Genomic DNA, 72,089 nt, shown 5'->3' with positions numbered 1-72,089 from the left:
AGGCTGAGAGTTCATAGTTCCTGCTCTAGTCTGACATCTACAAAGACTGGAACATCATAATACAGAAGAAGTCAAAATCTGATCTTACCCAATGGTATCTATAATTTGATTACAAGAATCTTTGATTTGGTTAGAATTCAGAAATGGCAATCTGTTTGGCTAGGGAAAAGGCTCCATGAGTGGCTGCTGTTTACTACTAAGTTCATGCTCAAAAACAGCAGACAAACAAGAGCTCTTGCCTATTGTCAAAATTTACTTTGTGACATTCTTGTACCTGACATCACAGGAGCTCCTGCAATCCAGGTGCAGTTATAAACTGCAAAGTTTCTTCTCTTCTGTATCACACGTTCTCAAGATTTCTGAATTCAGGATTTGCTGTTCAGAAATTCTATCACAGAAGAATGGTGCTGTTGATTTGGTGACTAATGCTATTTTATTTTTGAGGGAAGTGGAGGTATTCATATAGGAAGCTCTGCAGTGCTTACAAAGGCAGTTATAAGTAGTAAAAAAAAGATAAGTCTGTAGTACATAGCATAGTGTGATCTATCATTCCTAAAAGATCTACATTTCAGTACACTTCTCATGCAATCTTTTATGTAGGTCACTCTGAATGTAATGCCTCCTGTTTATTCCCACGGAACAACAGCTACAAAGAGTACAACAACACTATTCGATAGAGAAAATTCTCACCTAAAAATGCTAGTTTTTCAAAAGTAGTCACCACCATTAGCTGCACATTTTCAGCAGTGATGAACAAGACCCTGCATGACATTGTAAGTCAACATAATAAAATAGGAGGCATTGCTTTTCAAGCAGTCCTCAAATAAATGTGTATAAGCACTGCTGCTGATGCTTATAGATTGGTGGCTTGCAACCTTGGATAAAAAAGCAACAGGAGGACTTGAAGGGATGCACTGGAGAAACAATTTAGCTGTGCAGAAAAACTCAAATTGTTTTTAATCACACAAAGAGAGGAACAATGGGAACAAATATATGATAAATGGCTCTAAACTAAGTGTCCCTGGAACCAGATGCTCTCTGCAAATACTTAATGTTCACATTGTTGACCGGGTGTTGGAAAACTGGACATGTTAACACAGCAAGCTGCCCAAATGATTCAAAGACTAGAGAAAAAATCTAGAGAAGTTTAAGAAGTATTGCACAGTACTTGTGCAGGAAAAAAAATACTGTGCTTCTTGGGGTTCTCACAAAAACCATAGCAAACACACACACACATATGTATCTACATACCACAGGCAAATTTGGATTATAAAGTGAGCATTTACTTTTTTTTCAAGAGTGAAGATAAATGATGGAAATAAATGGACCAGAAAGAAATATTAGGCATATCTTTTTGGAAAATATGATTTAAATAAAATCATGTTATTGGGATCAAAGCAGGAATCTTTTAATAGAATTTAATGGACCATGATATACAGAAAATCATGTCAGATGATCTGATGATGTGTGTGAAGGAAACTGTCTATCAGTCCCTTAGCTGGTCTTTTGGGGGATTATCAGAGTAAAATATGTCTTGGAATGACAAGGTACGTTTGTCACCATATCCATAATCAGCAATGAGTATTTGATGGTTCTTTCCAAATTTTTACATTATCTGAGTGAAAACAAAACTTCTCTTCCTTCCACTAATCAATAAAAAACACATATGGGAAACAAAAGGAACATAAATAATTTCAGCATTCCTGAATTAATTTCATGTTCTTGAATTAATTATAGGAGATTAACTCAACTGTATGTTCGTAGGTTTAATATTTTGGTATACATGGAATTATTTACTTCATAAAATAAGCTAAAGTAATTAAAGCTTTTTAGTCATAGGAAAATACTGTGTTTTAGCAACTAAAAACATATTTATGAAAATAAACGGCTTCTTTTCAGAGCTCTGTTTTGGGAAGTATATTGCATCTTTTTGAGAAGCGGCTGCTGTCATAGTGTCCCTTTCCCCTTCTTCCCATTTTCTCTTATATTTAAGATATTTACTTATTACCATGTTGTTTGTTAACTTGTTTCATAAGTTCTGCTGAACTTAACCCAAAGTATTTGAGAAACTAAATAAATTGTTTCCCTAGTGTAAATGTACATATCTGTAAATAACAGAATAGTTTCAACAACAAAAGCAAAAACATAACTTTCTAGACAATAATAATCTACCTCTAGAGTTTTAATTACAAATGCTGAGACCTTAGGATGCAAATTAATAACCTTATGTGTGATCTTATTTCTCTGATTCAGATAGATTCAAAAACTTTCAGTCCATTAACTTTGTCTAAGTTTAATATTGGTTCAAAAATTACTGGTCCAAATCACTCTAGGTTTCTGCCAAAACAAATATCATTGGTCTCTGACAGCTGTCATACTGTTGGCTTAAAAGTATGAAGCTGAAACACAGTCTATCAATCCATATCCTGTGTCCTGAATAGATGGGCTGAAACACAACTGATTGCATGCCCAGGTTTGAATTTTTTCATTGAATCTTTGTCTTGATGATCTGGCAGTACACAGATTTGATATGACTGACTCGAAAGTTAGATGCTTCACAGATACTTCCGATTTCTCTTTTTTCTTTCCTTTTCCTTTTCTTTTTTCTTTTCCTTTCTTTTTTTTTTCTTTTTATTTTTTTTTTTTATTTTTTTTTATTTTAGGAAACCTATCACTTCAGGTCCTAAAAGATAAGCTGCAACTTAATTTATGAAGTTGGATGAACTATATAGGAAATTTCACATTGACTTCATGGGTTCAATTTCTCCTACACAAACAAACGTGGTGACTAGCGATAGCTCTGTGATTCTGCCTGAACTCTTAGAAACATCTGGCCTTTTATAGTTTCCTGATAGAAGTCAGGCATTTTTGCTTTGGTACGCAGTAACATAGTGTGTTATTGTAATGACTTAATTACCCACAAAGTGAGGTGATGGTTTTACACAATGGCCGTAAAACATTTGGAGTTTGGGTCAAAAAAAATTATGCCTGGGGACAAGATCAAACAAGAACTTGTTTTCCCTTTCTTTGTTTTCTTGAAAATGATTATGGTAAATAATATCAGAAAATCTTACCATAGAAGAAATCTTAATCTGCAACTTCAGTTATGATGCTAAGTTCATAAAGAGAATACAGGACGACATGTGAATGCCACCAAAGGAAACAGTGGGATATAGCACAAATTTTTTGTGATTTGTACATAAAATTACAAGGAAAATGTGTAATGACACCATTACTGTTGGCATACTGTTAGCACAGTATGAGAATTAAAGTTCAGGTAATGTAAGCGTAGTACAGTACAACAGAAAATTGCACTTGACTTTGAGGCTTGATAAAGTATAGGCATTAATGAAAGTAAAGTAAAAAAAGTTGTTAGATGCTTTTAACCTTCATTTCAGTTTCTAGCAATTGCTAAGATTATTGGTTAGAGGCAGCAAAAGAACACATCATACATCTTCTGTCTTTTAAATTCTAACAATAGAATAGCTCTTCAAGTTTGGGTATGATCTTCCTTTCATAGTAATATAAACATTGCTTGCATTCTTAGCTGTACTGAAATCTATGATAGTTATTTTATTAACTTTATCTGGGCCAGTTTTTATATTTTGTATTTATTTTATACATATAAGGAAATGTGAATGCCAACACACTGACTGCCACTATACTTTTTTAGTGCTTCTACCAATATTCATCTTTTTGTCTTTCTCTTGCAACAGTATCAGCTTGCATTGTGATGCTGCGCCTGGCTCAGCACATCTGATGGAATGTATATGGACACTGTGAAGGAGTAGTATAGGGAAGGGTGACGTATGTCATGTTGCTGCCTATTTTGTAAAGCAGTAATTTGAGAGGTTGGAAGTAAGGAAATACTTTCGTAGAAGAATTTCCTCCAGTCGAGCTTTTTCTTTGTTGATGATCAGAAATTGAAAAGTATTTAGAAATTGCATGGATATTTGTCCCTTGCTACGGAAAATGATAGTCGTTCAGTGAAAGAATCAGTTACAAACACATTTTAGATGAAATATGGGGCTTTGATGGTAGTACTGACCTTGTAATTTAAGTTGCTGTAGTTAAGGGCTTCTGTGTCTATTTCAGGCATAGTCCCATTGAAAACAATGAACGAAGTCATGTTGCTACTTACTGGCATAAGTGCTTTTTAGAAGTGGAATGGATATTGGGAAAAACAAACAAAACTAATCTGCTATGAGTAGTCTAATGGAAATTCATCATTGAAAATTACTGCAGTTTATCATTTCACTTAAAAAGGAACTCCAAAGCCAGGCACATGCGATATTGCCCATATCAGGGCATCCGCACTGCATGTGTTACTAGAATACAGCTTTAGGGTAGAGCATGATAGTCATAGCATGATAGTGGAGGGAAAACAGTTGGCTCATTACAAATCTGAAGGAGGAGACAGTTGTGCTCCAGAGCTGTGCTCTTGCTTTGTATAAGAGAGGTGTGTGTACACAAGATACGCAGTACAGCAGAGTGAGAAAAAAACCTTATTTTTGCAGTTAAATAATAGGAAATAAAGAATACTGAATTAATTTGTAAGGACATCTTCATAAATAGGAAGAAAGAAAAGAACAAGCTGTGCTGATTGGTCTAAAATGAATGCCTCCTATTTATTTCTACAGAAAATACAAAACACAAAAAGCAGCCTCTTCCATTGCTCGGCCATCCTTTCTATGACAAATTCTTCCTGATATCCAATGAAAAACTCTGCTAGTGCTACTTGAGCTCATTTCCTCACTTCTTTCATTTGTCATCTGTGAAAAGAGACCAACCTTCCTCTTCACCATGACCTCATTTCAAGCAGTTATCAGCCTCCTCCAGACAAAACAGCCCCTTCAGCAGCTTCTCATTCACTTGTTTTTGAGTCCTTTCACCAGTTTTGTTGACGTTCTCTCCACATAGTCAAGCAACACAGTATCCTTCTTGTAGTGAGGTGCTCCCAACTGAACACAGCACTCAAGATACACTCTCACCAGGGGTGAGTAGAGAGGGATGATCACCTCCTTTCTTCTGCTAACTGCACTACTTCTGATACAACCAGGATAGAGCTGGCCTTCTTGGCAATCTAGTCACTGGGCTGGCTCATGTTTAGCCAGCTGCCAACCAGCAGAGTACCCAGATTTTTTCTGCTGCACAACATTTCAGTCACTCTTTCCCAGATGTATATACACATCTGCACACTCCTACTTCAGAGTTTATATAAAGTAGTACTAGGAGAGGACTGCGGTCCACACAGGTTGCTTCTGAAATTCACTTCTTCGTGAATGTTTCTTTCAGTCATTGCTGTGAGATGCTTTTCTGTTTCATACCTTTACTTTACTTAATTTTCACTGTGCTTGGCTAGGATAGGAAGAGAGGCAGCATGAATTGTCATCACAGCAAAGCTCACTCCATTGACTTCGCCGTTTCCATTTGTTCCATTTCCAGTAGCTCATCCCTTTTGCAAACTCACAGTGAGTAGGTGAGGAGCTTATTTAATGAAACTTAGAGAAAGTTAAAAACAAGTTAATGAACAAGAAAATCCCACAAAACACTAAGAAAATGACTCAGACTTTAAACAACCACACTACTTAGTGATTTAGGTAATCAGTTTGCCCTCTCTGTGATTCTCAGAGATTAGTTTTCTCTACCAAACTCCATGCTGACTTCAGAAGACACATTCCTTCTCTAGGAAAACCCAGAAGCTTTAATACACAGCCAGAGCTGGACAAAGCAAAAGCAGGTGCTCTGCACTGGAGGAATGGGGTGGGGGCAGACGATGATTTATGTTTAGAAAGTTTAAATGTTAATGGTTTTTTCCAGACTTAGGAATTTTTTTTTGTGTGTGGTTTTTTTTTTTTTTTTTTTTTTTTTTTAATATACGTATTTATTAAAAGGTTTCTGACAGGAAAAAAGTCCTGTGGTTTCAAGAGGATTTTTTCCCCAACACACATTACAGTTGCGCAAAGAGATCTTTATTTTGTCTCTCCAAAGTTTAGTTCTGAAAACTGAAAATTTTGTCTTCTTATTACTTCATACTATCTGCTCACTTTATAGCATCCTTCACGTTCTCCCCATTTTCTTTGTAGACTCATAAGGGAAGGAACAGGCACTGTATTGCTGGCTCAACCAGTCTAGCAATGTGTAGTTGCTCTGATCTACGAGTATTTGATCCCTGTGGATACTATTGTAAAAAGCTGCATCAAATTAAGTCATTTTTTTTTTTTTCCTTCAAGCATAAGGATGTTATTACTTATTTTTTTAAATAACAAATTCCACAAATAGGCCTCAATTCATTTGTATATATTTTACCTTTTATTATGTATACATACACACAGACAGACAAACACAAAACCTCTCTCCCTCCTCCTCTGTCTCATTTTCAAGTGTATGGGAACTACTGAGTCACGGCCTGAACCTCTGATTGATCACCTGAGGCGAGCCATGAGTCAGCCAGAGGAGCACAGCTGAAGGCAATTCACCTGTGCTGCAGGAAGGGATGGAGCCAGGCTCCACCCCTCCTAGACCTATTTAAGAGCTGGCTACCAGTGGGGAAGGATCTTGTCTGGAGATCCCTCCTTCTGGTGTTTTGTGGTGAGCCCAGCATAAAGGTAAGCCTTCCTTTTATTCTCTCTTGTTATCATAGTCCGCTTTGCCTAATTCTCTTGTTTCTTTTGTGATTGTAACATCTTGATATCCGTTGATTATACATCAAGCTAGGCTGACATTTTAAAGAAAATTTTATGAAAGATTAACCTCTTTATGAAGATATACACTTAACTGCTGTATAACTGCTACTGAATACAACCTACTGTGGCTTTGGGGCAAGAGTCTTGCATCTTTTTTTTTCAGTGTTTCTTTATTCTGTTGAGTTGGTTCATTTATTGATTCATACAAAATGCGGAGATGTTCTCAGAAACAGCTGCTGCCTCCCCTACTTCCCATGGATGTAGCTGCTTATTTTCTATTCACTCATAAAGAGAAATAGTGGGAGAAGAAGAAATTAGTCTCTCCACTCTTCCCTAAATCCTCAGGAATTGGCTGTCTTAACATCAAAGGGGAAACCCAAATTTGTAAGTTACATACAACTGTAGGGAAAGATAAGATGGTATATAATTAACATTTCTTGTGCTTGAAGAACTGTTTTACTTCTATAAACCTTTCCTATCATGGCTATTGAGACTATCTCATAACTAGAACTGGAGGATGTCTGTAAGTCCACCTTACTCTATGTAAGTAGAAAACTGGATTTACATTGTTCTCTGCCATGCCCACTAAAACTTATAGAAGGTGCTGCTACCTACTATCATGTAACTATTAAATGCCATTTGCCTGGCAGAAAGTATCTGTAATGTAGTAATGTCCCCTAGCTCAGTGCTAAGAAAGAAGTTTTGCTCGTAATTCCTCAGATAGGGCACTATTACTTCCATTGAACCCTTGTTCTCTATTTAATCACAGTTTTGCACTTGTGGCTTATTTGTATTACATGTTCAGACAGTAAGACAAATGGCCCATGAGAGGATTGCTTTCTGTTAAGTGATGTCTATGACAAAATATGATTTCACCTGAATAACTGTCTGAGCCAGGAAGGGACAGGATGCCTAATTCCACTCAACAAATATCTTGGTGGAAAAAAAATGGTCTTCATGATTTTCTTTCCAAGTCTACACAAATGAAGTCTTCACTTCCTCATATGGTTTTTCTCAAACTATGATGTTATAGAACGTACCAAGTTTACTCAGAACATAACAGCCATCCAAAAATGACTTTACTTTCACAGTAAGCTATATTATTGTGTCTTTTATCCACTTCCATGGGCTTATTTTTATCTCCTCTACATTTGTCTTTCTCCATCTCCCCATGTTTTACAATTTCTTATCTAGATCATCACCTGAGGGAAAGTTTACGTGGTATTCATGCTGAATTCAATCTGCACAGAGCCTTTTTTTTTTCTTTTGCGTGTGTGGATGTGTTGTGAAGCTTACAACTATATGAAGAGAAGTTTCTGTAATTCTCCTTCCCTGTCAGTCACCGTCATCACTATTGAGGATTCCAATTCCAGCTGTTCCAGGTAGCTAGGCAAAAAACTCCTAGGTAGTAACCTGATGAATCTCACAACTGTAGCACACAGAAAATGCTTCTTCAGGAAACCTGTGGAAAAATGTTGCTAGCAGAAAACAGCTTTTAAACACTTTTTTTTCCTGTTTGTGACTTTTTTTTTTGCCAGCTTCGCAGAGTGTGGGCATTTCCTAAATATATGCACATATATGTATATATTGTTGAAGAGGGTATCCAGGGTTTAGATACAATCAGTCACTTCTTAATTGATTTCAAATGTTGTCTCAACCTAACTTGAATTGAATGACTGTACTGTATGTCACCCACTACAGATTTCTTTATAGTTCTGTATTACGTTATCCCTAAGGCTATGAGATACAGTACAAATGTGATACTGTCCTCCTGCTATAGCAGTGTACAGTGATGTAAAACATACTGTGTGGGTCATATAAAAAGGAAGATCTGTTTTCCTTTGGAGACAGTGACATCTGGTAACCTTGCCTCTTGTGTTACTGTAAGAAGGATCTCATCTGGGGAGAGCTAAAAAGCTGCAAGTGTCATTTCTGCATACCATCTTCTTCCCAGCAGGAGAGTTCTCTTAAAAACAAACAATTTACATGTTTAATTAGAAGTGAAATAAATGCTACATTGCAGACGTACACATCAAAAACATTATTTTATTCCATGGCAGACACACTCACTCCAAATATTTATTTTTTTATCAATTAACATTTAATTTTAATTAAAATCTACCACCATGGTAAAGAGAACTGAGAGGAAATAGAATTAGGAGCAATAGTATAAATATAACTGCTAAGGAAAAAAGGCACAGAAATAATACACAACCTGCCAGAACTTTGTGTTCCCCCTGTAAACCACTGAACCAATCTTAGACTATTTCCTTTGCTAGATTTTTTTGGTAGAAGAAAAGACTTTTTGACAAATCAGGTGCAAAGCAATTTGACATCTGAAAGTAGCAATTCAAAGAGTGAACATAAGAACAAAGACGGAGAATGTCATTACATTTATCACTCATGCAGAGAGTGAGGAAAAAGTGAAGGGAATTTTATTGCCATCATGTACAGTATCATTAACATGTCAGTTAATACTGTTCTTTAAGCCAAATCCAAAAAGCTAGTCAATGAAAAAAAATGTGCTTGCACTGTGTGCTTTCTACTTCATCAGCCAAAGATGGCTGCACCTCCGGTAGTAGAACTCCTGTATGTTACCAAGAATGCTTCACATCTTTAATTCCTCCATCAGTCTACTTTTTCATATGTGGATTTCTTTTTTCCTGCAAAGTTGTCAGACTGTCCAAGATATTTGACACAAGCCAACCAGCATTTGACTAGCTAAGCCTACCTCCCATTCAATATATTCTCCACCACTTTCTTGGACTAGGGAAATATTTCTAATGGAATATATAAAAAAGCAGCTTCATATTTCTCATCTAAAATATTCCAGAAGGCTTTTTACAAACCATGACAGAGAAAGGAAATAGCTGATGGAGATTTTTTTTCTCAGTTGGCTAACCACAATATATAAACATAGGGTTATGATAGATATCAAAATCATTTGTTTTCTTTTTACCCTATAAAAATATGCATGACATAACACCCAGTGGACTGCTGTATTCTCACTATTTGCAGCTTTTTAACTTTCTATTTTTTGTCATTTTTAAAATCAGGCAGGCTTCAAAGAAGTACAGTAGTTAGAATGTGAATATTCTTCAATGACTGTATGACTAGTTAAAACTCAGAAGCAGACAATACACATTTTTGAAACGTCTTAGAATATCAAACGTCCTTCAACAGGCCATTTGGAGTACAAGGAACAGATATGGTGTTACATTCCACGAAAATCCTCAGAACACGCAGAACCTAGGAGAACAGCAAAATTTGCACTTTGTGTAACACGTACTTCATTTTCTGAAAACAAGGAAATGCAAATAAGCTACCCACTCTCTTCTGCCTCTGCAGCACCCTCTTGTGCTGTACGTACAGCTTCTGTCTCTTGTGCTCCTATTCCCAAACCTTCACTCTGACCCATGAAAGCTTCTGACAAGCATTTGAGAGTCTTATGAAGAAACTTATCCTAAATATCTAGGCTTGTTCCTGGAAAGGCTGAGCCAAGGCAAACTGATGTGATCCATGTCAACCTCACGCAAAATGAAGGATCAAAAAAGTGCATGGGGCTTCATAGATATAGAAGTAGGGGCACTTTGGAATTGGCTGCTTACATGATCTTGAAGCTGCAGTAATAACACTGCATTGCAGACTCCAGATGATGACAGTTTTCTGAACGAAGTTAATATGAATTTCGGAGTACTTGGAATAGTCATCTTTTAAACAGTAAACAATGTCAGCTCCAGTGGTAATTCAGAGTGTATGCTGGCACTATTCCCATTGCATTTAGTGACATTTTTGAGTGAGTGATGGTTAAAAATGGAGTATGGACATGAGGACTTGCTCCATATTCTATAATGTTGAGACAATGCATGCTGCCTTGTCACCCACAGAAATGTGTGTTTTTTCTGGTGAGACTTCCCAGTCTGATGTACAGTTTTAGTGACCTCTTTGCACGCCCTTCTAAACACAGCTGAATTGAGGAGTTACTTATGGCAGTCACTTTAGGAGTTCTTTTCATGCCTGTCTCTAGAATACAACTTCACAATAGTCATTAGAGATTTATTAAGTTTCATGAGTGAGAGGACTAACAAAAAATTCTTATCTTTGTGATGTAAGAAGCATCAGACATTTTCCCAGTAAATTTTACTCTTATCAAAACATTACATGAAATGGATACATAGAATTGACATGGAAATATGTGAAAAAGTCACACAAAATTTTCCAGGAAAATACAAAAGATCAGCTACACTTCATTTTGTGAGATCTATTTTTTTTATGCATACCATTTTACTGGAATATTGAAGTTTTCCTGCAGGTCTCCTTTTTACTTCCAGAGCTTTATAAAATGGGCATCACATTTTATCTTCACATTGCCTGTTCAAAGCATGAAGTATGTTTTTTGAGGTTTCTGCTTCATGCTTTCGTGCTTTCAGCTTCACAATGCAGTACTGATTCCAGTCCATAAAGTAAGTCAAAATTAATTTTGAATCAGTACAGATTAAAGGATTATTTTCTTTGCTCAGGAATACTTATCTTCAACCCTTTGGATTAGTCAGAGATGTAGATATGATTGCTATTGGAATAATAGTTCAAGAGACTATGGCTTGACTAGGAAAAATTCTTGATCCTCCCTTCCTAACAACATTCCTACACTCTGAAAGTCAAATTCTATTTCCTACTAATATAAATCTCTTCTATTTGCTTAATAATTGGTGGTATAGTTAAATGTGATACTTGTGGATTATACCAAGGTATCCAGCAACAACTGCTATATATGCAATAGGAATGTTACAAGCAATGCAGATGACATCTCTAGATTAAGGCTGTCTGATTCTCATCTTAATAGTTGTTTTTTTTTCCTTGGCCGTACTCCAAGATAAAAGTTTCTCATTCTGATGCTGTCACAATACCTTTTAGGAAATTTCAGGCAAAAATAGTTGTGAAGGCTGTTTCTGAATTTCTCAGATTGTAATGGGTCTATCTCACATCTAATTTTCCCAACTCATATTTGAATGATGTTCCATAAAAGATCTTGTACCCTCATTTTTGAAACAAATTTTTAAAATTCAGTGAAAACTCTTCCCATTTTGCCAAATCAGCATTGGTATTTAGTCAAGTAGCAACCTCTGAAAAAATCTGAGATATTCAAATGTTTCATAGCATCTTCACAGATAATTTGTTTGGCAGCGGCAACTGCACCTCAATCTTTAACAGTGCAACAATTAGCTGGCTGCTGAAGCACTTACCTCAGAGAGCCATGAAGCATATCACTCCCTCACCACTGTATGTCCAAATTCATGATGCTCAGAGGCAACTCTGAAACACACAGGGAAGTGTAGGCCTATCCTTGTTCAAAGCAGACTCACTATTCTGTCCCTGCTTCCTATGTCTTTGCAACCTTCAGCAGATATCTGTATGATGATCCAACTAGTCAATAAATGTGATTTGATAGGAGGGAATATCTGTGTCTTTTTCAAGGTATTTTGTACTCTGTGTGAATCTCTGCATAAGGTTAGGTACAAGATCTGCAATGACTTTGAGCTTTTTACACAATTGGTCTGATTGTGTGGAGGGTTTATCTTGCTATCATAGAGTTCAGAATTTCAATGAGAAATCAACTCTTCTTCCCAATCTGGCTTTTATGTCTGCAGCACTGACAGTCTATACTTGAATTTAGTACATTTTATCTTTTTTTTTTCTGTGTAATAAATAGACTCAAGGTCCTCATTTATTTATTCACTGTTGAATTTTAAGTACTCCTTGTAGTTTTTGCATTCATTCTTTAGCTACACATCGAATTGGGAAGCCAAGTAGCCACTTGCTATCAGAGGAAAAAAAAAAAAAAGCATTCATAGAAACTTTAAGTAGGAAACACTGAAGGAACCTTGGAAAGGTTACATAGAGAGTAACACTTTCGGGGGAAAAAAAATCTGTTCAGATTTATCAGAATGGCATGTGAACTCTGATGTATCTTACATTTACTGTCACTATAACCAACAACATTTATGCGTGTTTTGTTCATTTTGGTCTTTGGTCTCCACCTCTAGATCTTATTAACTTCAGACTTGCTTTTAGGGGAGGAAATGCCTGTGCCTCTGTGTTAACAGTATAAGTCAGTCCAAGGCTAGATAAGACTTTTAGGACTTGCTTATAAGTTAAGTGAGAAAAGTCCTACCTGGAATTTTTATAGCTACAGTAACTTGGTGGCCCAACACAACCAGAATTCTCTAAAATCTCACTTTCCTGCTTGACATCTTTTCCTTAGCAACACTAGTTTTAAAGTTCTTATGGTTCTTATCCTGTTCTTTATGTTAACGGACAAACAAAAACAATATGTAAAAAAAACCACCTTTTCTTTTAATGTTGGAAAGTATGCTTCTTGATGTCTTTGTAAATTGATGTGAAGTTGTAGAATGGACTTAATAAAGCAATGTCCATAATACAATACTGTTTGGTTGACACGATCCTATGCCATGACCTGGTTACCTCTTTTAAAATGCACAAACATGCACCAAATCTGCTTTCTATCATGAAGGCAGATGACTAAATGCAATTGTGAAATAGGTTGTCTAATGATCAAAGAAGATCTTGTGCTGGCCTCCTTTTATAAAGCTCTTAAACACATTTCCTTTTGGCTGTGTGTTCAAACTTACATAGACTTTTGTGATGCAGAAGTCTGATGACTTTTTAATTACATCTGGGACTGAATTTCTAAGAAAATCGTCATCCTAAACAGTCCAAATCTCAGAAAAGAGCAATAATTATCTTTTTGTCCAACAAATAATCTGAAATCATTTTGTTTTGTGGCAACAGTCTTTCTCCCATGGATCTGACTGTTGGAAGCCATATGGCTAAGACAGTTGGAAGCTACCGATTCTCCTGGCAGAACTAATCACAGAAGATTTATATTATAAGATCAGATTATGTCCTAACAGGAGCAGAAATTACTATTGCATGTCTAAAAGAAAGATGAGAAACATCTTCTCGACTGAGATGGTATGAATGATCAGTGAACAACTTGTGTACCTATGGCTACAACACTGGCATCATTAGCCAGATGTCTTTCCGATCTGTGGGCTGTGTTTGAACTACAGCCACCGTACAATAAATTATTGCTGTTTTTCTGTGACATGTTAAAGCTGTCAATCTTCTGATAATTTCAGAGAAGACTTTTAAACAAGCCACAGCAACAGAGAGACACATGACCCAAATTCACATCCTGTTCACAGTAGGCTGATGCACGCCTTATACTTAGGCCATGTGGTATAAATAACCTTGTCCTCCAATTATGTGACACTCATCAGCTCCATTCAGAAGGTTGTTTGAGAGATTCAAAGTAGTAGTTGGCTGAACATATTCTACTCCGTAGTCCATCCATTCCTTATTACTGATGCTGCAAAAAAGGAACACCAGTTTGGGAAAAGAAATTGAATCATTTCCATAGTGAAATCCATTCTTGTAGAGGCAGCGTCTAACTTCACTTTAAAAACAAAGAGCCTGACATAGAAATTCTAAACAAAGGCCAGCAGTTAGATTTTTATTAATTACTAAAAATATGTTTTCCTAAAAACAAAGAACCTCAGCTTAATTTTGGCACACAACATATGCACGCAAGTACTCGTGTTCCAAATATTGCACTAATTTACGTATACTGGAAATGAATCTAAGAAAATCGTAGCATCAAGACAGCACTGAGTAATTTAATAATGGAAACAAATCACTTATCTATCTGTGACGGTGCAAAGATTAAATAGCTTTTAAATATATAATAAATTTTTGCTATGTTTATTATGTTGACAAAGGCTTTTCATTAAATTTAAAACTGTGGCCTCATAGGGACTTACATGTAACTACAATTTAGTGCTGTAGTTATTATTCAAAGATGCTGCAGGCAATATGCCTTGCTGCTTACTTGATCAAAAATGTTTCTTCAAGATCAAACCTGAACAGGACTATAGACCGTCCACTAAAATCTTCTTATCACAGTAAAGTTGTATAAGTCATATGGAACACTGAAATGTTAAACTGTGTCTTTAAAAGGAGCAATTTGAAACAGCTGTTATTTTTATAAAATTCAGTGGTACAAATATAATTTTTTCACCTTTAGTCTATAAAGAAATTGAAAAAATAACTGCACATAAAATACTATCTCTAATGAATTATAGAATTAAAAATTAAGTTCTACAAGAGCTAAACTTTTGAATAAAGAGCCATCCAGGTGATCAGACAAGTAATTAGCAAGCCACCTTGGAAATTTGTCTGCAGGTCATTAAAGACATATGTATTTTCTAGATACTTTCTATATATTTTCAGTGATTATTCAATATTATATTAACATTTATTATTAAATTAATTGAGGATTTGGATTCAGAAGAATGAAGAAAAATAATAATCATGGTTCAAATGAAAAGGCAAATGCAAGGCCTGTTGTAGTTTCTGATTACAAGGTCAACGTGAACTACATGATTAATCAAAGTAAACAAAAGTGAAGCTACACGTTTTTACCCAAAGTGAGTTTAAGCTTCAGCATTTTTAAACTAGCATAACCCAGTGGCACTGGTTTTTCAGTCAGTGAAAAAATAATAATAAAATATGGCAATTATTTGCTCAGCTTTAATCATCATAGTCATTATCAAGCCACAGCTGAATGAAGCTCTGTTTCCCAGTTAATGTCCCACAGCCAGCTGTAGTAGTTTCATGAATTGCTTTCTTTCATCTCCTCTCTTCATCCTGTGGGACCTATGACTCCATTTGTGGGAGTTTTGCACATATGGAGAGATATCAACCCCCTAGACTATTCTCTGTGGTTTTCAATTTTTAATTTTTTTTTCACCAATTTCAATTCTTTGAGTTTCTCATGCTTTTTTTGGTCTCTTGAGAATCTGTGAGCACCTTGATTCAGGGATGCACTGTACTTGATGAGATCATGCTTTGATTTTGGCCACCCTCAAGCTCCTACAGAAGAATGGAAAGCAAGGAAAAGGGTGCAGATACTTGGGGCCTAGATAGCAGGGAGTGAGCGTGGTAGAGGCAGCTCCCCACTACAGTCAGCACATCCAACAGTGGGATTAACCTGAACTTCATGGGACAGATGTATGGGTAAACAAGGAGATGATGATAAACATCAACATGGGTCTCTCATAAAAATCCTTTTTAGATTGAGATCATTCAAATATTTACTGTAATTTCTTAAGACCTCTGAAAGTGTTTAGTATTTCATTTCTAAAGTGAAAAGGCAGTTGGTCTTCCAAGATAGATCTCTCACTTCCCTTCTCGTATCTTCTTTTTCACCTCCTACTGAAATGAATGACAGCTGATCATCTGAACAATTTTTATGAATTGAGCTGAAGCACTGAAGGCATCATTTTTATTACATTCATTTGCACCTCAGGTAACACTACTAGCAACTTCAATGTGCTTTACTTCTCAATATGAATTAAAATCTAAAAGATTTGAGAGATGGACTGTATTTGAACACAGGAAAATATAACAGTTCAAATTGCATTTGGCAACCAGAAAACAGAATACAGCAAATAAAACAGAAATTATACAATTACAGTCCAGATAATAAAGATAGTCTTAGCTGTATGAAAGTCAGTACTGCAGTGATGTATGCTTTTCCTCTTATAAAAAAAATGTTTCCTGTTTTAAGTTTCTGGCCATGAGTTAGGGCTCCCTTTCCTGCTTGTTCTGTAAGCTATTGTAGGTTATTAATTAAATTGCATAGGAATTGGTTTAGCTGAGTTTTAAGCTCAGTCATCCAGCTAACACCACTGAATATGCTTTTATGTATAATCGCTTCATTGAGTATGAACTACGTTTGTAAATGGATGATCCTAAGATTTCCCTCTCTGACAAGATTATTGCAAAAGTACACCAGGTAGCACATGTAAAGCCCACAGCTGTCTTGTCTGACAGAAAATGCTGGCACGTGTAATTGGACGTATTTTATACCTGCAACTTATTTAAGGAAGGTTGGAAATGAAACACTTCTCCTTCTGAATCAATAATAATAATGAAAAATAATTTTAAAAAGGGAAACTAAGTATCTGATAACAATATCAATTTATCTTGACTGCTTTTGCACTAGAACTTAGACTAACACATACATAAAGCTTTGTCAAAAATAACTTTCTCCCCCATCCTACATGAATTCATTGTCCCCAGTGTAATTTATTGTAGTGTTCAAACTGCATTTAGCTGGAGTACTTTCAGCATGTCATTTTTGGAACCACCCAGGTCTTTCTCCCTATCAGTAATTTCTTGCTCATGCAGAAATCAAATGTCTGAGTCGCATACTAATCTTAAGTCATCTGTTTCATTTCTGTAACCCAGTTATAGTTAGTTATGAAAATTAAGCCTCACCGTGCAACACACTGATTATGTATTCATTTGGAAATTGGAAAAAAAAACAACAACCTCCACTTCAACACTGAATTTCGAGGAACTTAAAAGAAAAACAGAACCGAAGACCACAGCTGTTCCAGCAGCACTTGCAAAGGAAGTCCAGAGATTTCCAGATTTCAGGGCTTTCAAGGACTGTTAAAACATTCAATCTAACCTACATAGTGGAGGCATGAATTCCCACCCCACTGCTCTTGTATTAGTCTAACTGGTAGCAAGCTGCTTAGAAGCGGCCTGTTGTTCCAGGGGCAATATTTCTCCTATAAGCTTGTGAAAATTATTACATTTATGATATCTGTTTTTTATGTCATTTTTTACTGAAATTACATAGGAAAGCAACTAATTATGCTGCAGTTAATATTATTTTTTAATCCAGAGATTAGAAAGTTTACATTTACTATAAAAGGTAAAATACCAAAGAAAACCATTCATTTGAGAACTATTGTTACCTCATTAGTGCTCCTAAATGTTAGCAAATCTGACTTGCTCTTTATCACACTCTACAAAACAAGAAGGAAGACTGATAAGAGATGTGAATGTGATTCTAGTATTTGTGGCTAGCAGGGGAAAGCAGCACATGTATTCAGTTCTGTAAGCTTTTCAGTCAAGAATCCTATGATGAAAACAATGTTTACTTCTTTAAAGTTGGCCAAGGAAAAGTAAGCACTGAGCATTTTCACAGTCATAGAAAGAAGAGAAGCAAATCTGTCTCCTCAAAGGTCATCATCTTCTATGTAAATCACTCAGCTTGAAACAATATGCTATCAATCTTTCATTCCTGCAACACACACACAGACAGAAAGAAGGGTAGCTGGTTAAAAGCAATCGGGATAAAATTTCTCTCTGCTTTGCACTCTTTTTACTGACTTGAAAATCTGCACTGTAGAAGGTGATTTTTTTATATATGCATGTAGTAAGAGTAAACTACTATCTCAGATACCTCCTGGGCCTCTGAAACTCTTTGCTGCCCTTTCTGCTCCAAGTGTAAACCCGAAGCAGATTCCTGAATACAATCATGCCAGTCCTGTTCAAAATCCTGTGGAAAATGCATTGCACAGCCACATATATAAAGACTAACTTAATGTAGTGGGGGGAATGAGTAAACGCAGTAGAATTTGAGGTTTTGTGAACTTCATTAGCTATTTTTTAAAAATTCTTGAGGTTTAGCAAAACTGAAAACCAAATGTCTTAGGAAGACAAAAAAGCCCTCTCCCTCCTTGCTTGGCTCAGACCCCTGGACCTGCGAGAAAGGGGAAAGTTCCTTGGCTCCCACTACCCTGCAAGACCAAGGCCAGCCAAATTGGAAGGAGCTTCCATGGCAAATGGCAAAGCAGTGATGCTTGCGTTGGCATTTTCTGCTCTAGTGACAGATTGAACCTTTTGAAGTCTTCTGTGTTTTGAAAGAGCAACATGTTTTCCTACTGGAATTTCAAGTGGTGATGACAAAGTAGGTGATTTTCTACACTTCATTCTCCGTACATTTTTATTTTTAAAGCAAACAAAAAAAAACATTGATGACATTTGTCCATCTATACATTTGATGGGCTCTACCCTCTGGTTTCATCTCACTTCTCAGAGCCCAAACCCACACCTCTTCTCATCAGCTGCAGAATCCTTCCACAGATGTTGTGCAAACGTGCTTCCAGCCTCAGCAAAGCAGGGATCCTTCTCTTCCCGTTTGAATTCTGAAACTTTTCTGTGCTGCAGGGCAGGACCCACCACGGGTAATTCATTCTCTTGGTCCACACTGAGCAGGCTTGCTGCTCCACAACAGGACAAATGATGAGTCTGAGGGTTGCTTTGGGAAGATATTTTCCAGACTTCTGCAGTTTGGGAACAAGACGTGAGAGACATGTTTTGTGTGCTGGTTGTATTAAACTGAGGCATGGCTCCGTTCACAAGAAGCATACCTCGGACAGCCTAGTGCCAGGTCAAAGGGGATCAACGCTCCCACCAGGACAATAAAAGGATGGAGTGCACCCTTGAGGAACTTCTGATTGGCTCCCGACGGGCACTTTACCAACTGGGTGACGGTGCCCAGTTGAGTTGCCAACGCAAAGTAAAAAGAAAAAAAGGTTAAGGAGAGGGTTCTGTGCAGAGGAAGACTGAGCTTTGCCGCAGTACAAGCCTTCAGCTGCCGACGTGCAGGGCTGGTGGGACAGCGGCTCGGGAAGCCCAGCGGCGGATCCCGGCCGCGCACGGTGCCTGGCGCCGCCTCCCGGGGAGCTCTGCCGCGCCGCCCGGCCGCGCTCCACCGTCCCTAGAGCCGCCGGTAATCGAGAAGCACAACACCCCGCCCCGACCGCCTCTTCTCTCTTCTCTCCTACCCTCCCCTTCGCTCCTTCGGGGGACCCAGCCCGCCTCCCGCACCGCCCCGACGCGGGGCGGTACAGGGCAGGGGGACGGGCCGCCATCGCCCCGCAGGTAGGCGAGGGCGGGCGGCCCGGCGGGGAGGGGGCGGCAGGGGGCCGTGTCACTGCCGCCGAGGAGCTAGCCGGGGGCGCGCCCCGCCGCCGCTGATTGACAGCGGGGCCCGGCCCGCAGCCTATAAAGGCGGCAGCGCGGGGCGCGGGTCCGCGGAGGGACGTGCGACGGCGGTAGGGCACCGCGATCCGCTCCGCAACGCCGGCAGCGCCCCGGGAGCAGGCACTCTCGCCCCGTCGGCTCTCCTCATGCCAGGTGAGGCGTAAGGCGCCGCGTCTCTCTGCAGGCTGATGCAGCTCCGGACAGCTCTCCGGAGGCAGCGTGCGTGCCTCTCGAGTTCTAGGGGGGGTGGAAAGAAGGACCTCCTGCCCCTGGGTGGGAGCTGTCCTGGGGGAACCCACGGGGAGCGAGAGCTGGGATTGAGCCGGTGCCCCGCGTTCGTCGATGTGCGGCTGTAGCCGTAGTACATCGAGGCGCTGAATGATAAGAGCTCCTGGAGATAAAAAGATCTGTATGAGAAAGGAAATAGGTGGTATCCTGAGCGCTTCCAAACGTGCGCGGAGTGTTGGGAGTGCTGATGGGTGCATGCAGAAAAGGGAACGTCTGCACGTTCAAGCTACCGCCGCCTGCTCCATTCATTGTGGGAGCGCACGCATATGGAGATGCAATTATGTGTCTTGCGGTTGTACAGCGCTGCAGGGCAGGAATAGCATCGTGTTGAAAGGCGCTTTCTCCAGCTATGATTGGGTACAGTACGTTGTAGGAATGGATAATGATATGTGTATGAGAAAGAGGAGTTTGTCTGATGATACTGGGAAAGGTCCTGGAAGCCAATTCCAGTAGTCAGAACTGGCTGATCTTTATAAGATCCTGTATCCTACAACGAATTGCAGATGAACAAGAAATTTCAGCGTTTTGATCCAATGTGAAGATGCAGCTACTTATGTGTTGTCTTATGCAGTGCTATGTGGTGGTATCTATGCCACATGGTAAAAAACACACATTTTTTTTTTTTTTTGGTTTTTTTTTTTTTTTTTTTTTTTTAAACTCCTAGGGCCATTTACATGGAAATGAGCCTTATTCATCATCCTTTTGCTTGATGTCATAATGCTTTAATTCTGGAATAAAAATAATCCCAGAACATGTATGACAATTGTTAGGGAATATAAAAATTTTGATTTCGTATGTGTAGTATTTAATGAAAATTCTGTTTATGGTGTATACTGCGGTTAATTAAAATATTTGTAGTTGATAACAATTATTTTCCTAATACTACTTCTTTATTTGTAGGAGTTATGCTGCAGAGGAGCAAGCTGTTGTGGCTTGCTGTCTTGATAACCCTGTGGGTTTCCTCAGATGCTCAGGGTAAGTTTTAATGCTTCTTAGATTAAGTCACAAACCTGAAATCTGGCTTAAATAGACTTGCCTGACTTACAGTGGACACAGTAATTCTGTAAGACTTATAAAAAATCTTGGAATTGTAGTTGCTGGGTCTTATTTTGATGGCTGCATCTAGCTGCTGCAAAATGGAGATTCCATAACTAATAACTAAAAGCAGTTTTCTATAGAAATCATTGATCAACACCTACGTAATCTCAGAAGTAATTGCTGTTATGCTTACTTCTGCCATGTAAATGTGTGGCAGCATAAACAGAATGGCTGAGTCGGCTGAATTTCTTGAAAAGGTGGAGGTATAGCAATAACTCTCTGCTGACCAAATGTAGTAGAATGTAAATTGGCATAATGCCAGGCCCTCATTTACATCTGACTTTTTGTCCTGAACTGTTAAAAAGCGCTTCTTGTGCTTCCTGTTTTCCTGTGGCCAGATGGCTTCTCAGAATTTGATTTTTATTAGGTGACAGTGAAAATACTGAAATTGCCTCATTCCTTATCCGTATACAGTATATATATATAAATATTTAATGATTACATTGTTACATGCATCTGCATGTGGGCTTGAACATACAGCATGTATTGTGTGCAAGTTTGTTTATACACTGCTCTTAAAATGTGTGGTTGTATGTAGAGTTCATATAGTTATGCCTACATGTGTAGAAGAAGAGAGTTATCATAAATGAAAATTACAAGTGAAAAATACAGTTAACTTGCATGTTAGTAAACTATTATAAGAAAGTATGGAGTTTACTAATCTTCACGTGTGTTGCAGTTACTAAGTATTGTGTGCAGAGTTGTGTTTCTGAAGACACTTCTCGTAGTCACGTGCTGTTTACTTTTTCAGATGATGTCAAAGAAGAGGAGAATACCTTTGATTTACTTCAAATCAGTAACATAAACCGAAAGACAATTGGAGCAAAATTGTTTCGGGGTCCAGATCCCGCTATCCCAGCGTATCGTTTCATTCGGTTTGACCATATACCTCCATTCAAACCAGAGAAGTTAAAAAAGATTGTTAAACTCATACGGCAAAATGAGGGCTTTATCCTTTCAGCCACCCTGAGACAGGACAGGCAATCTAGAGGCACTATCCTTGCTTTAGAAGGTCCTGGCATCACTGAGAGGCAGTTTGAGATAATTTCCAATGGCCGAGCCAACACCCTGGACCTCATTTATTGGGTGGATGGCTTCCAGAATGTGATTTCCCTGGAAGACGTGGACCTTGCTGACTCGCAGTGGAAGAATCTCACCGTGCAAGTAACAGGAGAGAACTACAACCTCTATGTTGGCTGTGACCTTATCGACAGCTTCATCCTGGAGGAGCCTTTCTATGAGCAACTGAAGGCAGAGAACAGCAGAATGTATGTGGCGAAAGGATCCATTCGGGAGAATCATTTCAGGGTAGGTAACCCGTAAGTTTCTGGTGAGGTAAGAATGTAGCTGCAAATAGTCACTGAAGATGCAATAGATGCAGTTTTGTTCTCACAAAGGCCCTTGAATTTGATGAGGTCCGAGGTATTGGCAAGCAAATTTTTCCAGGATATGTTTTTATTCATTACTGGATACCTATTGCATGTATTTGGGAGTTCCTGAAAATTCAAAGGACTGATAAAGAACAGTCTAAGACCAGGAAAAATGCACAATCTGTTTATGGGTGTTTCTATACAACCACCCTCTTTATTTTCCAGATGCAGGAACTTCTGAACATGTCACTTTTTTAGGGGTGTTTCTTGGAAATATCTTGTAGACTTGTTTATTTTGCACTATGTCCATTTTGTTCACAGAACCTGTCAATATTTGTTAAATTTTATTTGAAAAAAAAAAATCAGGTGAAGGAAGAGAAGAATTTTTAATAGAGTTGAAGGATATAGTGTTGTTCCCCTAATGGAATGTCTTGGTTTACCATTTTGAATAACCTTTCATTTCAATATCAAAGATAAAAAGACATTTGAAAAGCAGACAAGACCAGAACAAAATGTTTGGATCAGTCTGAAGAAAGTTTTTCTTTTTGTGGAAAAACATCTTGCTTCTCTTTTGCTTTAAAATTAAGCACATTCAAACTCTCCAGTTCTCCTATCAAATGAGAATTACGTCCTGTCCACAGAATGATGTGATCTGGTCCTGGTGCTCTAAGGATGGCTTCTTTACACTTAAAGTTGAAATCAAATTAATTTATGGCTTCAAAAATTTGAAAAGCGCTTCATTTTCTCATCCTGTTGTGCCATCTAGTTGTCAGTCAGAGTGTGACACGCTGGAGGCTGGTCCTATGGGTTGACTAGTTTTGGCAGGAAAGCGGGAAGTTCTTGGTCACACTTTCTCCCTCTGCCTCCATGACTACGTTTGACAGTCATGTGTACTAATGGAACTAGTTTTGGAGCTGTACAGTTTAATGGACCATTGAAATCTGCTATTAAAATAATTCCTTTCTTTTTTGAGATTTTTAAGTGAAACATACTAGTGTGTTTATATAGTATTGTATCAGGGTAGTGTCAGCACAATTGAGGAGAGAGCAAGGTATGATGCATGGAAAACTGGAAAATAATGGAGGTACAGTGGGGTGGGAACTTCAGAAGTTGGCTTTGACTTCACGGCCAATGTGTTATGGAACTACAATGTAAAATGCACTCTATGGAAATAGAGATTTGAGCTCATTGCTGATGAATTACTGATTTATTATGACCTATTTCAGAAAATACCTAACTTGTTGCTTAAAGTACTGAAATTGTATATAATAAAACTATCAATATATGTTTTTTTCATGCCATGGAGATTGTTTTATCTTGGTATTAATCATGGCTAAATGCTAATAGTATGGGCTTAAGATAGTATAATCCCAAATTGATAAAGCTGGTTTTTATTTATATTTTTTTATTATTACAGGGTCTTTTGCAAAATATTCATTTAATCTTTGATACTTCCATAGAGGATGTTCTACGTAAAAAAGGATGCCAGAGGAGCCAGTCAAGTAAGGCTTGCTTTTTTTGCTTTTTTTTTTTTTTTTTTTTTTTTTTTTTACCTCATTAAAGTTTTTCATTAAACTTTAAAAATGAGAATGCCATTGATGACATATTGTAAAGCCATGAAACAGATCTATTTGAAATTTTAGAGGATTCTTACTTGATAATGAAGAAGAAAGCAAGATTCTTTTTGGTGGTAAAAGGAACATGCTTGTTTGCTACCTTGAGATACCATTCCTACAGTCCAACCTACTTCTCTAGTTCATGATGGTTAGATTTATAACTCTGAGTATCTGCTTTTAAGTTGAGATAAAAATCTATCAAGCAAAAAAAAATTAAAAAAATTAGAATTGCATATGCAGATATCTGTATTTTACCATGAGGAAAAATCTCTGATGCTTCGAGCACAGAACTAAGAATATTGCTTCTGACTAACGCTCCTGAGCCTCACTGGGTTCATGAGCAGGTTGGCAGTCTTAAAGACAACTAATTCCTCAGCAGTGAGTTTATTGAATGAAAGAGGCTTTTGGTTTGAATCCCAGAAGGGTTTTCATCAAACCAACCAAGGCAAAATAAGAAGGAAAAAAAAAAAAAAAAGTAGTTATGGAAGGCATGTGTATGACAGGCTACAGTATATTCTATTTAGTCCCGCTCATGTTGACCTCTCCAGGAGGTGAGCACTCTGTGTGTGGGAGTTTTTTGGATTCATCATGACAGTAATGAAAATTTGTCAAGTGTGCATTAAGGTTTTGTAGTAGGTCTAATGGGAGGTGCTATTCTGCTTTCCAGGGTTTGTAACTGGCAGCAGTTCAGTAAGGGCTCAAAGATAACTGATTCCATTAGAGGAGCGTGGTGTCTGTACAAGGCAGTCAGGACTTCAGTGTTTTATATAAAACTCCTTTCATCTGAAATGCAATTATTTCTTGGTGAAGTGACAGAAATAAGACATTGAGCCTTTTAAGTTGGGTGAACGCAGCATTTTTCCTTGCTTGTACAAACCCCAGAAATCAAGCAGTACCAGTGTAAACTTCTTCAGAGAGAGACAGAGATTCGAGTTTTGTAATTAAAAATTTCTGAAAGGTATATAAATACACACTTATATGTATTGTATAAGTGTGTATGTATATGATCAAAAAACTAAACCGCTAGTGGAAGAAAGTGCTTGAGAACTGCTGCAGAAAAAAATAGAAAAATAGAACGTATATTTAGATCTAATTGTAATCTGAATAAAAGAGATGGTTTCAGGAATTAAGTAGAGTATCTTCAAATCTTTTGTGTTTTTATTTGTTGATTAATACAAAGGAAGATTGTTTGTCCAAATGTTTTGAAATATTACCAAGCACAAATGGAATGTTTGAGTACACTATTTCTACTATAAATGAGAAGCCAATGGGTGCCTAAAGGGATAATTGAGTTCTACATGCTAACCATATCTGCTATAATGCATATTTCATCATGTCTGTCAATTACCAAATTTCAGTTCCAGTAAACTATGCAGATTTTGTTTTTATCCTTCCTGGGAAATGTGTATAGAACTATTTCATAAATAATATTTTCACTTTACACCGAGATAACACTTCAATATGGAAATTGCTTATCTAATGGCAGAAGAAGGCTAATGGTATGCTGTGGTTTGAGGCTATCAGAAGGACCTGAGAAGGACATATTTGACTGTGGTTTTATAGCATTACCCATTCACCTTATCACCGTTACAAAGCTATGAGTAGTATGCTAGTGACCACAGAATAAATAAGTATTTTCCCATTTGTATTGCCCATCCACTGAACTGAGGTACAAGTGCTGAAGTGTGAAACTCTATGACAGACATTATCAATGAAATGCTACTGCTTTTTCAGAAATGCAGTTGTGTTTCTCTAATGCATCTTATTCTAGTATGAGGTGAGGTATGATGAAATGGTAGCTTGGAACTGCTGTTGAATTGTGTGTAGAAAAGTGTCTCTGTAGTGTGGCAATTGCAAATACTGTAAGCAGGTTTTGCACACAATGGTGAGTAGGACAGATGATAAAAGTGTGCCTGAGTGTACACATCAGTAAAATTCCTTCTCCAGCTAGATCAAGAGCATGATATTTGCATATGTGAGAGAATGTACATTCTGCTCTTCTGGTTTCTCATTTTAAGGATAATCATGTGGTCGTTAGGAAATTAGCAGGAAGCCAGCAGCAGAAAACTGGTTTTGCAGTGATCCCCAGGCATCTTCTTTAAGTTGCTGCCAAGTAACAGTAGGAAGTGTGGATTTAGCTCTTCTGACATAGTTTTGGTTTATGTTTCCTGCTGAGATTGCATCTTTATTAATGTTCTTAGAGTGTTCCGGTCAAGGCATACTCCATGTTGGCTTGAGAAATATGAAATGAATGACCTGAGAAGTGCTATGGGGGAATCTGAGAACCTTAGTGTTTCAGCGTGGTAGGAAAACTGCATTCTTTCCAGGGAATCAAAAAGCAGTTAAATGGTTACGACACAGACTTCTGAATCATTATGCGGTATATCAGTTTTCTTCCATCCTATAAGTGAAGGTGGACAATTACATAAATGCTGGAACATTGCAAACAGTTTGTTGTAGTCCCTGGCTAGCAGTAGATTCTCCATGGCTAATAGAAAAGCACATCAAACCAAGCATCTTAAATGTGGTTGTGACAATTTTTGAATGTCATCTTATTGGTTAGTTCTTTTGGACCAACTAGACATGGGATATATGGGCAGCACCTACCAGCAACTTTCTGGTAGACTTTCAACTGTTTTTTTTTCTCTGCATTGAGGAAACATAATAAGATTTGGGGAAGGAGGAAAAAAAAAGAGGAATCTTTCATGGCTTTCAATAGATGACTTTGACTTTTTTTTTTTCTTTTTTTTTTTTTATACTGTGTCCTTTACTTGCACTTAATTCACAAGTGAATATGATGCAGTACCAATGGTGTTTTAGAGTGAGGACCGTATAAAGCAAAGCTTGGCTCTTAGTTTTGAAAAGACAAAGACTATAACTGGAACCATCTGACATCTAACCCCTGTTTTATTCAGGGTATAATACGGCATGAAGCTATTCCATGGTTACCAGTTTGTGACTTTAACAGGAACTGTAAACTGTGGGAGAACTCTGTATATTCATCTCTTCTTTTTCATTCTCTTGCAATTAGCTGAAGTGAACACCATCAATGAGAGCACTGAAATCCTTCACTTGAGCCCTGCTGTCACAACTGAATATGTAGGTGAAAAAACAGAGAAGAAGGCTGAGTTCTGTGACCGGTCCTGTGAAGAGCTGGGAACAATGTTCACTGAGCTCACTGGCCTGCGCATTGTGGTGAACAATTTAGCTGATAACCTCCAAAAAGTGGCAAGTACCTTCAACTCTGAAAAACTTAACCTTTGCTGTAATGCTTTGCTTCATACTGGTAGATTTGGGGTGGTTAACAGAGCTATACGTGTTTGGATAGCTACGCACTGTATACATTAGACACATTTTCCAAGTAAAAGTAAAGTAGTTCTTGAGTATGAGTTGTTAATGAAGGCTTGGTTTTAACTGATTGGGTTTAAAGGAACACAAGCACATGCGCTCTTACACAAAGTAAGAAATCTAGTCTCTAAAACATACTCCAAGGATGGAAATTGAAAGCAAGCTGTAAACTGTACCTTTAGAACATTGTTACCATTCTTATACTATTTATGAATATATCAGCAAGTAGCTACACGGAGTACCAAAACTATAAGTGTGTGTGGAATTTTGATAGTTGAAGTAAGGTGGTGACATTTTACTGAAATTTGCCACTCTTCTTATTTTGGATAACTTACTATCTTCTGAAGGAAGTTTATTATACCATTATGTCTCAAGAGTAAAATCTTCCCATCTAAAGGAAGAAAGTCTCAGAATGGATTTCCCTTGGTACTATGTGAACTTATTTGTACTGTTAGCTTCACAATATTGCTGTACCTGAGATCGCTATATTTATGTATGAGTAAATATATAGAGTTCTTAACAGAAAAATTAAATCTGCTAGTGTTTCTTAGTTTTGGTACGTTTAAAACTGTTTGCTTACAAAGTACAGTAACTTTTTACATTTGCTTCATTTCTAGTCTGAAGAGAACCAAATTATGTGGGAATTGATTGGGCCTAATAAAACACTCAAGAACCAATCAGTTTGCTGGCAGGATGGCCGAGTCTTTGCAGATAGTGAAAGCTGGATTGTAGATAGCTGCACAAAATGCACCTGTCAGGTAAGGTCTGGGAAATACTCTTTTCTGCACCAACAAGCAATAGGGTTTAATCCAGTTTGACTGTCCAGATCTGGTCACATTTACTGAGGGCTTGGCCCAAACTTTCTGAAACTTACTGCCTCCCCCCCCCAAAAAAAAAAAAAAAAAAAAATTATGTCCATGCCATTTAGAATAAATACAAATTCTACATGTGAAACCTTCCCCATAAGCTCACCTTCATTTGTTTGTCTGTGTGAGCATATCAGAATATTCTTTTCTTTTCCTGTAGGACTCTAAAATTGTGTGCCAGCAAATTACCTGTCCACCAGTTTCTTGTGCTGATCCATCCTTTATTGAAGGTGAATGCTGTCCAATCTGCTCTCACTGTAAGTATTTATCTAAAGAAAAAGATTCTACTCTCTGTTGATTTCTTATTTCACTACTAGTAGGTCAGAAAGGTCAAAATGAGATGAAGATAGGTAAGAGAAAATCGGATTCATTTGTATACAAGGATTGTATGAAATAACTGTTGCTGCTTCCAGAAGCTACCTTCTGGAATAGTTTTTCTCACTTTAGTCATTGTATTGGTATATTGCTAACAAGCTGGTAAATTACCTAGCTTAGTCAGATGCTGAAGGTCAGATGCATACTCCTCCTGAGTTATGTTTTCCAAGGCTGAACACTGTTGTGTGTTTAAATTGGTTTACAGTATTATTGTGCATTGTTATTTGTTTTCTGTACTGCCTAATTGAACAGACTAACATAGAGTAGTGTGTCTTTTTGCTTGCTTTACTTATGTGAAACAAATTGACAAGGTTTGTTTAAAACAGAATTGCAGGCTGTGGACTATGGAGTAATGCAAGTTTCAGTGATTTAATTGCGTGACTTCAGTGTCAGTTCAATATCTTTTTCTCCTTAGTTGGACGGATCTGTTACAGAAGAGAACAGCTTTACTGTTTTGTTTGATTAGATGTTTTAAGTAACAGTACAATAGCAATATACTCAGTTTTTTTACTTGGTTAGAGGAGAGACCATGATCTTACAATGTGCTTATGATCGTTTTCGTGCTAATGTTTTGTTTAGACCCGATGCCACATCTCATACTGACCTATTTGCTAAAGGCAGGTGAGAATTGAGTGTTTGTCTCAATGCATTCTAAGATAAAATATCCTTCTTCCTCTAGAGGTTTGTGCCTTTTGCAGTTACATTGCATGAATGGGAATTCCAGAAATACATAGCATTAATCTGGGCTAACCTCTTACTACCTTCAACCATATTTTCCTAACTTTAGTGACAACCCAGGAAAGCAAAATTAGAAAGAGATCTAGAGGTCAAAGCATATATAATACACAAAAAGAGAAGTAAAAATTTTCCAAGTAGGGTAGTAGAAGCAATTTTCAATGCTAAACACTTTTTGTACCTTTTACTTTGAAGCTGATGATAGTGAGGAAGGCTGGTCACCCTGGTCAGACTGGACAAAGTGCTCAGTTACCTGTGGCTCTGGGACTCAGATGAGAGGAAGGTCCTGTGATGTTACCAGGAGTGCTTGTACAGGCCCACACATTCAGACAAGGATGTGTAGCTTCAAGAAATGTGACCATCGCAGTAAGTAATACATTTCTCCCTTTCTTAAAAGTTTCTTTTCATTTCTCAAAGCAAAAATAAACTTACCATAAGTTGTCTGTGAACACTTGCTAGTCACTAAGTATATGCATAACTCTCATTAAGTTCTTTGTTGTGTCTCCCCTTTCAATATTCTTCTATTTACTGTCAGTTTAATTTCTGTCTGAATTCTGGGCACTCTTTTGAATAGAATGATAGTAGGTCATCTTTTCTTTCACATTACAAACTGGACTTTCTTGTTTGAGGTCAGCATAAAGAAAATGGTTCATATTTGTGATATGTGAGAACATAGATATCTTCTGCTGTTCATTCACAATTATTGGCCTGTTTCAGGAGCTGAGTAGAGTTTAGGAATTCAGTAATCATAGAGGACTTCTGGAAAGTATGAAACTGCTTTTATATTTAAGGCACGTAGAAAAATCACAATCTTTACCCAGAGCTTTAGCTCATACTGTTGCAGGTAACTGCTGTATGCAAGCTATGTGATTGCCTAAGGTTGTTGCTGAAGCTGCTAGTTGTCCAAATGTGCATTTTATATAAATATTTGTTCAATTAGAACAAGCTTACTTTTATGTAAAATGTTTAACATTTTAGTGCTCTACTAGTCATTGAGATTCTTAAGAAAGCTGCACTTGAATGGCCAAGATGAAATGCTGGGATTTGTAAGAGATAGTAGTAGGAAAGTAAATGTGTATCACATGTGGCGTAAGACTGATTGGAAGATTTAAGTTTACAGGTGGAATTGTATTCCTACAGCAGGTGGTGTATTTCCTTGAATTTTGCTCTTTTCTCTGGCAGTACGTCAAGATGGTGGTTGGAGTCACTGGTCTCCCTGGTCCTCGTGTTCAGTCACCTGTGGAGTAGGAAATATCACCCGCATCCGCCTCTGCAATTCCCCTATTCCCCAGATGGGTGGGAAAAACTGTGTTGGAAATGGGCGTGAAACAGAGAAATGTGAGAAGGCCCCTTGCCCAGGTAAGTCTGTGGCCTTAAATCCAAGTGACAAAATAGCATTCCATTTGAACTTCTTCGTTTTATACAACTCTAAATTACAATGAATTTTTATGACGGAAAACATAAATTACAGCTTAGAGGTTGAAACGACATTTATTTGCTCTAAGTTTTGAGATTTCATATCTGGTTCAGCAGTTAGTGGCCATAGAAGTTGTGGAGGAATCAGGAGATCCTGTTGCAGATCAACTGTTGCTGTGTAGTCTCCTAATATTCACAGCTGATCTCCATGTCTTAGTTTGCACGTAGTTACTGTTGCTAAGCTGTCTAATGATGTTTTTAGAATGAATGTAACAATGCAGTCTGAGGTTCTATAAACCTCCCAGGTTATGATTAGGCATTAAGCATTAACAGAGTGAGAAATTACCTATTTATAGCTCAGCACTTTTATTGTTGCACAGCAGAAATACTTTCCATCTGCAATGAGGCTGGCACTACATATTAGGAAAATACATAATCCCCCAGTAGTCAGACTACTTTGAATGTATGCATAGATACGGTTTATACATATGCAACACACTTTTTTTTTTTGCCATACTATCATACTTTTGTTCCTCACCTACATGTAGTAATCTCTAAAGAGATTAGTTTTCATTCCACTCGTTCTCTTTCCTAGGAGTTTAAATATATATATTTTTTCCTCACTTTGTTTATGTTTCTTCACTCCCTTGTCTCTTTCATTTCTACTCTAGGGATATAACTTTGAAATTGATGCCAAGCTTTTATCCAGTGTTAATTAAATAGCTTTTTTTTTTTTTTTTTTTTTTTTATCTACTTGTGCCTGCAAAGTTAGCAACTATGACAAAGATTAATCAAGCACACAAAACATTGCCCTTGGCGTTTTTTTTTTTTTGTTTTTTGTTTTTTGTTTTTTGTTTTTTTTGCAGTGCTAAGAACAAAGATGTTTTCATTTGAAGATGTTTGTACTCTTGAATTTTCCTGAAATGATGATAACAGTCAGTGGGAATGTACCAGTATAAATTGTGCAGAAGAATTGTACAGTTAAATTACTTATAGTGAGTTAGGCAGTACCACTGAAGATAAACTGATGAATGAGTTACCAAATAAGAATAAAAATATAAATGCTTCATTGAGCATAGTTAAGTCTGGAGGTCAGGTAGGCCTCAGCAGAAGTTTGTGTACTGTAGATACATGCTGCTGTCTGTACAAAATCAAAGCTTAGAATGGAGTTTTGAAGCCACTGTACTTGTTCTGATCAGCTTAAGTGGAAATGCACCATGCCAGTGGGTGCTATGTGCTGTTTTGTATTATTGGCCAAAGATGCCTATAAAGCAGTTGGGTATTTTTTATTTGCTTGTTTTTTTCTAAAATGTTGTTAACTCAGTGTAAGGCTTTGTCAGCATCTTTCTTCCTCTGTGTGTAGTGAGAAACTGTCTTCAGTCAGGGATCTGAAGAAAGGAATGTTGTTGTTGGCACTAATTGTTGTTGCCTGTGTATTGCCTGTGATGCTCTTCTCCTTTATTCTATCTCCACATATTCTAGTGAATGGCCAATGGGGTCCTTGGTCTCCATGGTCTGCTTGCACTGTTACCTGTGGAGGAGGAATCCGTGAGAGGTCTCGCCTCTGTAACAGTCCAGAGCCACAGTATGGAGGAAAACCGTGTGTGGGAGATACTAAGCAACATGATATGTGCAATAAGAGGGATTGCCCAATTGGTTGGTATTTAATCATTTCTTATTTAGTTTGTCTACTTATCATTGCTTTTGTTTCTGCAGTGGAAAAATCTTGAATTAATGATTACAGAAATACAAAACTACAGAAATTTGCTAATTAAATCTTTGTTACAGGAGGGCACCTTTATGTTCTCTTGTACTGTTTAGTGCAGTGGGATCTTACATGTTCTTGATGCTGGCTTCAACGATGCACTTTTCAGTCAGATCCTGAAAGTTTGTTGCACGTTGAAATGAATTTAGCAATCTGCAGTATTTTCATAGCAAATCAATAATATATCAAATGCATTTAATGACTTCAATTTGTGGGGGATTTTTCTTGTGAATTGGCTGTATCAGATGTGATCTAAGCTAATGAATAGAGAATAGCTGTTTCTTAGGTGGTCTTATGTGCCTTGCTGTGCTCCTAACTCAATTTATGCTTCTTTTTTGTGTCTTTTCCAGATGGTTGTTTGTCAAATCCTTGCTTTCCTGGAGCAGAATGCAACAGTTACCCAGATGGATCTTGGTCATGTGGGCCATGTCCAGCAGGTTTTCTTGGCAATGGCACAGTCTGTGAAGATCTTGATGAGGTACTGACTTTGTTTTCATTAACATATGGAAACTGCTGTGAAGATTTAATTATCTGGGAATTACATGGGCATCTAATTGGTTTCTTTCTTCCCTTTCCTCCAGTGTATAGCTGTGTCAGATGTTTGCTTTAAGGTGAATCAGGTCCATCGCTGTGTGAACACGAATCCGGGTTTCCACTGCTTGCCATGTCCTCCACGTTATAAAGGAAGTCAGCCCTATGGAGTAGGGCTGGAAGTTGCCAAGACAGAGAAGCAAGTAAGTGATGTTGAAGAGAATCTTATGGCCCAGAAACTGAGTAATTCTCACCAAAATTATCTGAATGAAAAAGTGATAAACTTGTGTGCAAAACAAAGATAACATGAAGTAGACAACTCCTGAACTCCTGTTCCTGGTTACTTTTTTGTTTGTGTGGCAAAATACCGATTTTTATTTATTTATTTATTTGCCACTGTCGATAAAATGTCAACAGTGGGCATTTGGCTGTTTTGCACTGCTTTGTCTTGGGGTTATCTACCAACTGAGGATATCAGGAATTGAAGAATCACGTTACTTTCATGAGAAAAGTATTACTGTTAATGTGGATGTCATCAGATATAGGTCTGAATTCCAAATTCCATTCAGCCAACACCTATCTGTGGGGAAGGATAGAAGAAATTAGAAGTGATATTAAAGATTGTGGTTTGATAGATAGGACAAAAACATTAAAATAAATGCCATGGGATGCCCCCTCTCTGCTGCTGAGTAAGCTTGTGGTTAGTTCAACGTATGAAGACTAAACATAAAACATCTGCATAAGATTCGCAGATCCTGCCAAAGAAAATAAGCAAGGCGACTAATCTTACTTGAGGAGGATGTTAAAAACTCATTAAACTTGACGTTTGATGCAAGAAAAAAAAAAATGTAGTCCTTGCATACCAACAGCTGGACTACTAAAGTAAACAGGTGAGTATAGTTTACTTTGTGGACATCAATGACCCATGGAAAAGAAGTGGATGGAGTTCTGAAAATGCCAGCTACTTCAATTTCTTCTGAATAATAGCCATATTTTTCCTATGTTTCTTTTACTTATTTTCTCTGTACTTATTGCCCGAAGATGTGAACTGACAGCAATGTGACTTGGTAATAAAAAACAAAGTTGCTGTTTTGAGCAACAAATGACTGATCTGCTTTTGACAAAACTGAGGCAGACAGCTGGTGGCTGCAATTGTTATGTGTCAATGAGTATGCTTTATTTGCTACAGGTCTGTGAACCTGAGAATCCGTGCAAAGACAAGACACACAGCTGCCATAAATCTGCGGAGTGCATCTATCTAGGCCATTTCAGTGATCCTATGTACAAATGTGAATGTAGAACAGGTTATGCTGGTGATGGACGCATCTGTGGTGAGGATTCAGATTTGGATGGATGGCCGAATAATAACTTGGTCTGTGCTGCTAATGCTACATATCACTGTGTGAAGGTAGGTGTTGAAGTTAAACCATAACTGAAGTTTCCCTTTTTTTTTTTTTTCTAAATAGTTATGAATGATAGCCATCAGCATCAAGCTGGTGGTGATCACATTTCAGTTTTGGCTGTTATAGTGTACTTATTTTCTGGGAGATTCTGAAAATTGTGTATTCACTTAACACTGTATCCAAAAAGAGATTTTTTTAATTGAAATCCAGAGTTGGGTTTTTTCCTGTTTAGTATACATAGAAGGCCTATGAGTAGAGTTAATGTACTGAATAGGAGCTGCCACAGCTAGCTAGAACTAAACAATCTCTGGTGCAGGTGAGTAGGAAATCCTATCTGCAAGGCTTGTTATGAGATCCTGATAGTCAAGTAAGATCTATGCTTTTGAATACTACTTTGAACTAACCCTTCTTTTTAAAGAGTTACATTGTGAAAACAAATTCAGAGCCTGAGATAAATTTTGGCAATAGGAAACAGAAATGAACAAATATTAGTAACTAGACAGTTTTCTTAATTGCAAAAGCTCAGTGGAGGAGAACAGGAGGTTCAGCCACTCTCCTTTCAGAGATATGGAGTTACAGCTTTTACCCCTTCTAAGGGAAGTGACCTACCTGCCATGCTGACTCTAGACCTTTCTAGACTGTTCTCTGCCCTTTCTGTCTAATCATAGTACTGAAAAAGGAAAGATTGCTAAGCAAACAAATTGGGAAAGCCTGAGGGAGCCTGAAAACCAGCTATGTGTAAGTTTTGCACACGCTGCTTATCGTGGTATGTTCCCTGGGACTGGATTTTGTGCTCATCTGAAATGTTGTTATTCTTGGTTTCCTAGCTTGGTTTTTCTTCTAGCAGGAATTCCTGAAAAAAGGTGAATATATTTGTGGGCCTCATTGTGATGAAGTTACTCTGCTGAACAAAACTGGGCTGGAAGTTGTTCCAGGTCCACTGGTTTAAACATAAACCAAATATCTGAGATATATTCAACTCAGTTCTGAATGGTCACCTCATTGTTGGTTGAAAGGCAGGCGCAGCACAGAGGAGCATGCATTCTTAAAAGTAGCAAATCAAGTAACTGGGACAAAATAAGCTATACCTGAAGGTGAATGGTTAGATTTACATACCTATGAATTAAACGCAGGCATCAGTGGATTACCTATATATTTTCACTCAGGCAAGTTCTCAAGTAATTTTATTGAATCATTTGTGGCTTCAAGGGCGATACTTAGTATTTCAGATTTGTTGTGTTTTTTTGTTTGTTTGTTTTTCACCCAGAATGGAAGCATTTTGGTTTCTCCAAGTTAAAGCAGTCTACTTCTAAATTGTTATGAAGTACAAGTGCAATAATGTTAAATTAAAAAAGGAAAAAAAGGGAAAAAGAAGTGCAAAAATGAGTGGTTTTTTTTTTTTTTTTTTTTTTTTTGGTTGTTAACAATAGGAATACAAATCAAGAGTTTGAAATCAGGTGGCTTAAGAGAGTCAGAAGTTACCTCTATTAATCCAGCTGAAGTTGTGAATTTGGCCTTTTTTTTAGCACAAGGGAGTTTGAGTTTTAGTAGGAAATATGGCTCAAACACTGAATGTCCTCATCCTCACTGATGTCTACTCATCGTGTTTGCAGCCAGTTCAGCAATTGCAGTTCACATACTCATTCTTAGTTCCTGTCATCAAGATTTGCAGCATGTTGACTCCAGATGTAACACAAATGATTAATTTTTACTAAGTGCCCAACATACCGAACCCATTCAGAAAAACCTGTTCCAAAGATTAATTGATTAATTCATGTTTTCTTCAATTTGTGTGTTGATCTAGTAGAAACATTTAGGGGGTGAAACACATTGAAAATTCTAGGTATTTTCGGATTGTTGTATTCATTACAAAATATCCTACTTACTAAAAGGCAACCAAAAACTACTTTGAGTTGTTGTTGTATGAAAATTTACATACTGTCTAAGCAAATCTATATGCATAAAGCAAATAGTTGTAAATAATAATAAAATCTTAGCAATATTTGTTAATGTAAATCTATTTCTCATTCATATGATAGTTAATCTTTTTTCCGTTGTTACTGTACCAACATAGAACTTGATTAACAGATGAACCAAAGAAACCTAGTTTCTGGTAGGTTGAGTTCCCTGGAGCGAAGCGTGATGTGTCTAAGTCTTCTTTTTAATAGCTAGTAAGAGGCTTTTTGAGTGCACTGATTTGATCTCTTTCCTCTACATAGCTACTCTTTCCTAAAGCTTATGGGATCTGGCTACCCTTGAGGTCTTTGCGCTACTACTAGATTTGTATGAAATTGGATTCAATTCTATGGAGAGTACAGATGAACAAACGTGTAGATGCAAACATGGAAAGCAATTGAAGAAGCTTTGACTGATTTTTTTTTTTTTTTTTTTTTTAATTATTTATTTTTTATTTTTTTCACTGTTCCCAAAAATACAAAAGAAATAGAAAATCATTTCATATTACTGGATTGATAGTAATCAGTACTGAGTTGGACAGTCAAGGCCATCTATAACTATTTGATAAAAACGTACCATGAAAAGGTTGGAGTTACATTATGGTTTTCATACTTACGATGAACAGTTACAGTTTTCTTCCTTGAATTGTCTCCATTATTTGAACTGCTGAGATTTAAAAAAAAAAAAAAAAAAAAAAAAAAAGGGACAGGGAATATTACTGGAATATTCATGTATTACAAAAAATACTTCTGCAGTCTGTTGGCAAATTCTGTTTTGGTGTGAGATAAACATGGAAATACTTGATAAGGTTTTACATCTTATATTACACTTTAAAAATACAGCTTTATTCACTTAAAATAATAATTCTTTGCAAAGCTCCAGTACAAAATAAATACATTTTGCTTTGTTTTCAAAGCTCTGGCTGTACAAGAGAGCAAAGCTGTTCTTTTTTAGGACAGTTGAAAGGCCCGTTTTCTAAAACCCTTGCTTACAGTGTTCTCCTTATTGCTCCGTACTTCTTCATTCCAGTAACTTTCCATATGAACAGCTGTTTCTGAAGATCATCTCCTGGCTTGTGTAATTTTCTGGCAAAAAAACCTGTTCATTTTATATGTAATCTTCAAACATACATCACCAGCTGTCTATAAAAAGTTGATGTAAGTGATCGTGTGTGCGTGTGGTGTGTTTGTTCTTTGCTAGAGATTTTCATCTAAAATTTACTGGGAACATCCCTTTTACAGAAGGAGAGCTGGGAAACAGAATGATTTGCAGATGCGTTTCATTTACTGTACAATATGAAGGCAGCAAATTTACTACTATCTTTGGCAACAAACACAGATCCTTTAAAAAGTATTTGTGGATGACTGTTTGCTTTCTAGCCTGTGGTGGTGGCACCATATCTGCACTTCTGTCCAGACAAGTCATTCTGACATAATGTAAAGATCAGTTATTTCTTTTGATCAGGATAACTGCCCCCTCCTGCCTAACTCTGGCCAAGAAGACTTTGATAAAGATGGCAAAGGAGATGCCTGTGATGAGGATGATGACAACGATGGTGTTGAAGATGACAAAGTAAGATGCGTTTCTGTGTTCTCTGTACTTTTGACATAAACATCCGTTTCTAATTACAAGTGATGACTTGATTATTGTTCAGAGCTTCAGCTAAGTTACTCTGCGCTACTTTCCTTGAATGATACCTGCTGCAGAGTAAAGTTGTTGCATCAGATGAGATGTAACACTGGGAAGAGCAAAACAACCCAGGGAACCTGAGGCTGAGCTAAGTTCTCTATATTGGCTCTGAGTTCAGTTGTGTACATGAAAACAACTTGATTAAACTCTTTATTTTGTGATGAGGAATGATAGCTCTATTTATTTTAAAAGCTGATAGATACCTGATATATGGTGGAAACAAGTTATAGTAAGTAATGTAACTATAAACATAGAGAGCATAAAAGAGAAGTGACAAGAGGAAAGTGAAAGCATGAACAAGGCTTATTATCTTTTAAGTATGCCCACAAGATTGAAATCTGTATAGTTGTGTTACCTGAAAGACAGGTGGTTAATCTAAACCTCTTATTCCTTTACATTAAGCAAATGCACAGGAGTATCTTTCATTGTGCTTTTTCTGAATATGTTTAGGTTAAGATGCATGAACTGCTATTAAAAAATTTTAGTTGTTTTCAGTTACCTTCACAAGAAGCCTAGATGCTCTGAGGTAGACTGTAACTACTAGTTCAGTTTTATGCGCAGTATAAAATTTTTATTTGTCCTCTATCATCTCTTTCAGTGTATAAAATGTGTGTCTGAGGAATCTGAAATGTTGATCTAAAAAATAGTTTCCTGGTAAAGGTTGTTGTTTCTTGTTTTCACAGAGGAAAAGTAGTCTAAAGATATTTTCAAATTACTCCCTTTAGATTCCACAATTTTGATCTTCTCAATTCCACTGCTTTGATTTGGCTTGGTGAGCCTTTACTTCTACACAGAATACTTCCTCAGGGCTGTGCAGAAGACCATTTGTAGTTTGAAGATGCATGAATCATAAGAAATCTTATTGTACCAGACTTCCAGCATAGGGGTTGAACTGAGATGTAATTTTAAAAGTTCCACTAAAAGGAGTGGCTCTAGGGAAAAATATTTTGGATCAAAGAGTATTTCATTTAAATTTTGCTTTTTAGCATCTTTTATACTTTATCGTATGCAATATACCCACAAAAATCAATTCTTGTTTAAAATTAAAAATCAAAACATTTGATTTCAGACAGAATATTGATACTAGATTGCTCCAAAAAAGTCAGAGTATTAATTCTTGTTTTTTCCAAAGAAAAATGCTGCTGCCGTTGGACTGATTCTGCAGCACATCCTGCTTTTGAAAAAATAGCATGTACCAGTGAGATATTTTCATTGAAATTATGGAGTACAGATCCAATTTAAAATGTGTTTCTCTTCTAGTGATATACAGTATGCATTTAGCATGCCTTGTATAAAAACACGAAACACATAGTAAGCCTGGCTGTCCAGAAACCATCCCATTAGCACTATGATTTTCAGCTTAGTTACAGTTTGTCCAGTGGAAAAATCACATATTTGTGTCTTGATTCATCTGTCCAAGATGAATAGGAAGATTTACCACCAAATGCTCATGTGACCTCAATTCAAATTGTGATTTATGTTCTTAAATGTTTTATTTCTTCTCTCTAGGACAATTGCCCTCTTCTGTTCAATCCTCGTCAGTTTGACTATGACAAAGATGAAGTTGGTGACCGCTGTGATAATTGCCCTTATGTGCACAACCCTGCACAGATTGACACAGATAATAATGGGGAGGGTGACTCATGTGCTGTGGATATTGATGGAGATGGTATGTTTTCGGTTTTGAGAATTAAGTTATGTGCTATGAGTACGCTTTGATTTGTGGTTATTGAGACAAGCTGCCTGCTTTACTATGTGAAATAAAATCAAGTCTAACTGCTCAAAAATGCCAGAGAAAACTAAGGTTCCTTTGTCATGTGTTAGTATAATGTCCCTAAATGAATACAGTGAATACTATTGAATATAGTGAATACTATTGAAGAATAAATCACAGCAAGTCTTCTGTCAACATAATCTTAAAAAGAAAGTCTTTTCTTCATCTGTAATCCAAAGTAATCTGGGTCTAATATAAAAGTTTTGTTGACCTTTCTCCTTTTGACATTTTAAGGAGGGAGAAAAGACTTGAATATCCACCCAGTTAAGACAATATCTGTAAAAAATTAATCTGCTTTTCTTTATGGAAACATTGCAAAATCCATAGGAATCCAAATATGCAATTCGTTTTGCCTTGTAATTTTACTAAAGGTGTTTAATTCATGTACAAGTACATGTCTATGTGAACCAGATTCCATCAGAATAAGGACAGGAAAATTATTTAAATATTCTTTTAAAATCAGTATCCTTACGGATTCTCATAAATTAAAAAATACCACAAATATTATAAGTTGAAGAAATCTGGTTTTGGATTTCCTTCAGCAAACATAGAAACATTTGGCTGCTTGGCTGAACTGATCTTCTAAATGTTTTGACTCCTTTCATCCTTCATATCATCAGGTTCTTAGTAGTACTGCTCATGGGACTTCTGCATATCTGCTTGGTAAAAAGAATGCAATTGTATGCTATTGGCTTAAAGACTACAGAAATATCCAGGGAATATTAGTGTAGGAGAATGGCCTTGTGTCCTTTTTGGACAGATAGGCCTATATATCTTGATTTTGTCCATTGTATAATTAGGTTTCCTGAGGGAACATTTTCTATTGAAAATTTGGCATGCAGTACAATAAATTATGCATGTGTTCTGGTAAAATGAAATAATTCAGTGCTGAGGCAGCTAGATGCTAATGCAGTTGTTTCTGTACAAAACTATTCAGACATTCCACCATGATATAACTATGCATTCTTTGCCATTCCTTATAGTGTTCGCAAAGGAAATACAAATCAAATTAATTAAAAAGTACCCCACCTCTTCAGCTGTTTGTTCAAGGAATGTAGAATCTATGAGAAAAAGCTAGAGTCATAAGTTTTAGCCCTTCCATTAGTGAAATATGCTGGAAAAAATGCATATAGGAGTATTTACCATAAAAAGAAAAGTTATATTGATGCATCTTTGTTTTTTTAATATTAGTCTCTTCACTGTTTCATGATGCAGGAATTACCTTGTAGCAATGAGAGAGTCTATGAATTTTGTAAGTGTTATTTTTTACTGATGACTGTAGAGTCTATGACTTATTTGTGCTGGACGTCATACTATTTTGATTTCTTTATTCTTTTTTTTTTTTCCCCACAGACATCTTTAACGAAAGAGACAATTGTCCTTACGTTTATAATACAGACCAGAGTGATACAGATGGTGATGGAGTTGGTGATCAGTGTGATAACTGTCCGCTAATGCATAATCCAGACCAGGTAAATGTTAGGTACCGCTTAAGTAATGATGAGGTCAGAACAAGGACAAAGAAGAGAGGAAAAATATCTGAGGAAATAGCTGAAGCTATTTCTCTTGCTATTTCATAGTACAGGTAGACTGAAGGAAGTGTGCTGCATACATGCACCCAATATCTTCACGTCTGCTCTTACCACAGTAAATAACATCGATTTAAAGTGTTTAAAGATGCACTTTCAGATATAGAAATCCAAGACAAAGCTACTGGGGCTGGAGAGGCTCTGGGGTAAAACACACCTTGCTTTACTCACACCTATAAACCACAGGGTTCTTGTATGGTACAATTTTAAGTTATTAGTGTGTGGCTATAGATTTGGAAATTGAGTGATATAAAATGGTTCTTATTCCTGTGGATTCTTTGCCCAAAAGAAAAGGGCCAGGAAAGCAAATTGGTAGAAACCCCAGTGTTTGTCTAAGGATACAGAACAGTTCAGAAGGGTAAAAGATAAGAACAAGGGAAGTAAACTTTTTTTTTTTTTTTTTTTTTTTTTTTAATAATTTGAAAGACTGCAGTTGAACTCAGTTACATTATGAATCCTACAATCAGGCAAATTCATTATCTCTGCATTGTTCTAAATTCCAGAACATTAACTGTTCAAAAAAAAAAAAAAAAAAAAAAACAAACTATCAATCTGGATTATATGTGAGATGCACAGATTACACAGAACTGAATTATCTTGGAATAACAGATTGACATGAGGGAATATTTGTCTTTTGACTTGCATGCTATCATGCACACTCCCCCATGACAAGTCAGAACAGCTTCATGGCTTTATTTAGTATGCTCAGATTTGTTGGTCTGCATGCAGGAAAGTAACATCAAGCGTTATAGAAGCAGTCAGATAAATGCCTGGACTGCAACTCCCACATGATCTGTAGAATGAAAACAATGACAGTCATGGCCAAAGGCCTGCCCTGGAAATAGGTTAGAGACCAAGTCTGATGCTTTGACAGTAGCATAAGTAGGTATACTCTTTCAAAATAACATTTCTATTTTTAAGCATGGTTATCATCACAGTACCACTTGTCTGCAGAGAAGTCTTGAAGAGAAATTTTGGAAAATTAAGTACCAGGCTACTGTTATTGGTATTTTATGTGCTTAATAAAAGTCACAAACTTGCTTGCTTCTTTTGGTAGACTGATGCAGATAATGACCTTGTTGGTGACCAGTGTGACAACAATGAGGACATTGATGAAGATGGCCACCAGAACAATCAAGATAACTGCCCTTACATTCCCAATGCTAACCAGGCTGACCATGATAAAGATGGTAAAGGGGATGCCTGTGATCCTGATGATGACAATGATGGTATTCCAGATGACAGGGACAATTGTCGCCTCAGATATAACCCTGAGCAGGAGGACTCTGATGGTAAGAACAATGTTACATCAACTTAATTTAGTCCTTAGTATCCAGTTCTGTCTTTGAGGTAGTAATTTTTAAGGAAAATGAAGTCTCTTGAGAACGAACCAACTTACGACAGTTCAGTCAGTTGAGACTTGAATGGAACTGCTCCAGCTCTGGGCCAAGTTAGACAACCTCTTTTTGAGAGGCTCTTGAACACACTTGTCTATTTATAGGTAAATACCTGTCCGAATTTTTTTTGAGCGTTTTCGTATTTATTTTAGTCTTGAAATGAGATATAAGAGGAAAACCTGGAAACTTTAGACATTTAAAATTAAAACTGAAATGGAAGAATGATATCCTTTGTTTTCAAAACAAGCTGATTTCTGAAAATTAATATAGAAAAAATACAGTCTACTGCTAGTTTTTTGTTTGTTTTTTTTTTTCAAAAGCTATCTATTGCTTAAATGTTTAACTCAAAAATTAATATTGATTTTAAGTTATTTTTCTAGTATGTATTTCTTAGGTGCTTTTCTCAAAATCAGTTTATAGGTGAGTAGCTTTAAAAATATTTTGGTAATATATGTGTCACTGTGTAAGAAATAGATACACAATTCTTCCCTTCTCCAGTTTTTGCCCTAAAAACATTGCTCGGCACTTTCCAACAATCCTTCTTTGTGTTTGGTGGTATTTCAGAAATGAAATAGTGACATTTTACAGTCACAAATGTCATTTATGAAGCATCTGATCCTTTGAAAACCTTGAATGTTATAGGTCTGCAATAATTAGCCTTCAAATAAATACTTGAGCAATTTCTGTTTGGAATTATACAATTTACTGGAGTCACTGCGTACTTATGTTGGTGAAAATGAAAGCAGAATTTGGTACCAACATAATACGTTTTTGTGTATATTTAGAAAGACAAAATCTGTGTCCTGAGTGATTCTCTGGTAAGAAATTGCTGATGTCTGAAACAACCGGTTTGTTTGGTATCAGCAGTAGCACTTTACCCTGTAGTCAAATCAGGTAATAGAAACATCTTTGTAATTGCTAGTTTCTGGAAAAGCCTCTTACTTATAGAAATATTCCAAAATAAGGGTACCTCCAAATTGGCGTAATTTGTTTTAGCTGTCACCTGGGTCTTTTGAGTGAGTATGCATTGTGTTTGATGTAAGTATTTACAAAAAGAGTAAATTTTAAACAATTTAGCCAGCTCATCACTGTCATCAGTGGCAATCCCAAGAGAAATATTAAAAAAATGATAAATAAAGCCAAAATATGCTCCCATGCTCTTGACGATGTGAACTACATCATTTAAAGATGAGGCCTCTGAGAGAACTGTTGGATGTGGCTGGGTAAACAAATGATTTCTAACTCTTCTTGACATAGTCAATGTTGTCATCAACAGCTCAGTACCAAATGGCTGTCAGCAGGGTATTCAGTGAATAATTAAATTATCCTATGAGTCAAGAATTACTTCTTTGATACTGGCAAGGGCAATACAATTGGAAATTCACTTTTTCTCTTTAAGTGCTAAGATAAACAGGTGCAGGGACACACAGCTGGTCAGGATTCTGTGTTCTTTAGGGCCAATTGCCAGAGTGAGAAATTGGACTATTTTACAATGTAGCTAAGCTACTGAAAGTCTTTGAATTATTAAACTCTTTAGCTTTCCCTAACTACCCATTTTGGCTGTAGCCTAACTCTTGTTCTACTTTTTTTCTGAAAGCTTTGTACTTGAAAAATGCTGTGCTCATTAGGCATAGTAATGCAGCTTTTCATTTGACTGTGTAGCATCTATTAGTGTCTCCACAATGAATTGGTTGGATCATTGCTATTTTCCATTGTGTTAATTCCCAATTTCTTAAAGGAGTCACAAATACCTTTTAAAAAGCAGATGTGCAGACTTGTGAAGATAGAAATAAATTAGCTGGCAGTTCCAGTTTAGAATAGTATCCAGTTTAATATCCAGTTGTTTCTGCTGTAAGACTCAGATATTTTTGAATTTGTTTTTGTACTTTCCTAAGTCATTCTTCAAGTGCTTGTTTTATTTAAGTAATATGTATGTCACATATGTTGACAGTGGCTTCGTTGCTGAGAATTTTTTTTTATGCCTTCCTTCATCACTTGCTATTTCTGGCAAAATGCATCTACTGATTTCCTACAAATATTATGTGTAAATTAAGGAAGAAGGTATTTATTTATTTTAGTACTGAATGTAGTAACTATAGCTGCACTGCATGGATGCATTTTAGATTGTCTAAAAAGCTTCTTCTATTTCATATGATAACTTAATGTCTCCGAGGCTAGTCCTCCTGTACATAGTAATTCCTTGTTTTCTTGCATTTTCCTAAAGTGCTATCTTTTATCTAAAACAGATTGTTCTACTCAGAAGTGAAAGAGTAACTAAACATGTTTACATATATTACTGTAAATGCACTGGGTGGATTGTTGCTGTGCAAATCCTCAGACAGATTTAAAAAGTCTTAAAGTCTTCAATACTATATAAGGATTTAGTAATTTGCAGTAGGACAAATGTTTTAGCATGTGCAGCATAAATTAATTCAAACAATATTAAAATGTGGTCTTGCATCAGATCATAAAACCAGAATGGCTTGGGTTGGAAGGGATCTTAAAGCCTATGCAGTTCCAACCTCCTTACCATGGGCAAGGACACCAGATCAGGCTGCCTTGGCCCCGGTCCAACCTGTCCTTGAATGCCTCCAGAGATGGGGCATGATCTGAGACTGAATCATACTGAAAATATAATACAAGTATTAGTGAATTATATCAGCATAAGAAACTTCCAAGTTTCCCTTTGCTGATTCTGAAGCACTGTACATAGGCTAGCATCCAGATTGTCATGAACCACTGATGGGATGTGTTTATTAGAAGGAATTTTGGCCTGGATCCAGGTTGATGACTTAGTCCAGTCATTACCAGCAACATATCAAATGTTCATTTGAAATGAACTTCTAGAGAATGAAACTCTGTGTAAAGCATTCTTTGAAGAACGAGAAAATGATACACTCATGTGCATCATAAATTGCTTCCATTAGTACCAGGGCAGTAGATAGTGTGGTTAAATTGCTAACAATTGCGTTTCCTTATTGCTTTTACTTACAGGTGATGGCAGAGGTGATATTTGCAAAGATGACTTTGACAATGACAATGTTCCGGATATTTTTGATGTGTGTCCTGAAAATAATGCCATCAGTGAAACTGATTTCAGAAAGTTCCAGATGGTCCCTCTGGACCCCAAGGGAACAGCTCAGATTGATCCCAACTGGGTTATTCGCCACCAAGGCAAGGAACTGGTGCAGACTGCCAACTCTGATCCTGGAATAGCTGTAGGTGAGTATCAGATTATCAGATCAGTAAGCCAGCATCTTTGGGGAAGAAAGCAGTGATCTATTGATCAAGAAGATAATAATAAAAATGATCATATATTTTAGTGTTCCAAGGTTGGGACTGAAACTTGAGGTTTATACATCCAAATTAAAAACTGCTCAGTGGTGTTTGGTTTTGTTAACCATTCAGCTTGTTACTGACTGTAACACAGGTGAAATATCCAGTTGAAGAACTTGACATAAGCGTAGTACCTGCTGCCTTAACCACTTCTGGTAAATTACTTATTTTTCTCTAGAGTCTCCATAGGGTAGATAAGCAAGTGAAATTGCCACCTTTCTTAGAGACTACAAACAGAAAAAGCAAAAGTCGGAATCCAAGATAGGACTCCAAAGTGTTGGTGACCAGACCCAGTGTTGTAACTCAATGATTCTTGTCTTGTGTCTTTTCCCAGGTTATGATGAGTTCAGCTCTGTTGACTTCAGTGGCACATTCTATGTTAACACAGACCGTGATGATGACTATGCTGGCTTTGTTTTTGGCTACCAGTCCAGCAGTCGGTTTTATGTTCTAATGTGGAAGCAAGTCACTCAGACATACTGGGAGGACAAACCCACCAGGGCTTATGGCTATTCTGGTGTGTCGCTCAAGGTAGTGAATTCAACAACTGGTACTGGTGAACACTTGAGAAATGCTCTTTGGCATACAGGAAACACCCCCGGACAGGTGAGAGATTTAAAACTTCAGCACTGTGGTGCATGATGAATCATTTAACACCTCAATTGTTGCAAAACAAACAAACAAACAAACAAAGAAACAAAAAAAAAAACAGATTTGTTTTTCAGTTCACATGTAATAGCGCTTGCCTTGTTTCAAAGAGAACATTACACATATAAAAATTATGAATGGAAAAAATTGCATGTGTGAAAGGGAGGGTGTGGTGTGATCCTAAAATGAGTAAAAGATCTCAGTTCTCCACAAATCCTTTGTGACCTTGGTATTGGCACTTGATCCTTCAACATTCCAGCTTGTTTAAATTAAGCTGGGTTTATGCTTCAGCAACCAGTGAGAACAAAAAAAAAAAAAAAAAGCAAGAAAAGAAAAATTACTGCTGTTCTAAGGAGGGCCCGGCCACGGCCACAGGAGAATCTTGTGCCTTTTGGAAATGAAGCTAATGGAGCTTTGCACATGGATAGAAATTTCACAGTTTGGAGTTCTTGGAGGAATGAGGCCTTGGCCAAGTGTGAGAGTTTTCAAGGAATAATCTAAAGGCAGTAACTGTGAAGCTGTGGCCCCTTTTAATCAGAGGAGTCATTTGGATAGGAAAAGCAACATCAGATCTTACAGTGTGGATGTCTATGTGCAAACAGGGACGAGACTACATAGTTAAAGAAGTGAACTTTCATTACTCTTGATAAAGAAGAATAAATTGAAGAAGTATGCTGATCATAACATAACACAGTTAAATACTGTTTTTGGTTTCATGCTCTGTCGCAAATAATCTGTGGCTGTATATTGTCACTGTAGTGGGTGCATAGTTGCTGAAGCACAGTGTTTCTAATACAGCATTTGTGTTCCTAATGTAGGTGCGCACTTTATGGCACGATCCTAAGAATATTGGCTGGAAAGATTATACTGCATACAGGTGGCATTTGATTCATAGGCCTAAAACAGGACTAATAAAGTAAGAAATATTTCTGTGCCTCTATTTTTTAATAGCATAACTTTGGTCTCCGATGTAACAGCTATTTTTTCAAGTTCTGTGCTAGCCCTGATAATGATGATGCTTACGTGACAGTTTGTTTCAATATTTAGGGAACTGTTTTGTTAACTTATTTTCCCTTTCAGATGTGTTCAATTAGTGGGTATTTACATCAGCTAAACATTCTTAAATTTAAAAAAAATAAATTAAAAATCTCTCTCAATGGCTCTCTTGCAAAGGAATGGAAACTTCCTAAGAAAAACTCAAAGCAAGGTTAGAACATGAGATTCCTTCCCAGCTTCTGGAATTTGAAAGAATGAAATTAATTAGAAACATCAGAATTGCCACAGGGAAGTAGGCCAACCTTCTGTCTATTTCAGCATCCTGTCTCCAGTAGTGAAGAAGTAGCAATAAGCACATCTGCAATGCACATAACAAGGAGCTATGGCATATTAGTTTACTAATATTTGGTATTATGAACATTCAAGGAATGAACATTGACTGTCTCAATTTTATCTTGAACTAAGTACTGTAACTATAAAGTGTGTTTTTCAATGAGGTAGCCCAATCTTTTAAGGTCTTGTTACTTTGTATTTAGTATGAGTAGGGATGTTGAAATGTAGACAAATTTAGTTAGTCTTTTCAGGAAAAATATTTCTTCATCTAAGTCTTCATGCTGCAGTATATATACTGATACAGGTAAAAGAGAAACTTGATTTTATTTATTTTTCTTTCATTCATGTTGCTGTTGCCTGTGTCCTTTTTTGTAGAATCTACTTAGAGTCAGACAAAATATATTTCAAATGGTATCCCACTAGATTAGTCTAGCATGAAGAATTCTGTGATCTGGAGCATTAGATTCCTTCATTACTTAGGGCATTTTTTAATAGGAAATAAATAAAAGTGGGTTCAGTGGTTTCATTATGCTGCAGGGCTTCCCCAGGTTCTTTTGCTGGAGAGGCAAATGACATGCAGACTTGTTTGCAGGTGCAGAACAAAAGGCATTTATTATAGGTGCTTACCCACTTTTATATCCAAGCAGCACAACGGTTTTCCTGCGCAACCAAGACTGGTTACATCTAAGGGTTAGGCGCCTTGTAGGTGTAGATGTAGATGCCTCAAGTTATTGTTGAGCTTTACCACTTGTTAGCAATACAACAACCTTCTTTATCCCACGTCTTTATGGAACTACATTGTTTGTACAGAAATAGCAATTTAATATTAAAATATTTAGATCTGTGTAATATTTTTGGCTCTGCTGTAATCAATAGACCATAAGCTCACTTCATGTTTGGCTATTTTAAGATACTGAAAACTTAAGAACCTTGACTGTCCCGAGGTGAGAAGTAGAAAGTCTAAGATAGAGGAACTACAACCTATCTGGTAGAAAAGGAAAATGAAGAGTTCTTCTAGCTCTTGGGTGGGTGTCTCAGATGCTCGAGAAAAAAATAAATCTTCCTTTTCCAGTTCATGAATTCAGCTGTTTCTGTCCAAATTCTTCCAGCTTTCATTAAAGGCTTAAGATGTCTGAAATAAAAATTAAGCATGGCTCCAGTTAATGTTTCTTTGACTCTAAAGGGATGGTTCTTCCAATTTGTGATTTTGGCCTTTGCACCAAGAGGTAAATAAATCAGTCATTCACATAGCTGTAAAGACAACTTTGTTTTAACCTCTGAGTTCACAGGGATAGAGGCTTATCAATGAATACATACTCATGTCTCCTGGTATGAACTGTTCTAAATGAAGAACTGGGAAATCTCTTGCAGATGGTGTGCATAAAATTACTTACAGAACAGCTCCAATACTTCTGATTAATGTATTGTGGCTGCCAGCCATGTGGTCATGAGATAGAGATGAGAAGTGATCCTTACAGTGAAGTAGTTATCTGGTGACTAGCTAAAATTAATTCTGATTTAATTCTTGGAAGCTATTACTGTCCTTTAGCAATGGACACTCCATCATTTTCTTAGTTTAATTTATTACTTTTTTTTTTTTTTTTTTTTTTTTTTTTTTTTTTTTTTTTTTACAGAGTTCTAGTGTATGAAGGGAAGCAAGTCATGGTGGATTCTGGACCAATCTATGATACAACCTTTGCTGGCGGACGATTAGGTCTTTTTGTCTTCTCTCAAGAAATGGTCTATTTCTCTGACCTCAAATATGAATGCAGAGGTTAGTTATAGAAAATGTCTGGAAAATGCTGATGCCTTTGATATCCTATGGAACAAGCACATAATATGGAAATGAAGAATATCCTCCTTTAACTGAAAACAATCTGTAATCTTACAGCCTGTCATGAACCTGTTTGTTGAAATACCATGGATGCCCTTTGCCTCTGTAGTAATCTCAATTTGAATAATAAAACCCAGATGTTTAATATTGCCCACCTGGAAAAAAATAAGATAAATCTCTGAGTGGGATACACGCTTACAATTTTCTTTGCATATCCACTTTCCTTTGTAGGCTATTTCAGTGTGTCCTGCGGGCAGAGTGCTGCTTCTGGATCACTCCTCTTTCCAAGAGGGAAAGAGAGAGTAGGCATTAATGAGCATGTCTCTGTATCTTGCCTGTTCAAAAATGTTTTGAAATATGGAAAATGTTTTCCCAGGCTTTCTTATGTGATTTTTTTTTATTATTATTATTCACAGAGGTAGATGCATGTACACAAACAAGTGCATTTCTATCTACATATGTAGATGATTACCTATTTTTATGTAAATGTTATCATGTTCATAGGATAATGCAAAATGGGAAACTTTGTGCTGCAATCCTTATGCTGTACCATGATGGATCTCTCCTCCTTTCTGACTGAGTTCTAAACCAGTAATACAACAATTAATACCTTTTTCTGTTTCTTTCAGATGCTTGAGCAATGGTTGCTGCATTACCAGCAAAGTACTGTAAATGCTATGCAACCTAGACACCTCAGTACATCCTGGTACTCCCTTTTTTTTATTTTTTTATTTTTGTGTACCTCCTTCCTCGTCCTCTGTCCACATGCTCCAGTGACCAGGAATGCTCCCTGCTGCCAGGAATGCCTCAGCCATCCCTCCACCCAAGTGCCTTCTCACAGCCAGGACTAATGAAACCTAAATGTGAGCGTCTGACCCACCACAGAAGCAAAAGCAGATTGATACTTCAGAACGCTTTTCTAGAGTGACAACTTAGCAGAACATGTTTGCTTGTATTATCTAAAGGAGTAAGATATGAAAATGTGTATTTATATATATATATGGGAAAGAAAAAGGGGAGATGATAATTATCAGTCATCCTCTTTAAATGAGGAAAAGCAGTGTTTGAATTACTTTATAGGTATATGGTTGATGCTTTCTTCTTTTGATCAGGGCTGGACTTCACTAACAGAACCTCTGGGTAGTAAAGTAACAGGTAACCACGCGAATAGTGTCTATATTAGCAATGATGAAGCTTTTGGAGTATAAAGCGAAGGTTAATTGTGAAGATTTCTTGATTTGAGATGTCCTTTAGGTGATGAGGATGCTCTTAATAACTCCCATTAAAATTATAGTTGTTAGAAATGTCAGATTGGCAACCTAAAGCATTGCCTAGTATCAGAGAGTTCATTGAGGCCAAAGAGAACTGAACTGGAAACTCCCATGTGAAAGGGAAGAGTGATTCATTTAAGGTTCCAAAGCTGTCACCACTGCTTGACTTTCATGAAATGATTTCCAGTTTTTTCATTTCCATTATGTCTTATGTTCTTTCATAATAATTAAAAAAAAAAAAAAAAAAAAAAAAGTAATCACATGGCCATGTGGAGTGAAACAACTTTCCCACCACTGTTATAAAAAGCACTTTGACATCTAGTATCCAGATCTGGGATTTTGAAAAAATGGCAACACAATTGTTACTTAATTTGGTAGTATAAGAGATTAAGGTTCCACTTATAAGTATTTTGTTAATATTTATTATGATTATCACACCAAGCAAACTTCTCTGATAATTTATTTTAAAGCATGTCATATGATGCATCAGTAATACATTAATGATATTCTAAAGTGTATCACAATATGTAGATATGGTCAAAGCATGATATACACCTAAGTATAATTTTGTCAGTTATATTCAAGTATTCTATAAAATTAAATGAATAATAATGAAGAATTTATAAATGGAACCTTAATATATATCCTGTTACCTTAAGTTTATTATCTTACATTGTTACCTATGTCTGCTGTATATAGAACTTCTTAAAATAATGCTGAAGGGCTACCAGTGTTTATTCTAAACAGATAAAACAGTTATTCAGATATACAATAGTATAAACGTGTTTAACATTTTGTTTTAAGTTGTATGAGCTTTGTTCACAAAAGGACACTTGCTGGTGTAATTTTATTCATTGATGAATTTACTAATGGAATAGGATGTTATCTCTGCCTTCTTATTGGGTGCAATGAGCTAAATATTGAATCAACTTTTTCTTCCTTGAAATAGATTTTATTGCTATGTTCAATTAGAAAGAAATTCACAGTTGCTGGCTTTGTTGCACATTTTACAGTGGTCCTACTATCAAATCTACTTTGGCTGGTTTTGTTTTCGGTGGTTGTTGTTGTTTTTTCCAAATCCTCTTCATGAGGTTTTGAAGTGTGTTTCAGTTTCTCTTGGTGTTTCAAATTGTATCCCTGAGTCCCAAGCAGAAGGGAGGGTGACTTCATTAAATGTAATGGTTGTAATGGCTGTGTAGGGTTTTTTGTTTTGTTGAATAGAGACATCAGTATAGGGATGAAGATGTTAATATTTGGACTGTATCATGTTTCCTATTCTATGTAAATTATTTATGATGTTTTTCTTTTATTTCTTTCTCGTTTTTTTCTTTGCAAGTGTGTGTATGTGAGAGAGAGAGAGAGAGAGAGATTAATGAAATTTCATTTTGTTTTGCCAAAGATTGTAAATAATTATTTATTTGTTTACATGGACGGAAATTTATCATTTAACGTCCTGATTCATTTAGTCAGATCCTCATCTATCTATCTATCTATATATATTTTTAAAGAAATTAATGATAGGAAATAAACTGTAAAAAGGTTTTATTAAAAAAAAAAAATCTCTTTACCTTTTTTATAGTTTAAATGTTTCTTTAAAGGAATATTCCATTCCCCAAGGCCCTTTGTTAGATAACTTCTTGCCTTGCTATAAACCAGCTCATTTTAAACTGACCAATAAATCTGCTGCTTGGCTACAGCTTGACAGTTGTCTTCTCAGATTATAAATGACAGGCTTCCTACTCGCATTGACAAGAGACATGGTTCCACATAATACCTTGTCTGGCAAACTTTCTCAAGTTTTACTTATTGTGAGTGAGAAATTTTGGTCCTATTTTTTGTTGTGGTTGTTGTTGTTGTTGTATTTGTATACACATTTCTAGTTTGGATCTTGGCTGATGCATTTGAACAAATACATGATCCTGGTCTGCAGCTGCTTCTGCTGCATGTCCCATTTAAGTCACTGGGATATGTTTGCCTGAGCAAGGATTGCCTTCCTGCTGGAGACTTTCAGGAATGAGTGCTTAGTAATAACTCAGAGTAAGATACGAGAAATTCTTAGCATGAGAGGTCTTCACCATCACTATGAACCCCTCCCAGGAGGGGTATTTGAAATGGATTAGGAAAAGTCAGAATGTCCTGCATGTCAAAATGCCACTTTTGAGGTATGAACTGTAGTCATCTCCTCTTGCAATTAAAACTAGCTATTAATTTTCCTCGGCCTGCCCAATAGTGTGCAACTGTTTGCTTTCCTTTGCTTGTGCTTCTAGTGTGCCAAAGCTGGAGTATTCAGACCATTACACAAGAAAACCATATACTCCACAGTACCATCTTTTGATGAATCCTTTAAGCTAATATGAATATCCAGGCTTGATGAGAGTGGCTCTTTTCTGTTCGTGCTGCAAAGATGAAAGTGATTGGCATTGTTTGGGTAATACAGTAATCAAGATCTTTGTTACCTATGTTCTCAAGAGTCTCTTATACGCATCTATGAGAACAAGGTTGTAGTTAGTTTTGGGAATTAATGCTTTATAATGACTTGAAAAGAATGAAGGGGGGAAAACACTCTTCATGGCAACCAAACCAAAATCTCCCAAACAGACCCAGGGAAATAAAACTATTAAACAAGTGAAACCATGGCAACACTGCACTACTGTATTACTAACAGTGTCTCCAAGAAAAAAAGAAGCGAATGGAGGACCAAAAAAACCAGTAACACTTCCTGAACTCTCTACTTCGATCTCCATACAGATTTTTGAAAATATTCATGAATATTTGGATAATTTTGGAAAAATTAATTTAAATTTTGGCAGCCTCTGCAATTCTTGTTCCCAGAGTCATAGGGTTACGAAAAAAGGCCTGAAATCCCTGGAAAGAAGCTGATTTTTTGATTAAGGGGAGACGTTGGTGGGACCTGGAATCCTTTGGATGTCAGGGGGAAATTCTTTAAAGAGAGAGTGGTGAGGTGCTGGAACAGGCTGCCCAGAGAGGTTGTGGATGCCCCGTCTCTGGAGGTGTTTAAGAGTGGATGGGGCCCTGGGCAGCCTGGTCTAGTATTAAATGGGGAGGTTGGTGGCCCTGCATGTGGCAGGGGATGTTGGTGGCCCTGCATGTGGCAGGGGAGTTGGAGATTCATGATCCTTGAGGTCCCTTCCAACCCTGGCCATTCTGTGATTCTATGACTTGGACTCCAATTCTGCTACTGACTTGTATGACACTATACAGACTTCTTTTTTTTCTTTTTGTTTCTGTGAGCATCAGGATCCCATCTAACAATCAGTGATCGAATTTCCTCCCCTTTTAAGATCCTTCTGATAAGTTTTATGTATCTTACTGTTTCTGAGTCAGATAAAAGAGTAGGAAACACTAAAATCCTGAAACCCCTGAGAGAAATTCTTGCCCAATTTTAAAACAAGTGTTTTTCAGATAAGCTTTGGATAAAACTCTGAATTCTGAAAAATAATGATAAACTCACTTCAGAATTTGTCAATCTTAATAATATGTTTACATTGACTTTTCCAGAAGGAAAGGAAAAAGTGCACCTAACCACTGTACCTGTTATTTCTCATGTCAGGCAGCAGCAATATTAGCATCATGAATGCTTACATCTGCATCTACTACTTGTTGGAGTCAGAAGCTGAGTAGACTATCAGAGTCAGTGGGCCAAATCCTCAGCTTGGGATATGGATGTTTTCCTACAGACGTGAATGTTATCTGGATGAGATTCAGGGTTCTGCCTGTGCTGCAAACCTCCATAGAGGAAGAGCTGTAATACTCATATGGGAACATCTGTTCTCTAAAGTGATTTAAAAAATAATATGTAATAATTTGGCACAGTCTTGTTCCCAATATGGAGAAGACCACCCTTGTAGATCAGGAAGAGGGACTTCGAAGCAAAAGAAACGTGGGACTGATTAAGCCAAAGGTCCATCTAATCCATTATCCTGCTTCTTGAAAGCCACTAGTCCCAAATGTGCCAAAGGAGAGTGTAAAATTCTAATCACTAAAAATTACACATCCATATGCCTGGAGGAAAAACAATGTTCCTACCCCCAGGCAGGTAACATGAGGTGTTTTATGCTCTCTTGCCTCTATGGCTTATGTTACAATAATATAACTGCAAATGTTCTTCTTATTTATGTACATATATATATTAATCCCACTTCTTGACTTTAGTAAAATCTACTTTTGAATTCCTGACGTTGATTATGCATGATACACAGTATAATTTTCCTTTTGATAATTTCAGATCTGTTACTGTTTTTTTTTTTTTTTTTTTCAGTCTGTTTCTCACAAGTTTTGGGAAGGAGAGAAATGCATACATTTCATCATAAAACTTTGTGTCAAAAAAAAGCCCCACAAAACCTATGATATTTTGCTCTGCTCTTTTTCTCTGTGTGCTTGCCTTGGTAATGGGATCAAGAAATACATCCAAGGTAGAAGAATGTCCACTGCTTGCTGCCATAAGCTGCAGTGTTGTAGTTCTCTTCATGTCACTTTTTCCCATGTCTCTCTGTCCAGCTTTGTGGAGTCTCATTATAACATGTACATACACTTATATAATACATACATTTTGCAAAGAATGAAAATTACTTTGTGCTTGTTTTATTTTCAGTGCTTTTCCTACCCACCTGCTGCTGGCCATTGTTGGAATCTGACAAGTGAGTTGGACACTGGATGTTTTACAGTCTTTTATTCTGTCAATGACCGTTGATCATTCTCCAGTCATCTCGATATTTGTAGAGCTAGACAGGAACATGTTTATTGCTCTTCTTTTAGAAGGAAGTGAATTCCTTTTCAGACATCTGCTGAGCATTTCTGGTCTCCTTTCAGCACCACAGAATGCACCAGCAGCCTCTAGATGCTGGAGGCATGCGTTGCAAATCACACTTAAAATCTCAGCAACATCTGTAGTAAGGTAACTTGTAACTTGGAAATGGGTTTTAGACATTTCATAGTCATTCAGTAACTTTCAGGAGATAAGGACTTGACATTCCATTTGTCAACTGATTTTCTTTCCTTAAATAATGTTGACACAAAGGGAGAAGGTGGAAAGCTGCAAGCACTGTCAACTGCTTCGTTGGATATTTTTTGACCAACATCCTTTTATGTATGTGAAAAAGATGAAAGACAGAATTATCAGTTTTATTCCGGGCAGAATTTCCTCAGATAATGTCTTCTAATTATTCATTCTAGTTCTCTTTCTGGAATTTCTGCTGCTACTCACTTGAAAGTAGCAACAACAACCAACAGAAAAAAAATTAGAACAGGATGAACCTATGATAGACAGAAAGTGATTCAAGTTATAGGGAACCAATCAGAGTATTCAAAAAAACGAGATTCAGGAGCAGTGGAAACCAATTGTGAAGACATTCCTTACTGGTAAGTCTTATATAGTGGGAGGTGAAGCATGGATCCCAAATAAATTAATCTTTCCTGAGTACTGAAGATTCAGCTACACTGCCTGCTCTAGGAGTTTGCAGTCAGAAGTAAAGGACCACCCAAATGGAGCTAATTCAGAAGGTTTAACTATACTCGACAGTTCAACTTTGATACTGAAGAAGTGAAGACAACGTCTAGAGTTGATCCCAGTGTTGTGCAGCAGATTGTTTTCTCAACTGCAATTCAGTTGCAAAGAGACTGGCAATTGCTCTTTGAGACAAAACCACTTACCCATTTAAGACAGAAGTTCTTATGCTTGTAAAGGAGACCAGAAGCTGAGAAGAAAACAGAACTTTGTTAATTGTTAAAGTTAATTAAGATTTGCATAATTTTCAAAGAAATAGAACATCCAGAGGCAGTAAAGTGGCTGAGATCACATCCACATAAAAGGAAAAATCTTGGTTTTAATGAAGTGCAGAAAAAAGGTAGTAATAAAGGGAAAGGTGACTATGCATTAATATTTTTTTCATTAATATGATGGGAGGAAAAGTACAAATGAGCTGCAGAAAGCAGGAGCTGGCACTTGCAGCACGATCCTACCTGAACATTTGTGACAGCCAAAGAAATATTCAAGGTAAGTAATTCTGCCTTCCACTGTCCTCATGCTCAAGCCTTTACAGAGGAGAGAGGGAAAATAAGCTCTTCAGGCACAGAGGTTTGCAGATCAGTTACATGACTGCTATGGTACCTGTATTTAAAATACTCTTCCCTCTCTATATAAATATTTCTATAGTATGAGATTTAGCACCTAAGTGTTGTGCTTAAGATTTAAATCTTTTTTTATGATGCATATAGACAAAAAAAAATTACTTATTATTTCTAGAATATTTGTGCCAGTGGGTTTTTTTTTGTTTGATTGTTTTATTCTATGGACCGGAAATTAATAATGCTACTATATGCCATAGAGAATGAAATACTGTTCTGAAAGTGTTCTTTAAAGATGTCCAGTACAAGGACTGTGCTGTTGTAGCACTGTGAAGGATTGTTGTTTCTACCTCTTTATTCCTATTCAGAACATGTTCACAGTATGGTGGCCACTATTTTTCAAATATGATGCACATTTTACCTTGATGTACTATGTGCATATTTTCTTCTGTGTATTGTTTCTCCCAATAAAGCATGAGATATAGTGATTTACCAACAGCACTGATAAATTGCAGCCTACTCCCATGCTAGCACAACTATCATCTGTTACTTCATACCATCTATTTACTCCCTGCCCAATTTCCAAAACAGAATTGAGACAATGTGGTTTTTGCAGAACTTTATTTTTAAAACTAAAGGATTGCTTGTTTAACTACTGCATTAATTTTATACCTTCAAAATAAATTAATGTTCCGTTTACACATACAAATTTCTTATAAATATGTGGTTTGCTTTTCTGTATAGTTTTGACTCGAGTTTCAATATTAATTTTAAAATATTAACACTTCCAGAGGCAATGGAAAGGATTTAATCAGTGTCCTTTTTTTGTGCCCTTTCCTGCAATGTTCTGTATAAGTTCTAGCAGTGAAATGCAGCTTAGGAAACCTTTGAGCTGTATTGTTTAAGGAAGAACTGGTGTTTTTCAAGAGGAAAGATTATTTTGTAAGAAACTATAAACCTTTCACTGCAAAGTGATTAATAAGTAAAATAAGAAATGGCAAGTATCTGGGATATCTCTTCCTCTTCTATTGCTCAATCATTACTCTGTATAGACGTGTCCATGTGAGATGAGCCAATGTAGTCAGCTTGCCTTGCTGGGACTACCAATTTTTCATGCACATGTTCATAATTTTGAGGGATATACATTCTTTTAGCAAAAAACCTGATACTTGTTATACTGCAAGTGTTTTGCATTAAGAACGTAAAACAAAACCGAAGCTGTGGAAAGAGTAATTTATTCAATAGGAGACAATGTCAAAGCGTTTTAATTTCCTCTTATATCCATAATTTTGTTCCTCATCAGCTGGGGCTTTGACTTGTTTATGCTCTGTGCTCTGATGCCCATATTATGTGAAAAGTTGTTCAATTTCTTCCAGGTATTACCTCTAGGGAGGGTAGAAAATCCTCCCACTTTTACCTCTCACAGCTCTGAGCTGCAAGGGGTGAGACAGTGTCTCCCAGCATCACAGAAAAGCATGCACTGAGAAGGAAACTGGAGAAGGAGTAAAACAAAAAAAATGAACCAGAGGAATCTGCACAACTATTTGCTGGGTTTCACAACCCCACATGGCAGCTATTGAAGAGGGCTCTTAAGGTTGTCTAAATTTTCTTCAAACTAGACATTAACTTTCTGAAGTGCATTAAGCCAAAGGGATTTCTTTAAAAAAATTTATCTAAAAGGAAACAACGGAAGTATTTGCCAGCTAATCTATCTAAGGCTTGTTTGTCTACCTTCTCTTCTGCCTCAGCAGGCAGCTCTGGAGCAGCTGGCAATATTCAGCCGCTACCAATTGGCAGGTGGCCATGTGTGCCCCTGGGCCAGCTGCTCCATGTACTGCCTTCTTGCCAGCTTCCCTGGAGTGGGTGGGATCCTCACAGGTGTGGAGGTATCAGGTGGGAGAAAGGGGAGATTAGATGCTTCTGATGGGATTTTGTAGAGGTGGGGACATGCCTCAATTTGTCGCTCAACTGTGAGTCATGAAACCCTAGCGAACTTTATTAATAAAGTCTATTAATGTAGGCTTTCTCTGATTACTTAGTCAAGGATATTAACTTTTCTCACCCTGGGTCAGTTAAAAAGTATTTGTGACCATCTACCTATTTCAAATACACTTGCATATACACAAGACCATATGTAGATAGTTTCAAGGCAAGTGCTTATACTCACAGGTGTTTACATGCAAATCAAAATGGAGAAAAAGAATCCACACACAAAGAAAAACACACAATTCTTGTTAACAAAAACATGTTGATTCAAAACAGTTACAGAAAAAATATAATTTCTGAACTTACAGCTCAGTGGCAGATGGAGAAATATTACAGTGATTTGTGTTGCAAAGGGGCCTCCACTTCTTTAAACACCAATGCCAATATCACTTTGATGAAGCTATTGGAAAGCCAGCAGAAATTTCTCAGACAGAGACATGTAACATACCAGATGTGGCCCAGAGGAATGAATAGGGGGAGTACAACAGCAATAAAATTGTACAGAATTTTATAGGGACTGTCAAACCACACAAAAGAGGTGGGCAGCAGGAGAAAATACTCTGTTCAGTTACAATCAGCACTTGCAGAACTGTAGGGTCTGGTCTGCAGAGATCATCAGTATCTGAACCTACCCTGGGGGATGCAGTGCAGTGTGCATCAGAAGCCAGCTGTTTGATTTTCTATGTTGCAGTATATTTGTTTTAAAATAGATTATAAAAGCAGAGAGCCAAATTCCTGCTTCAGTTGTGCATGGCAGTCTCAAGAATTAGATGTATTAATAAAATACAGAAGTTAGAATGCTCCTTAAAATGATCTTACAGAGATGGCATTTTTCAGTTGTGTACTTTTTATTTTGAAGGATTTTTCTTTTTTCTGGTTTCTTCATCCTGTCCGGACAAAACAAGGCAACTGATCTATGTTCTTACCTAAGAAATACCAAGGACTGTTAAAGACCTTCCATCTTAAAGATGGAAACAGAAATGATTTGATATTGTTAATGTGGAGCTGAAGACAATGGTTAAATCATATTTTCCAAAGGCATACTACTCGTAAAGCATCGACCATTTGGTCTGTACATCATGATGTCGCACTTGCAGCTGTGGCTGTAAGAAGTGCTGCGTTTCCAGATGCATGAGACAGATGATACTCTGGTAAATATATGCGGGGAGTGAAGGAGGGGAGCAGAAATGGGATTTACCCATCTGAGATGTAGATTACACCTGGTCTAACTCTTCCTACATCCTTTCCATTTACTCAGTGCTGTAAATTCCATTTTGGACTGGGATGGACTTTAGTTAATGATGGAAACGTGCAGTTTTGACACCCTCTCTATTATGGAACTAAACAAAGCCACTGGGCTCTCTAAACAAAAATAGAAGTTATTCTAGTCTCCATGGGAACAATTAGGAAAGGATATGGCTACAGATGCCAACTGGGTCTGTCTTACTTCTGAAGTCCATGCTTCTGTTTGCAGAGTTCCTTTGCTACAAGAGTGGATAAACAAATTAGATCTTTTTAACAAAAATTGCCAGAAGAGATGGTTAATCTCTTCTGTGCAGTTACTGCTGTTGCAAAAACATACCCTTCAAGAGCAACAATTCTTTCAGGATAAAAAAGAGGACCAGAGCTTACTGAAGGATGAGTACTGGGGCTGAAGCCTGGGAATGCAGAACTCAGAAGAACTTTATTTCTGAACTGTGGACTTTCAAATGATGTTTAAAATAGTACCGAATAGAGTCTAGGAAAAAGAAATGGAAAATAGCATCTTAAGATAGTTGTTCTAATCTCTGAGGTCTTCTAAATAAATACTTTCTTTAAGGAAGTAATAATGCTGTCTTAAAAGATGGGCATCGTTTCAATCCAGTAATCCAGTTCAATCCATTGTGGGGCTTTTTAGCACAAAGAACTCACAGTTTAACTTCAGAATAAAACTGTTTAAAGATATACAAGGAAACAGTTACCTCATCAACATTGCTGAGCTAGCACTACTGCATATACTGACCATATAACAAATGATGACACTGACAAAATGTTGAGAAGAAACTGTGCTATTACACCTGAATTGCCCTTTATAGTCCTAGCATCACAGCAGGTGAAAGTGAAAGGAAGCAGAAATGTCTCTCATGGATACTGCTGGCCAAAACATTTTGATTTCAACCCCATACTGTGCACACATACCAACGGTGGAGTATGCATGAACAATTAAAGTTGAAATAAATATTTCAGCATTCACACATCATAGCAGTAGTGAGAATCAGAACCTTGTGTTTGTAACTCTTCGTCACTTCTGTGTAGGAATATTTGAAAGTCTTAATTGTCTACTGGCCTAACCATGAGGTGATGATCACTGCCTACAAAGTGCTGAAAGCTCTCAGAAACCACTGCAGTCAGATCAAAGAGATGCTGATATTTGGTACTTTACAGCAGCAGCAACATCCTTCCTCTCCAGACCCATACTACTTTTTGGAGGTCCTCATTGCAACCAATAGTTGTCATTAAACAACAATAGCAGTTCATCTGGAATTCCAGCTGTGTTTGGGCTGACAGCTTCAATTTCCAAGCTTGGTATCAATGAAATCTGTTTCTGACTCTGGAGAAGAAACAAGGCATTTGATCTTGAATTGTGGAAGACCACTTCTTTCCCTATACTCCCACGCTTTTCGTGTCTCCTTGAATTGAATCTGCTACTGCCAGCACACAGGGGAAGCCAGGTATGGTGATGTCAACAGGGCTCCTTCAAGCAGACTATGTGTCATCAAAGAGCTGCTCCTTGGAGGAAACCTGGAACAGCGCCTGGAGTTAGTGGAGGCTGCCAGCAATCTGAGAAGCATTTATCTTGTTGAAGGGGGCCAAAGGGCACTGGCGGTCTGTCCTTCTCATCAAATCAGTCAGACACCGAGGAGCAATTCCAGCAAAACAGTCCAAAGTAAGCACCATGATTCTGAGAGGGGTAAATAACACTAGAAGCCAAAGAAGTTCTTGAAGAAATAATGTGGTAATATTTCACTAGGCCACCTACTGCCATAGTTAAACAGCTGCACTATGTACAAATGTAAGGTGAGCAGGGAATCCCAGCAGGAAGTGTGGGCAATATTCTTAAACCTCACTTTAAAAGCAGGCAAAAAAAATAACTCCAGAAATCCTCGTCCAGAAATCTGAAAAACAAATTATGAGGCAAATTTATGTATGCTAAAGAATGTTTGAAGATGACTGGAAGACACATTAGCAGAAAGGAGCAGAAAAGTACTGCATGGCTCTCCCTTTAATCACAGCAGACCTACAGATTACCTAATTATGTGCAATTGCCCAGTGTCTTTATTAAAATCCGTATGTCAGGGAGAAAGTTGTTGTTTTCTTTCGGGTGCTTTGGTGGTGGTGGTTTGTGTACATATATGCTGAACTGAAAAAAAACTCTGCATTTAGACAGAAGAAGCACTGTATTTTAGCATAAGTGGATTTAGATGTTCAGCCTCCAGTTGCTCTGTGATCACTGGTATCTATTGTGTCTTTACTCCTGGTAATAAAATCTCCTAGGTAACACCTACTGATCTTTTACCAGTACCCACCGTGACAGAGAGCTGCAGAATGGGTACTGTGCTAACAGACGAGGGGCTCCCAGGTGCTGGGAGCAGCAGGGATTCACCTCCTACAGACAGGAGCAGGGCACTGGGAAGCCCCAGCACCAAGCAAGTCTCTGAGAACCAGGCTGGGATGAGGCTGGGCTGGGAACAGGACCTGCCAGTGGGGCCCAGGATAAGTCCTGGTGAGGAGGACTGGAGTCAGGCATGGCCTTAGTGAAGGCTTGTTAAGGCTGAAGGCAGGAGCTGTGGCTGCAGCAGCCCCAAGGACTGTCCAGCCCTAGTCAGGAGCTTTCCTTTTCTTTCCTGGCAGTTTCTCTTTCCTGCTTCAGGTGATCTGGCCTGAGCTTCTCTGATCTAGATGTCTTGGCAGAGCTCAATCCCTCCTAAGATTTTAGATTCTCTGAGGCTCATACCAAGTCATGAAGTTTGGTGGTCTTCACTGTAACGCATAAAAAGTACTGTATGCCAGACCAGTTTGTTCAGAGCTGGAAAGACTATGTGGAAGGCCTTTGTGAATGCTATAAGCCACAGTGATGTATTAAAAAATGTACTCATGCTTGTTTTATCAGAAACCAGAATCAGCTGCGTAATCTCACGCACAAATTAGAGCCAGAAGCTGTAACTGTTCACTTAAGCTATCTTTTTCCCTGTGCTGATCCAACACCACACTTTGCCTGTCATCAGGACAGCAGTTGTCCCACTGCATGAGTTTCAGCTACTCCTTTTATAGGGAGTTAGATGGGACAGGCTGTGCATAAATGAAGCTTCAGCTTTGCTAGCATCCCACTATGAATGAACTTCAGTTTTTTCAGGCTGCTCTTGTAGATACTTATCCTTTCTTTTTTAATCAGTTCTGTCAAGGAGAAACATTGCTTTTTTTGTTTGGTAAGTCACTTGTGTTTTCATTTTCATAATGAAAATTTCATAATTTTAATAATTTCTGTGCTTACTCACGCGTACTTGGAAATAAAACCTTAATCTTTCTGCTATGTTTGCATGTATGGAGGAGCCACTACACATCCCTGCCCAATCTGTCAGAGGCTTTAATGTGAAACAAGGACTGCCTAGCAAATCAGCATCATTGTAGAACAGTGGTCCCACTGTTGTCTTGAGTGTAATTATAATAGGCTGCTCTGAGTGCAAAATATGGTTAATTTTGAAGTGACATATGTTTACATTGTTAACACATAAAACCAATGATCTTCTAACTTGTCACATGGGTGAGTTTTGTCATATAATCTCTGTTAGTGACCATATTTGTGGCTTAACAAATTTTTTCAAATACAGCATTTATAGTTTACTTTTGATATGACAAGATACATGTTAAGCATGAATGCTAGCAGGTAAATAGTATATCCCCAGATGATAACCTCATAACCAAAGAGTTTTTTAGGCTGGGGTAGTGCTGAGGTTGTAGAAACTGAAAAGTCGGGGAATAAGCCTAATTTGGTAACAGGAGAAGCTTGATGGGAGTAAGGGTCATCAGTTAACTGCTATGTGTAGTTTTCTGATAGTGTTTAAAAATCATAGGAACATAGAATATTTTGAGTTGAAAGAAACTGTGAAGATTATCTAGTACCAATCCCTCTGCTGTGAGCAGGAATACCTTCCACAGAGAGGTTGATCAAAGTCCCTGTCAATCTGACCTTAAATACTTCTAGGGATGGGGCATCCACAGCTCCTCCGAGCAGCCTGCTCCAGCACCTCACTACTCTCATACTAAAGGATTTTTTACTTCTATCTAATCTAAATTTACCCTCATTTAGTTTAAAGCCATTACAGCACGTTCTATCACACTTCCTCTCCATCATTATTTATTGTTTAGGTATTGGAAAGCTGCTATCATGCCTCCTCAGAACCTTCTCTTCTCCAGGCTGAACAACCCCAACTCTATCAGCTTGTTTTCAGAGGTGTGATGCACCATCTCTTTTGTCATTCTCATGGCCCTCCTCTGGGGATGGAAGTAAAAAAATAATCAGGAAACTATTTAAAATCTTTTTCTAGATGCCTAGTCACAATTGTGGAAAAAATACACTGATTTTTGTTTTTTTTAATAAACTTAGGTGTAAATGGAAAATGGAATCTGCTACACATACTTGTAAAATTCGTAGATGTACAGCCACACATGCTTTTTATTTTTACAGCAACAGATGAATTTTCAGGTATTTCACACAATCAAGAACGGTACATGATGTACATATGGTTACGCTCATTATTCTATAGCATAAACAATTAATGCAATTTTGTACAATTTGGATGACGAGAACTTGGATTAAAGTTAGAATATTGTAAAAGAAACAAAGGCATAGAAGAATTTGCCATTAGAAAGAAACATACAGATGTGTTAGTTATTGTATAGGCACATTAATCATGATCAACTGAATGGAGAAGAATTCAACAAACATTTCTTGTCAGTGTTTATGTCTTCTTAAAAATGTTCGATGATGTTGATCCTCTTATCTCTCCCTTCAAACTACTGAACCCAATACTCTGCTACACAAAATACCAACTTTTTTGTTTCTTCAATTTATTGTGGGTACTGGGAAAAAGATTTTTATTAACTCTTTTTTAAAAACATAGAATTGTTATTTCTTTCCCTGTTTTTTTTTTTTTTTTTTCCAATCTCAGTTCTTCTTTTAATCTTTTCTTCTAACGCTGATTTTCTAGGCAATTGATCAGTCTTTGACTCTCTCCAGTTAGTTCAAATCTTTCTTGAAATATAAGAGCCCTAGTTATGTTATATGGCATGCTATTTGAGCAATGCCTAAACAGTGCAGAAGAACTCAGAACTATTTATCTTGAAGATAGAACTGTTATTGTTTGAATTATGCAATCATGGTTTTTTTCATTGGTTGATTGGTTGTTTTTTTAAGCAGAATGACAGTGCTGGAAAAAAAATGCTGAAGATTTCATTTAGCTCTTTAAGATAGATGAAGATTTCTTTCAGTAAATTTTGCATATGGGAGGCAATCATAATTGCACTAAGGACATTAAGAGTTTTGTGGAACAGAAGGACGTAGTTTAGGGGTGGCACTTGATAGGTCAGATTGATGGTTGAACTTGGAAAAGACATTCTGAATGTCTTTTTCAACTTAGATGATTCTATGATCGTATGATTCAGCTGGTTGACAACTATTATTTGTATATCATATCCTTGTTGCTCTTCATCAATGTTGGACTAATTATTTATTTAAGAGTTTGCCTGTAGCTTGTCATAGCTTGAATTTTATTTAATTTTTTGGTTTTTTTTTTCAGTCTACTCTGTATCTGAGATATATTGGAATCAGTGTGCATAGTTTACTCAACATTCTCCACAAGTTAGTGAAGTTTCTGAAAAAGCATAAGAAAACACGTCAGCAACAGACATAGTATTAACAGAATATACTTTTGAGTTTACAGATTCAGTTTCAGCTGCATTCTCTGCTATGCAGACAGGAAAATGGCTGTTTTCCAGTGTTCCACGGTCTGATATAACGTACTGATTAGCCCAGGTCTCATTATCTTACCAAACAGAAGATCACCTTGCCTATTCCACAGTGTTTATCCTGAGGTATTCTCTTCTATACTAGAGTAGAAACTGGCTCTTATGTTGACTGTGAAACCAGGCTTGCTTCTAAGAATGGTAAGATTTAAGTATCCATTTAGATTGAGAGTTTTTATAAACAGATGCCCTTGAGGATCTGTCAGCAAGAGCAAGCAGTGCAGAAGTACTTTCTGGAAATGGGGGAAAATGGCTTATCTCTGCAGATACTTATTACTAAACCAGATTTGAGCACTGGGTAGACAAGAATGGCATGTCTGGATTTCTGGGGGAGTCCTGAAACATTATGTTATCCTCTATTAAAATTCTCAGCTGTTATTATCAGAGCACGCCGGGAGCTCTTTTGAATCGTCTTTGAATTGTCTCAAAGGGATTACAATTATGTAGAGAATCACGTTTACCTTCCAAGATGCTTCAAAAGCATACAAACACGTTATGCTGCAAGGGGATTGCACAACACTATCCATTAATTCATGTCAAGGTCATAGTCCCAATATTCATCATCTTTGGAAATCTACCGAGGGCCTATAACTTTTGTAAGACTTGAGAACTCCTTTCTCATGGTTAGTGAGAGTTAGATAAAACATAGTGGAGTTCTGTTATGAATCTATCTTGTATTTGTTTTATTTACCATTTTTTAATTCAATCCCTTTGAACCTTTAAGAATGAAATAGTATTGCTTAAGTAAAAGAAAAAGAAATGCAAGCCAAGATTGAAGAAAGAAACAGGAATATTTATAGCTCAGATAATTCTGGAATTGTTTTGTCTGGGTCAAAATGATCTACCAAAATTTCCTTGGCAATGAAAATTCAAATGAAAAAAAAATTCATGTCTGATTAAGTTTATGTGATACAGATAGAAACTAGTTTCTTCTGTCTGATAGACTTGTCCTTCCATTTCCATTCATTGTTTTGCTTGTTGGTGGAATTGAAATATTCTTTCAAATGCAGTGATTATTAGGGCCTAAGGTGATTTTACTAAGAATGATTGGCCCCCTACATTTATATAGGACATACCCAACCTTGAAACCAGATGGAAATGATGAGGGAAGAGTTTGGCTGAAGCCTGAAATAATGTGGAAGCATTCAAGGCCAGGTTGGATGGGGCCTGAACTGGTGGGTGGCAGCTCTGCCCATGACAGGGGGTTGGAACTGGATGGGCTGTAAGGTCCCTTCCCATGAAAGCCATTCTGTGTTTCTACAATTCCATGATTCTATGGCTTTGGGCAATGTCTGTAATAGTCAGAATTCTCCTACTTGGTCTTATGGGCTGTGTCATGTTCGTGAAAAAGGAGAGTGGTTTAAAAGGAATTTTTCCACTGGGAAGGAATTATGCTCTGTGTGTACATGAGCAGCACAAGGACAACAAGTAAGATTTACTTATGTTTCCGTCCATTAGTGAGACTTAGAAAGGACCTAGTAGTATATAGGTACATAATCCATTCTACTAGAGTCACTTTGCCCTTAGAGAAGTTAAGTAAATGAACTGCTCAAGAAAAATATCAGGTCACCTGGCTTTCATTTGTTATTGTAAAGAAAGGGTTAAGTATCTGGAGTTGAGTGGGTGGCTTTGCGCTGTACAACGTAAGGTTTTCTTCAATTACTGTAAATTTGTCTTCAGAATATTATCTCTTCAGTAAGAAGTACTTCTGTACATCATTAAGATGCAGAATTATCAATTCTGTCACAAGTAAGACACGTAAGTGAAGCCTTCCAAATAATGAAGAGAAAACCACATTCCATTGAGTCTTCTAAAAATAGCTTGGGCTTGAAAGTTGGGACTAAAAGGCTGGAAGAGAGACAAACCAGGGGAGGTCTTAATAAAGATTTAATAGTAAGTTTGGTATAATTTGAATAAATCGTATAAACTCCATTGGTCTATAAACTGGGGGATCAGATTTAGACAGACACTACATAGATATTCTAAAGAAGAGAAAATTTATGTCTTCTGTGTTTTGTTCCAGACTGTTGCTAACATAATGGAGCTAACATAATGGAGCTAATTACATGAATATTATAAGCCTAAAGGAAAAGGATAATTGCATTATAGATTTTGGGCTATTTGTATTCAACTGGCAAAAGATACTGTTAAGTCCTGACAAATGTTCTGCATTGACATTAAAGATAAATGACCAGAATTGTCCTTTTAGAAAGGCTAAGAATTTCATGGCAGGAGGACTTCAGAATATTCTGTCGGAGTGTCTTTTTGAATTGTGGATGTATTTATTGTCTATCATAAGTTCCAGGTGAAATCTGTTCAGATCATGAGTAAAAGGTTTTCTCTTTATAACTCGCTAAGAGCCTTACAAAACTCATCTCAAAATCTAAAAGAATGGCTGTGATCTTTCTGGCTCCAGGATTTGTAATAAAAACACTGCAGTCACAATTTAGGTAAGAGATTGTTTAGTGTGGACAGGAATAGAGAAGAGAAGCAATTTTTTAAAGACTAATGTTAGGATATCAGATTCTGATTAGAGAGAAAGAGTAGTTCTCTTGTGTACAAAAAAAAATCATTTTTAGAGAATCACAGAATCACAGAATCACCAAGGTTGGAAAAGACCTACAAGATCATCCAGTCCAACCATCCACCTATCACCAATAGTTCTCACTAAGCCCTGTCCCTCAACACAACATCCAAACATTCCTTGAACACCTCCAGTGAAAGTGACTCCACCAATACCCCAGGCAGCCCATTCCAGTGTTTGACCACTCTTTCAGAGAAGTAGTATTTCCTAATGTCTAGCCTGAATCTCTCCTGGCACGGCTTGAAGCCATTCCCTCTACTCCTATCACCAGTTACACAAGAGAAGAGGCTGAACCCCAGCTCACTACAGCCTCCCTTCAAGTAGTTATAGAGAACAATAAGGTCTCCCCTGCGTCTCTTATTCCCTAGACTGAACAATCCCAGTTCCTTCAGCATCTCCTCATAAGGCCTGTGCTCCAGACCCATCACCTGCTTTGTTGCCCTTCTTTGAACCCCCTCCAGGGCCTCCATGTCTTTCTTGCAGTGAGGGGCCCAAAACAGAGCACAGTACTCAAGGTACGTCCTCACCAAAGCTGAGTACAGGGGGACAATCACTTCCCTGTTCCTACTGGCAACACTATTTTTAATGCAATCCAGGAGAACATACAGAGCATTGCATATCATTCTGCTATCATGCTACCATTACATAGCAGAACTTCAGAGTAATAGATGAATGCAGAGACAGATCTAATGGATTTTTCCTGCCAAGTCTGCTAGAACAGGAAGAGTGTTATAGTGCCCAGCAGTATAGTCAACTATGTGTTGTGCTAAATTATCTAGGGGACATCATTAGAGAATATCATCCCCATGGACTGCCCAGGCCGCGATGTTAGTTCCTGTTAAGGAAAAATGATCTGACCTTGAGGAATAAGTTAGGCTTAATCTTGTGAAATATAACTGTCATTTCAGAATCTCAGCACCAGCCCTTGAAAACTATTTAAAAAACCTAACTGTCTAAAAAATGTTCTGTCCTTGTATGTGTGAAATGCTTAGAACTGCTAAAAACTTTTGATGCTTTCCCCCATGGAGACCTTTCAATATAAAAAGATCTGAATCTACCACTCTTCTGATACACTGAAAGATTTTCTACATTCAAAACTGTACCACATTTCTGCTATGCAGCTTCTTTTGCGGTTTCTAATTCCTGTGCAAGAAAGGACACAATATGTTTCTTTTGAAATGTTTGTTGTTATGAGTTAAACCAATTGCTTCTTGTCATAGAAGTTTGTACCTCCCAACACAGTGAAACTTCTGTCACATTCACTTTATCTTTTTGTCTGAGCTTCCAAGTTGTCTTGGATGGCAATATGTATACAGGCTACCAAAAATGGCTCAAGTACAACAGATAATTTTAAACGCTGCTCATATTGTGTAGGTTCATCTTGCAAGAAGCTGGAAAAAAATACAAGTGGATATCTATAACCTCTAAAGAAATAATCTTTATTTTTAAAATCTTTAGAAAATGGTGTTCATACCAAGAATTTGTAACCAAGTACTTTTCATGTTTGGAGTCAGAGCCTTTCAACAAATTGTACATGTGGGTTTGTTCCACGTGAAAGATGCCATGGGGGATAATGAGTACAGCCCCTGGTACTTCAGATCTGGTTTTGTCACAGGTCCCAGCCTCTCTGCCTGCCTACCTGTGTGTGCATCAACATCTCTCAAAGAACTGTAACACACTGAAGCAACTTAGAGTGCTTTATTCATATATGTATATGTCACTTTGGGGGATTTAGTAGCAGTTAGTTCATCTGAGGCAAATGGAGCCTGAAATATAAATAAAAAGAGAGTGCTACACAGCTCTGCCAATGGAATTGCATTACTTGATGTTTCTCTGTAAAATTATGCATTTGATTCCCAACTGTTTTCATTATCGATGTCTATGCAAGGGAGATTTTTAAACAATACTGAGGAAATTGCCTGTGGCAGGGAAAGTGTGAGCACATCTAAGCTAGCTGTGTGACCCACAGTTTAGGAGAGGAAAAATTGACCATGGCCCTGGGCCAGGAATGCCAAAAGCTGGGAAGCTTGTCTTGCACAGCTACAAAGTAAAAAACTTGTGTAATTGAGATTGCTTGGTCTTCAGAATTCCTTCTGAGAAAGATCTGCAGATGGTAGAGTTGCCCATAGTATGGGAGTCCCTAAAGAAAGGCTAACAAGTTTAGCTGTCTTTGTTACACATAAACAAAACAAAACAAAGGAAAAAGCATGCCTTTCTTGGCAGGGAGCAAACATGTCATTGGATAAAAATCCTGCAGCTGTCTCACACTGTAGCTGAGAAAGTTAATTACATACAAGGAGATTTCAGGATATGTCTCAGAGAAAAAGGAAGAAGGGGGCAGAGGTTTGGTCGTGGCAGTCAGCATTCCCTCAACTACAATGTGCTGAGCTTGCAGGCAGAGCCTGGGCAAATGTTCTGACTGAAGGAATCCAGCCTGTGGCATGTAGACAGGGAGTCTGTGGACATGTGCTCAGAGCTGCTGTTCTATTTAGAAACTTTATTTCTGCTAAATGAAAGAGTTTTAGTCTGGAATTTGTTATCAAGTCTAGAGCTGTTCTAATCATTCTAAGGCGTAAACCCATATACTTCATACTGAAATGACCAAAAATGTAGGACTGCAAAACTGAAATATTGCTTTTGTTTTCTAATTAGAAGAGAGGACTCGTTTCCCCCCTGGCATGATAGTATGGCTAAAAATCAATAAAGATCCAAGTAAATCATTCTGGACTACATTCTGGGAGTGTGAGACTCAGCTCCTTCTTTATTCACGATTTGTACATGAATTAGTGCCTGAGAACTCACTGACACCTTAGTTAAAGGAGTCATTGGAGCCTACATCGCTCTACTACTTCAGCCAATAGCAATGGTCAGCTTAATATCTGTAGACTCTGTCAATACCCATACAGCTGGTTATACACAAGCATTTAATGTTCTAAGGTATGCTGGATGACCTTCAGTAGTTGCTCTGGATTGATTTACAGAATGGGAGGAGAGACAGTGGTCTAAGGTAACTCATAAGGGACAAATGTCACATTTCCTCACAGAAGGAAAAATACAGTGAAATAATACAATTCTTTCCCTTACAGAACAGAAGCCAAGCTGCCACAGGATGGGCTTGCTGATCAT

General features: G+C 37.3%; 1 protein-coding gene across 1 annotated transcript; it reads left to right on the top strand.

Annotated features, from left to right (window-relative positions):
- The first annotated feature begins 19,698 nt into the window (after positions 1 to 19,698).
- Positions 19,699 to 52,709, top strand: THBS2 (thrombospondin 2). The gene is made up of 22 exons (XM_042817205.1): positions 19,699 to 19,766; positions 20,802 to 20,876; positions 21,751 to 22,307; positions 23,787 to 23,871; positions 27,017 to 27,213; positions 27,951 to 28,091; positions 28,360 to 28,456; positions 29,505 to 29,675; positions 30,492 to 30,668; positions 32,208 to 32,381; positions 32,841 to 32,968; positions 33,072 to 33,224; positions 34,211 to 34,429; positions 37,845 to 37,952; positions 39,579 to 39,738; positions 41,197 to 41,315; positions 42,490 to 42,724; positions 45,824 to 46,051; positions 46,500 to 46,771; positions 47,632 to 47,729; positions 49,777 to 49,916; positions 50,606 to 52,709. The coding sequence occupies exons 1-22, from the start codon at positions 19,760 to 19,762 to the stop codon at positions 50,611 to 50,613; spliced, it is 3,549 nt and encodes a 1,182-aa protein (XP_042673139.1). The 5' UTR covers positions 19,699 to 19,759; the 3' UTR covers positions 50,614 to 52,709.
- Positions 52,710 to 72,089: the final 19,380 nt, after the last annotated feature.

The sequence above is a fragment of the Centrocercus urophasianus genome, unplaced genomic scaffold (genome assembly GCF_019232065.1).
Source record: "Centrocercus urophasianus isolate 14NV4802_14NV808 unplaced genomic scaffold, USGS_Curo_1.0 seq_10, whole genome shotgun sequence".
NCBI lineage: Eukaryota > Metazoa > Chordata > Aves > Galliformes > Phasianidae > Centrocercus > Centrocercus urophasianus.
The sequence above is the reverse complement of the archived record's forward strand: the minus strand, read 5'-3'. Positions and strand labels throughout refer to the sequence as shown.

What these genes read in the sequence shown, in the direction of transcription:
- THBS2 (XM_042817205.1), top strand. An exon ending in CTGTCCAATCTGCTCTCACT is followed by an intron (nt 28,457 to 29,504) that starts GTAAGTATTTAT and finishes TTTACTTTGAAG; the next exon opens with CTGATGATAGTGAGGAAGGC. An exon ending in TAAGAGGGATTGCCCAATTG is followed by an intron (nt 32,382 to 32,840) that starts GTTGGTATTTAA and finishes TGTCTTTTCCAG; the next exon opens with ATGGTTGTTTGTCAAATCCT.